This window comes from Notamacropus eugenii, chromosome 4 (genome assembly GCF_028372415.1).
Source record: "Notamacropus eugenii isolate mMacEug1 chromosome 4, mMacEug1.pri_v2, whole genome shotgun sequence".
In the NCBI taxonomy this organism is placed as follows: domain Eukaryota; kingdom Metazoa; phylum Chordata; class Mammalia; order Diprotodontia; family Macropodidae; genus Notamacropus; species Notamacropus eugenii.
In genome coordinates this window covers 67,348,041-67,420,129 of record NC_092875.1, presented here as the reverse complement: position 1 = coordinate 67,420,129, position 72,089 = coordinate 67,348,041, and the positions used below count along the sequence as shown (strand labels likewise).

At 42.0% G+C, this 72,089-nt stretch overlaps 2 protein-coding genes across 4 annotated transcripts in view; one reads left to right on the top strand and one right to left on the bottom strand.

Annotated features, from left to right (window-relative positions):
- Positions 1-5,262, bottom strand: part of LSM4 (LSM4 homolog, U6 small nuclear RNA and mRNA degradation associated) — a 12,651-nt gene extending 7,389 nt beyond the window's left edge. Inside the window, exons 1-2 of one of the 3 annotated variants that reach the window (XM_072601651.1) lie at positions 4,650-5,262; positions 2,161-2,202 (exon numbers count right to left, since the gene is read on the bottom strand). In XM_072601651.1, coding sequence (XP_072457752.1) covers positions 2,161-2,202; positions 4,650-4,652 — 45 coding nt within the window. In that variant the 5' untranslated portion in view covers positions 4,653-5,262. Of the gene's footprint in view, positions 1-2,160; positions 2,203-3,130; positions 4,505-4,649 lie in introns of those variants that run through there. The other 2 variants (XM_072601652.1, XM_072601653.1) reach the window with 2 other exon arrangements.
- A 19,156-nt stretch (positions 5,263-24,418) lies between these two features.
- PGPEP1 (pyroglutamyl-peptidase I) lies at positions 24,419-59,177 on the top strand. The gene is made up of 5 exons (XM_072601650.1): positions 24,419-24,558; positions 28,817-28,869; positions 48,953-49,069; positions 50,833-51,065; positions 52,224-59,177. Exons 1-5 carry the CDS (start codon positions 24,525-24,527, stop codon positions 52,414-52,416), a joined length of 630 nt encoding a protein of 209 aa, XP_072457751.1. The 5' UTR covers positions 24,419-24,524; the 3' UTR covers positions 52,417-59,177.
- The last annotated feature ends 12,912 nt before the right edge of the window (positions 59,178-72,089 follow it).

Below are 72,089 nucleotides of genomic sequence, written 5' to 3'. Positions count from 1 at the left end.
GGCTTTAAACCCACATAAATCATCAGCATTCCTATATATAGCCAACAAAACTCTGCAAGAAAACACAATAAAAGGCACCCCATTTAAAATAACTGTAAACAGTATAAAATACCTGGGAATACACCTGACAAAACAAATACGGAAACTATATGAACAAAATTATAAAAAAACTTCTTATACAAATAAAATTAGATTAAATAGCTGGAGGAAAATTTCTTGTTCATGGTTAGATAGGGCTAATATAATAAAAATAACAATTTTACCTAAATTAATCTGTATATTCAATGCCATCCCAACTAAACTGCCAAAAAATTATTTTAACTGAGTTAGAAAATATGGCAAAACTCGTTTGGAAGAACAAAAGGTCAAGAATATCAAATGAATGAATGAAAAAAATGCAAAGGAAGGAGGTTTAGCAGTACCAGACCTTAAACTATATTATAAGGTAGTAATTATTCAAACTATTTGGTATTGGGTAAGAAATAAAAAGGTAAATGAGTGGAACAGAACAGACATACAACTTACTGAAGCAAAGGACTGTAATAACCTCATGTATGACAAGGGTAAAGATATAAGTTTTGAGGAAAAGAAGTCATCACTTGAATTTGAAAATAATTTGAATTTGAAAAATTGCTGGGAAAGCTGGAAAGCAGTCTGGCAGAAATTGTACTTAGACCACCATCTTACACCATTTACCAAGACAAGGTCAAAAGGGATACATATTCTAGATATAGATACAGATATAGGAAATGTTACAAGAAAATCTGAAGAACATGGAACATATTACTTGTAAGACTTATGGACAGATAAACAATTTATGAATAGACAAGAGAAAGCATTGTAAGATATAAAATAGAAAATTTCAATTACATTAAATTAAAAAGGGTTTGCATAAGTAAAACAAATGTAGCCAAGATCAGAAAGAAAGCAGACAACTGGGGAAAAAAATTTTATAGACAATTTCTCAGATAAAGGTCTCCTATCTCAAATATATAAAGCTTTACCAAATCTATAGGAATACGGGTCATTACCCAATTGATAAATGGTCAAAGGATATGAACAGGTAATTTTCTTTTTTAAAAATAACTTTCAGTGACCAAATCATTTTGATTATATAGATAACTAAAGTAACTACAAAGAACCTATGAAGGAAGATGCTATCTGCAGCCAGAGAAAAAACTGATAAAAAAGAAGTATGTATAGTATGGAATTCATACATATATATATATATATATATATATGCATATCTGTGTCTAATGGTAGTGGTCTTTAGGGTGAGGGAGTAGAGGATGAACGGAGGAAAAGAAAGTTACAAGTTAACTTTATTATGTAGTTAAAAGGAAAAGCAACATACTAGATGTGCAGATCCATGTACAATCCTCTTTTTTTTCTATTTGACTTTGTTATGGAGATGTTTTATTTCTCAAGTTCGGAATAAAAGTACAAAAAATATACAAAAAAAAGAAAATGACTCAGATTTTAACAGGAGGGGATGGGACAAAGGATAACTCATCTAAGGGCACTCAATATTAATGAGGTACGGGAATGGGAATGAACAGACCTAATTCCTGGGACAGTGAAGAAAATGACCTAACTGGGTAGATGGTACAACTTGTTGTATTTGTGTATTTGACTTGATCACCAGTAAAATAAGGTCAAAAAGAGGTAGCTAAAGGGCCTCAGAAGCCAGGCAGTTTTGCCTTGAGTAGGAGAAAAGGAACCATTAAGATTTTGGGATACATGGTTGGAAGATTAATTTGACACTGGTGCACAGGACAGACTGAAAAAGTGAGACACTGTAGGCAGGAAGGCTCACTTGTATCTAGTAGAGAAGCAACTATGTCATACTGGAAAGAATAGCCCATTTATAGTCTGAGGAACTAGGTTCAAGTCCTGGCTCTGTATCTTACTCATGCAACCTGAGCCAAGTCAATTCCATAAATGTTTATTATTCTCCTACTATGTATGTGCTGAGAGAGGAGAAGGGCTAAACATCTTTAGGAGGAGAAAACATGGGTATTTTCCTGGCCAACCAAAAACTAATAATAAAAACAGAAACACTTCCCACATGCAGAGTTTAAGATCCCTCTTACTCTTCAGTTTCTCCTCCCGGTGTCTGAGATTCAAGGTTACCAAGTAGCCAGCACATTGCCTACTCACCATGGGGTGATTCTGGGCTGTCTTCAGTAAGGATAAGGGCAACTAAGAAAGCAAACAAAAGACAACTGAGAATTCCATCGGCTAAAGCATAAGCTTGTCTTTCTTCCAACAGAGATCAAGTCCCTCCCTCTCATTTTCCAATTAGGTAGTGGAGATACAAGGAGTGATTCAGGATTCAACCAATGAGATTTTACCTGGACACTAGTCTTCCCACTTTCACAATGCTACATTTGTATTTGACACAGAAGCCAATACCAATAAAGCCCCCTTATCACTGTAGTTCAGGAGGCTATGAACTTAAATGTGTTTTGTTTTGCTTTCCTTTCCTCAGACACTACAAAGCTTAAAACCTTTTTCCTCTTCTTAAAAACCCAGGGACATATGTGCAAAACAGCCAATCCCTTCATGGACTTTGCCTTCAAGGGAGTGTTACTTTTTTCTACATTCAAGATTTCATACCACTTTGCACTATGGATTTTATTTTTCACATATGCTACTGAGTAGTATAAACAGGCCTGGAATGGGAGCCATCAGTGTGGCCCTGGGCACCCAGCTTCAGTTTCTTCCTCCATAAAATTAGAAGGCTGGAGAAGATATTATCTAAGAGTCCTTTCAGTTCTGACAATCTCTGGTTCAAGGCTACCATTGGGGATGTCTGAGAAGGAAGACCATGGACTTTCTAATTTTAGTATGTTACTAGAACAAACATCTGAGGGTTTTTCTAAAGAAAAGGGAAAAAAGCTCTGAGGAACCTCCTCCAAAGGATCATAGGTGAGCGTGGGCTACTGCTCCACACGAAAATGGGCCAAAGTCTACTTCCCCAGTTGGTTTTCTGTAAGAGTACTATGATGGCCAAATGTGCATGTTTGCTGCTATGTAACTCAAGGGAGACCCAGCACAGGAAGAACAGGGAAAGAAGGGAAGATGGAACTTATAGAAGTCCAAATAGGAAGAAGTAAAGAAGCCCTACCTTTTTTTTTAATCAAAAAACTGCTGGATTATGCAAGTTCCCAAATCCTACCTTCCTCCCCCAACCCAAAGTGGAAGGAGGAAGAGACTGGGGTGGGTAAGAGAGGGAAGTTAAACTGTTGAGGAGAGATGAGAGAAAAGACAGGGAAAGAGAAGAGATAAAAGTGGTAAGAAGAAAAATGAAGTAATAGTGGGAAGACAGAGGAAAGAGACAAATTGGAGAGGAAAATAAGGGGAATAGAAAATGAAGAAAGAAATGAAGATGGAATGAAGGCAGGACAGGGAGGGAAGACGAAGGGATGAAAAAGAAAATGAAGGTATGAAAATGAGGGATAAGAGAATAGGGGAAAGAGGAGGTGTAGGACAAACAGGTGAAGAAGAGAAAGAAAGATGATAGGATCTAAAGGATATCAGAGGCAATCTAACCTAACCCATAATTTTACAGAGAAGGAAACTAGGGCTCAGGTGGCTAAGGGACTTGCCCAGGTCCTATAAGTAGTTGACGATAGGATGAGGAAAATGGGGCAGGAGAAAAAGTGAAGCAAAGTGATGCTGAGATTACGAGTAGAGGTAAGAATTAGACATGGAAGGAGAAAAGGAGAGATGAGGCTGTGAGATGAAATGGTGAAGACAAGATGAGGAAGGGAAAAGGGAGAATGAGACATCACATGAGAAGCGGGGGCTGGGGAGATGAGGATGAGTAAAATGGGGAGGTATGACAGAGGGAGAGGAAAAATAAAGGAGATGAGAAAGCCGGATAAGGGGAGGATGAAGGAGAAGAGGAGGAGCATGAAAAGAAGGATGGGTGGAGATGAAGAAGAGGAAAAAAGAGGGGGATCAGTCAGTCAAGAACCATTTACCAATGGTAAATATGTGCCAGGAACTGTACTAAGGTCTGGGGAGACAAAAAAGGCAGAAGACAGTCCATGCCCTCAAGGAGCTCACAGGGCAGTGGGGGAGATGATGAATAAACAAATACGCACATACATACAAGATAAGTAGGAAATCATTAACAGAAAGAAGGCACTAAAATGAAGATGAGTGGGGAAAGGGACTTGCGTGAAGTCAGTAGACACAGATGAAGAGGGAAGGCTTTCTAGGCATGAGGGACGTGGGAGAAAATGCTGGGACCTAAAGGATGCGGGGTCAGTGTCGCCGGAAGAAGACTACATGGCAGGGATAGGCTTTGAATGCCAGGAAAAGACTGGGACGGTGATAGAAAGTCACTGGAGTTAACTGAGCGCGGGGATGAGGAGGAGAAGGGGGGAGTGAGGAGAGAGATGAAGGAAGCATTAAGGAGGGGAATGAAAAGAAGAGCGGAAGACGGAGAGGAGAAGAGGAAGGCAGGCCAGGGAGTCTCGCCGCGCCCCGGCCCACGTGAGATCTCCACCCCCCCACCCCCTGTGCTCGGGCTCACAGAGGACCAGCCCCCTCCCTGTCCCTCCCCGTGCCAGGGCCGGGGACTGAGTCTCAGAGTGGGTCCCCGCCGCCCCGTGCCGTCTCCCTCAATCTCCCCTCACCATAGTGCCGGCCGCGCCGGGGCGGGGACAGGGCCGGGGCTGTTCCGGTCACTTCCGCCGCCGCCGCAGTAGCTCGGAAGACTCAGAATTCCCTCCAGGCCGCCCCTCACCGAACAGGGCGGGCTGACGTCTCCGCCAGCCAGTCACTACCCGATCCTTTGACAGATTGCCCAATCCCGAACGGCGGAAGGGGCGGGGAAAAGAGGCCGAGAGCTCCGACAGGTGGAGAGTGACCCCGCGCCTCGGGCGCGCAACTGCCGTAAAGCAGTAATCTGTAGGGTGCTGAAAAGACGCGGGCGCCCCGCGGAATTGTGGGTAACGGTCGTTGGCTGCGTGCGCTTCGGCTTCTCGAGAGGAAACGGGAGGCCAGGCGGGTCGGCCAGGCGGATCTGTGAGACGCCCTTAGTGTCTGAGGGCAGAGAGTGAAGAAAACAGCCCCTCCACCCGTCTTCTGAGAGGGCAGCTCGGCCTGCTCGCTGACCTCAGCACCCCCTCTTACATAAGCCTGGCGGCCAGCCGTGACCCTCCACCCTCGAGTCCCTTACCCAGTCTGGGGAATGGAATCCTTGGGCTTCCCACGCCGACGCCCAGGGTTGTAGTGAGGGAAATGTTTGGTAGAAGCCTCAGAGGCGCCATGGAAACCCTAGGCCAGGTGAGGGAGGTGTGGGCTGTGCCAAGCACGGCGGGCGACGATCCTGCTGCCAGGCCACACCTGGAGCGCTGGGTTTAGTGGGGGGTAGGGGCATGGACCTGCCGGACGGTGACGGGGAAGGCGAGAGCCCTGGAGACCCCAGGAGGAGCTGAAAGAGCTGGGGATGGTCTTAGCCCGGTGAATAGACTTGCCCTGCCCGTCCCCGTGCCACCCCGCCCTGGGGGCAAAGGGTCTGCTTGGAGCTCAGCACGAAGAGCTCCCAATAATCCGCAGCCCTTAGAGCCTGGAAGGTTAGGGAGGGAGATGCTCGGCGGGGAATATCCTGCTTCAGGTTGGCGTTGAACCCGATACAGAGATGTTGTCCCAGCATCTTTTCAGGTCCGAGACTCTAAGGTTGCTGGAGTTTAATTTGAGTGAGGCTCAAACCAGAGCATTTTGTGAAGTGCTTTGCAAACCCTAAAACACTAGTAATGGTTGGGGTTTCTTTTTGAACTGGCATCCCACCTTTTTCTGTAGAGAAGTACTGTCCTGGACTCTGGAAGTTGGAAGAGATCTTATAGATCCCTTTTCAGACGAGGAAACTGAGGTCCAGAGAGGCTAAGTGACTAATTAGGACATGGCCCCTTGTTCTAACACAAATATTTGGAAGAGGAAAAAACACTAAATTTAGAATCAGCACCTAAGGTTGGATCTCTGCTCTGCCCTCTGATAGCTGTCGGGCAAGTCAGAGTTTTTGTGTGGCTCATTTTCTTTATCTGTCAAATGAGCAAGTGTGACTAGGTAATTTTCTTTCGGATGCTCAATTCGTTGTCCAAATAACTGTAACTATATGATAAATGTAACTGTGTAACAAGTGCATGAGAAAAGTGCATAATGCTGTATGAGGAAATTAACCACCAAAGAGATTGTGGATGACTTGGAGGATGCAACATTTGGATTGAGCTTTAAAGAGGGGCTCGAATTATGAGGAGCAATGGGGAGGAGGGTATTTCAGACAGAGGGAACAGAATAACATGAGCACACAGGTGGAAAAATCCTGAGCAAATAATGTGGACTTGAGAGAGGAGTAGATCAGGAGTACTTAAGTTTGACAGAAACACAGGATACAGTTGAGCTAAGGCTAAAAAAGGCAGGGTGCCACCAAATTGTGAAGGGTCTCAAAACAGTTTAAACTTTGATTGTATTATAAACTTAAGAAAGTCCTGAGTCCACTTACAGATAGTGTTCATCAGGAAAATGTATCATTAGAACTCCCTAGTAGTCTAAGAATGACTCCTCACTTTCATGCATATAATTCACAATATTACAGAGAAAAATTATTAAAGAAAACAACACATACCCTTAAGTGAGCAACCATTAAGGTCCACTATGTATATTAAATCCCCAGAATCATTTACCCATTGAACTGCTAGTCTATAGCCTACCCCAAGTTCTGCACTCATCTGCTCTTCTGATGAGAGGAGAACTGAAGGGTGGAGCTGTATATGAATTTTCTCAGGCAGGATGGGGACAATCTCTAGTTCTATGGTCCTGCAGTGCCATCTCCCCTATACAAAATGATAAAACTGCTAATGTCCTTTCCCTTAGAATCTCCTATTGCCATCTCTAAAAGTCTTTTTTTATCCAGGTTCATCAATAACCTTAAACTGACTGAATATGTGAGTCATTCAAATAAAGGAAAGAAAGGGGAAAAGACCTTAGTATCCACTAAGTAGGATGACTTTAAAGGAATTTGACCATATGTGGAAGATTAATCTGGTATTAGGGAAAGAACAGATTGGACCAAGAGGTTTTTTTTCTTAATTTAAAAGAACAGGCAAAAGTAAAACAATATAAAACAGTAAAACAACCAAAGAAAACAAGATGTTCTAAGAGTAGATTTTAACACTGGTTTACAGAAATAGAATTTCCTAGTGACCCTGGGCTATCTCCTTTATTGTGCTTTTACCACATAGTCCCAGTGTCTCCCTTTCTTTCCCCCTCTTCTCTCAGGCTCCATTTTCTTCCTCTGTTTGTGGGACCTCAGTCTTCAGATGCTTTGATTGTCTTACTTTTTCTCTGTACTAGAATAAAGTTACTCACAAAAGATACTCTACAGTTAACTATTTCTGAAACTGCCCTACAGAGAACTTGTACACCGTTCACAAACAAGTAACATGTGCCCTCTAGCGTTCAGTTTTTTAAAAAGCTTTTGAATTTCCTTACTGGATAGTTTGACATATAATATAGGTGCAGTTTTCCTCCAAGAAGTTCAGGGAGTAGAGTAAACATAGTTCTCAGAGATTCTCCAACTTTATTTTCATCTCCTATTCTCTCAAGGGAAAACTGGTTGTCTTTTTTTCCAACGGAAAACCCATCTCCATTCTGTTCTCTTTGCCTGAAATATGTCTCCATTTCTATCTGTTGAAATCCTACATGCTTTAAAATCCAGTTCAGATGCCACCTCTACACATCTTCCATGATCCTTGCTTTTGGTTGTGCCTCCTTAGATCTGGCACTACATTTAATTTGCATCGCATGCATCTTAAGTATCATGTTATATCATGGTTATTTGCACATACGTTGGACCACACTGTGAACATTATGAGGCAGGACCATGTCTTGTTAATGGATGCTTTATGTTTGTTGAAGTAGAACCTTTTAATATGTGTGCAAAAATTCTTTCATTGTTTGGATGAAGAAAAATGGCAAATTAATTCATTGTATAAATTACTATGTGCAAGGCAAAGTAATCTATATTTAAATATGAACAAGATCCAGTCTCTGTCTTCAGGGAGTTTACAGTCTACTTGAGGAGATGTCATTTACAAGCCTAAAGACAGAACTAACACGTATAAAACAATATGCTGATTTTGTTTAAGACTCAGCTTTCAAAAACCCTTTTCTACATGAAGGTCCTTTCCAGTTCCCCACAACTGCTAGAGCACTCCTCCCCAAACTACCTTGTATAAATTTTGTGTGTGCTTTATATACATTGTCTTAACCATCCTTTCCCCAATCCTCCTCTTTAGCCTTTCTGCTACTTTGAACACTCCTCTCTTGTATATCCTCTTGTCTCTTGGCTTCCCTGACACTGCCCTCACCTGGTCCTAAGTTATCTGACTGTTCCTTTTTATTCTTTACTGGATCATCAATCACCTTTTGTCTCCTATGCATGCGTGTCCCACAAGGTTTTGTCGAGTTCCTTCTCTTCACATTCTTTATTATATATTATCTCCATTGAATTCAGTTATCTCTGTGATCCTGGATCTATATATACAACCCTAACATCTCTCCTTAACTCTGTTCCCAAATCACCAACCACCTTTTGGACGTCACTTGGGTGTTATTTTAGTATCTGAAGTCAACATATCTAAGGCAGAAGTGATTATCACCTACTATAAATTTGCCCCACCTCCAGGCTTTATAGTTTGGATCAAGAGTACCACCGTCTTTCCAGTTACTTCAATTCATAACTTCAGAGTCATTCTTGATGACTTTTTCTCACCTATCCCCCATAGCTAATCAGTTGCCAAGTTTTGTTGCTTCTATTTCCACAGCACCTCTTGCATCTATCCCTTTATCTCTACTCTTCTGGTCACCAATATAGCTTCAAAGCTCCATACTCAGTAAGAAATATGAAAATAGAGCCTGAGAGAGGAGAAGACAGACCCTCTATCCCACATTTTCTGAGGGGGCAGCTCAGCCTGCTCCCTGACCTGAACACTCCCTCTTACAGGGGCAGTTGGGAGAGGAAAAACTCCAGATCAGAAGCCTTGACCTTCCACCCTCAAGTCACTTACCTAACCTGGACCTCAGTTCCCCCTTATGTAGAATGGAATCCATAAGTGTCCCACTCTGACCCCCCCCCCAAGGTTTTAGTGAGGGAAGTGTTTGATAAAAGTCCTAGGGGCACTATAGGAATGGGATCTGTGGGTTCCAAATGAGCCCCAAACCCTAGGCTAAGTGGAGAGAGGTGTAATGTGTACCAAGCAAGTCAGGTGATGATCCTGTTGCCTTCTACCCTGGTTAGGACACATCTGGAAGATTATGTTTCTTTTGGGGGAGCCCATATTCTAGAAAAGACATGAATAAGCTGGAGGATGACCAGGATAGTGAGAGCACTGGAGATCCCAGGATGAGCTGAAAGAATTGGAGATGATTTTATCCTGGAGAAGAAAAGATTTGGCAGGGCTGAGCTGCTTTCTAGTATGTCAAGAGTTGTCATGTGCATTAGACTTGTCCTGCTCATCCCCTGGGGGCAGAACTAGAAGCAAAGGGTGGAAGTGGTAGAGGATATGATTGGGGCTCAACTTGAAGGAGTTCCCAATAATCATAGCAGTCCTTACAGTCTGGAAGTTTAGGGAGATGCATGTCACTGAAAGCCTTCATGCAAAGATGCTCAAGAGGGAATTTCCGCTTCAGGTAGGGGTTAAACCAGAGTAAGAGGTTCCCAAAGTGGGCGATACTGCCACCTGGGGGTGCTAGAATGATGGGGGCAGTGGTAGCCTTGGGTGTAATGGGGGGCATTGAATAAAAAGGGAGCAGTAGAAGCATAAGGAAAGAAAGGATAAGAAAATTTTGAAAAACCATACATATTTCATCCATTGTGTAACAGAGTTAAAGCTGTAGTGATTACATTATTTTCCAAACAAACACACAAAATGCAAATTATAACTGATTAGTGGTCAAGTCTGCCAACAGGTCTTAACAAGAAAGTGTTGGCAGGTGAGCATGTCATGCATTGTTAAGAAGTCCAGCATGCTTTGGCAGGAATATGTGCACGTAATGACTTGTATACAATAGAATACTATACAGTTACATGGCACAATATTGTGTCAACAAAATTTCAATGCAGAAAAACATAAATTTATAATAAATTATTAAATTTAAGATGCATCATTTAAAAAATTTCATATTTTTTAAATGATGCAAACTTTAATAAAACCATTAAAGGGTTAAAGAAAGTAGATTTCCAGGGAGGCACTGAGCACTTCTTTAAAAGGGGGGCAGTAGGTCAAATAAGTTTGGAAACCTCTGAACTGGATGTATGTATGTATGTATGGATGGATGGATGGATTCATTCTCTGAGCATCTTTCCAGGTCTGAGAGTGTCCAATGTTCAAATAACTATAAAATGCTATATGATAAATGGGCATAAGATTGAAGAGTAAGGCAAAGTTCTCTATGTAACACAGATGATAGGAAAAATAATGTCCAAAATAGTGGAAGATACTTTTTTATCTAGTAGCTATAGGGACTCTGTCTTTTCCTTGCAGGCATGTAAGACAATATTATTATTGGAGATGATACACTCAGAGAAATATGGTGGGAGAGGCTCCCCACTCTAGTTGAGGTCCTTTATTCCTCTTCCCAGACTACCTTCTGGGGAATCCAACTACAGGAGGGAATGGGATATGTGCCTGAGCACATTCTTTGACTTCATTGCTGAATGCCAACACAAGTACTACCAAACATCCCCTCTGATCTGTGTAGTAGAGACAGCATTTGCTCAGCCCATGGAAGGTAACTCTGACAAAGCCCTTTGTACAAAGGGCAACTGATACAAAATGAAAGCAGAAATCCCAATAAATGACATTCAAAGTAATTGATAAGAAAAAGAAGAGAAGATAATAATTTATAAAGTATTTTCCTTACCACAATCTTTTAAGAGGCAGGCATAGTATGGGTTATTAATTCTGTTTTATAGTTAAAAAAAAAACCCTAAGACGCAATGAAGTGACTCAGTCGCACAAGCTGTGAGTGGCAGCCCCAGAACTCAGATATGTTCTTTTGGTTCTTAGTCAAGCACTTTCTGCAATAAAACACCACTACTGAGCCAAGATGGCAGAGAAAGGCAGGCATTCACTTGAGCTCTCCCCCAAATGCCTTTAAATGTTTTTAAATAGTGCCTCAAAACAAATTCTAGAGTGGCAGAATCTACAAAAGGACAGGATGAAACAAATTTCCAACCCAAGACAACTTAGAAAGTCATCAGGAAAGGTCTATTCTACCAGGGTGAGAGTGGAGCATAGCCCAGTGCTGCCAGACTGGGCCCTCCCAAACCAGGAGTAGGCCTTAGGAGTGACTGAATCATTGGCAAAGTGGTGGTTTCCAGTCCTCTCAACCCATCCACAGTAAGGGGATCAGACAACTGGTCAGAAGATTACAGGGGTCCCTTTGCTCGCACCAGGGGCAGAATTCTGTTGCATTGCCTATACTTGGATCTGGGTCACAGTCCAGGGTCTCAGTCCCAGAGCGAGGAGGAGCAATAGCACACCACAGCTTGCTAGCCACAGGGGATCAGGGACCGTGGTTACAGTTCCAGGGTAGAAAAGAAGAGAGTAGTAAATACACCTCTCCTTGGGTGACACCACCTTAGAAGAACTGAAAATTTACAGATCCCCAGAATTACTTCTGAAAACAGCTACATTCTACCACTCCAGAAACAGAGTCCCACTTTAGCATAGAGATAAAAGTCAAGAAATAGGCTGGAAAATGAGCAAACAGCAGAAAAAGATCCTTAGTATAGAAAGTTACTATGGTGACAGGGAAGATCAAAACACAAATTCAGAAGACAACAAAGTCAAAACTTCTATATCCAAAGCCTCAAAGGAAAATATAAATTGGTCCCAGGCATGGAAGAGTTCAAAAAGGGATTTTAAAAATCAAGTAATAGAGGTAGAGGAATAATTGGGAAGAGAAATGAGAGGGATGAAAGAAAATCATGAAAAAGGAGTCAACAGATTGATAAAGGAGGCACAAAAAAAATTGAAGAAAACAATAGCTTAAAAAACAGAAAAAGCCAAATGATAAAAGAGGCACAAAAATCCAATGAAGAAAAGAATGCCTTGAAAAACAGAACTGGCCAAATGGAAAAAGATATACAAAAGTCACTGAAGAGAAGTACTCTTTTAGGAGTAGAACTGGCCAAATGGAAAAGTAGTTTCAAAAGCTCATTAAAGAAAATAATTCCTTGAAAATTAGAATTGGGCAAGTGGAAGTTAATGACTTTATGAAACATCAAGAAACAATAAACAAAATCAAAAGAATGAAAAAATAGAAGAAAATATGAGATATCTCGTTGGGAAAACAACAGACCCAGAAAAGAGATCCAGGAGAAATAATTTAAGAATTACTGGACTACCTGAAAATCATGATTAAAAAAAAAAGAGTCTACATATCATCTTTCAAGAAATTATCAAGAAAAAGCAGCCCTAATATTCTAGAACCATGGGGTAAAAAAGAAATTGAAAGAACCCATGATCATCTCCTGAAAGAGATTCCAAAATGAAAACTCCCAGAAATATTATAGCTAAATTCTAGAGCTTCCAGTTCAAGAAGAAAATATTGCAAACAGCCAAAAAGAAACATTTCAAATATTATGGAGCCACAGTCAGGATCACACAAGATTTAGTAGTATCTACATTAAAGGATCATAGGGCTTGAAATATAATAATCCAGAGGACAAAAGAGCTAAGATTACAACCAAGAATATCTACCCAGAAAAACTGTGTATAATACTTCAGGAGTGAAAACAGACATTCAATGAAATAGAAGACTTTCAAGCATTTCTAATAAAAAGACTAGAACTGAATAGAAAATTTGACTTTCAAATGCAAGATTCAAAATAAGCATAAAAAGATAAACAGGAAAGAGAAATCATAAAGGAATCAATAAAGTTAAACTGTTTACATTCTTACATGGAAAAATGATACTTGTAACTCCTAAAAGCTTTCTCATTATTAGTACAGTTAGAAGGAGTATATATATATATATATATATATATATATATATATATATATATATATATATATATATATATATATATATATATATATATATATATATATATATATATACAGAAAGCACAGGTGTGAGTTGAATATGAGGGAATGATATCTTAAAAAAAAAGGAAATTAAAGGATGAGAAAGAATGACCTGAGAGAAGAGGAAAGGGAGAGATAGAATGAGGTAAAATATCTGACATAAGAGACCCAAAAGAGATTTTATTTGGGGAAGACGTGAGGGGAGGCAGTGAGCATGAAGGAATTTGTGAATCTTACTATTACCAGAATTGGCTCAAAGAGGTAATAATATATACTCTCAATTGGGTGTAGAAATCTATCTTACCATACACAGAAAGTATGAGGGGGTCTTAGGAGGGAGGGCAGATTAAGGGAGGTACAAATCTGAACCAAAATCCTTTTGAGAAAGGACACATCCTTTTGGTGAAAGGACAGTGAGTACGATAAACAGGGAAATAAGGATGGAGGGAAATACATAGTTGTAATCATTACTGTGGAAAAAAAATTTACAGCAAGTTTCTCTGACAAAGACCTCATTTCTCAAATACAGAGAGAGCAAGATTCCAGATGCAGTGGATGGCCTTGGCATTTTCAATGTCTAACCAAGTTCTAAATACTCCACAAGACTTTTTTTCAGCTGCCTTCTTGGCCATTGGAACAAATTGTTCTCTCCGCCTATTCCACCAGGGAAAGGCTTCATATGCTTGGGGTAGACACCACTCAACTCACCAACAAGTTTGAGATCCCTTGTTTACCTTTTAGGAAGATTCTGGAGGTCACCTAGCAGGATAAGGTACCAGACACTGAGGTCCTTACTTGAACTAAACAACCAAGCATTCAAACTGCTTCAGAGAGCACAACTCCTATGGGCTGGCCATGTTGTTCCAATGCAAAACATAAGCTTGCCAAAAGATTATTCTGTGGAGAACTCACACATGGTAAGTGTTCACATGGTGGTAAGAAGAAGCTATACAAGAACACTCTCAAGGTTTCTCTTAAGAACTTAGGAATTGATTGTGTGACATGGGCACGAGTATACTCAGCATGGTATGCCCACATCAGAGAAGCTGCTGTACTCTATGAGCAAAGCAGAATTGAAACAGCTCAAAGGAAATGCAGGGTGCACAGATTTAGAGTATCCACCCCAAATGTTCACATGGACATGTGCCCAACCTGTGGTAGAACATTCTTAGTTAGTATTGGTCTGATCAGCCCCATTTGGACACATTGAAACTTGACTCTAGCATAATGATGTCATTTTGGTCCTCTCTGAGAATGAACCAAAGAACTTGTTCAAATTTATTGAAATAAGAGCCATTTCTCAATTGAGAAATGGTCAAAGGATATGAACAGGCAGTTTTCAGACAAAATAAAGCTATATGAAAAAATGCTCTAAACTACTACTGATTAGAGAAATGCAAATTAAAACAACTCTAAGGTACCACTTCCTACCTATCAAATTGGCTAACATGACAGAAAAGGAAAATGACAAATGTTGGAGGGAATGTGGGAAAATTAGAACACTAGTGCACTGTTGTTGAAGCTGAGTACTGATTCAAGCATTCTGGACAGCAATTTAGAACTATGCCCAAAAAAGGGCCATATAAAACCAAGTATACCCTTTGGCCAAGCAATGCCACTGCTAGGTTTGTATCCCAAAGAGATAAAAAAGTAAAAGGACCTATGTGTGCAAAAATAGTTATAATAGCTCTTTTAGTGGTGGCAAAGAATTGAAAATTGAGAGTATGTCTATCCACTGAGAAATGGCTAAGCAAGTTGTTGCGTATGGTTGTAATGGAATACTATTGTACTATAAGAAATGATGAACAGGATACTCTCAGAAAAACCTGGAAAGGTTTACATGAATGGATGCAAAGTGAAATAAGCATAACCAGGAGAACATTGTACACAGTAACGGCAATATTGTACAATGACCTACTGTAAATGACTTAGCTATTCTCAGCAGTACAAAGACCCAAGACAATTCCAAAGGATTTATGATGAGTAGTACTGACCATCTCCAGAGAAAGAACTGGTGGAGCCTGAATACAGATTGGGTATACCTTTTCTTTATTTTTCTTGGGGTCTTTTTGGGGAGTGTGTGTTTTCTTTCACAACATGATGTACATAGAAATGTTTTTTGCATGACTACACATGTATAATCTATGTAAAATTGCTAGCCTTCTCAGTGGGGGAGGGGAGGCAAGGGAGGGAGAGATTTAAAACTCAACATTTGAAAAATAAATTCCCCATGTAATTGGGGAAAAAACAAAATATTTAATTTTAAAAAGAGGCACAGAAGAAACAAAACTGCCCAGTGAAAATGAGGTAGAGGGATATGGTGTCATAGCAAGATCCCTGGATTCAGGGCCAGGAGGCCTAGGCCTGAATTCTGGCTTGGCTACTTATTATCTGCATAATTAACCTAGTCAAAAAACTTTCCCATGCCCCAGTTTTCTCATCCATAAAATGAGGAGTTTGGGCTAGATAATTTCTAAGGTTCCTTCCAGCTCTACATGCCATGAAACTATAAACTTTATTGTGATCTCCTATATCATAGGCATTTGTGGTCCAAGTAAAAATCCCATAAAGGGACTAAATAAAAAGACAACAATTTTAGAGAAAATTCCATTCCGATTTGATTCATCTGATTAGACAATTTTACTACAAATGTGGGCTGATTTTACTTTCATGTCTTGATTTTTCGGGGTGGGAATTTGTTGGAGACCTGCTTTCATTATGCAAAATTGGTGGTTTCTAAACCAGCCTTAGAGCACACATCTCTGTATCTCCCCCACTTCCTCCTAAGCAGTTGGAAATTCCACCTCAGCTAGGCCCTGTAGTACAAAATTTGAGTAGTATTCAGATGAGAACAGACTTCAGAGGAGGTGGCTTTTTAAGTATCCACCTAACTTCTCTAGGTAAAATAGACACAAGCCAAACCAATGGGTTCAGTGGAAAGGGCACCAAGATGTGAAGTTGAAAGACCTTGGTTCTAGTTCTCAGTCATGACCTTGGCCAAGTTATGTGACTTCTCCAGTCCCCATTTCTCGTCTATAAAATGAGGATAAAATCTTTGTATTTCCTACCACACAGTGTTATTGTGAGGAAAATATATGTCAACTCTTAAGTTGAATTAAGAGAATTATTATTATTACAGTTTCTGCTGTAATGATCATTTTCATGGATGAAAACACAGGTTTGTATCCACAGAAAAGGGTCATTGGCAACATCTGAAATGGAAATTGGATATGCTTCCTGGGAAGTGGATGCTGTGGCCTAATACTTCTATTTCTGTTGGTATTTAAAACAGCAGGATAGACCCTCAGTCTATTTTTATTTCTCAGAATGAGAAGCAGAGTAATTATACTGTTTCAGTTTGGAAAATATTCATATATACAGAAATTTCTCAGCCCCTCCTCTCTTTAACCAGCACACCATGGGCTGTTAGGCCTATGGGCAGGAAGACAGTTTCCAGAAGAGAACAATCTATTATTTTGGTTTATTTTGTGCTCTCACTCGCAAGGCCAAGCCCAGGCCTGCTTTCATATTTCCTAACTTATGTGCAGAGTAACAAGATAGATCAAAATAGCAACTTATCCACCAGTCAGTGTTCCTGAATTTGTACAAGCCAGACCCAGAGTACTGCTCTATCAAGTACAAGCAAATAGACTGTTCAGCAGAATAAGAATGAACTCTGTACTAGATCTTATTCAGGCTCCTCGTTATTAGTCAAGTGGGCCAATAATTAGCCAACAAATTTTAAAAACAACAAGAGTCCAACTTTGCTCAAAATGATGTGTCATCACATCAGTTCTAAGGTTGGGACCTTCCCTGGAGGAGTAACCAGGAATCTAGGTTTTCTGAATCTGTGACTCTATCCCCACCTGCTTTGGAAAGAATGCATTATAAAGAGACAAATCCTGTGTTTACTTTAGGTCCCTTCTCAGGACAAAAACAAAACCTTTAGGGACAGGACAGGCAGTTGGCCCAGAAAAGTTGGAGTTTAGGTCAAAGTCTTATCAAAGCAGTAAATCACTATAATGACATTTTTAAAACCAAGGCAGAAGAACACATAGATCCTTCCATAGGGGGCTAGAGTCTAGGCAGCAGAAGATAACAGTCTTCTTTTTTGTGGTTCACTATTCATTTATGTTTAGGTGAAGGCAGAACCTCCAGAAATGTGCAGCTGTGTACACAGAAGCAAATGTTTCTACAAGTTTTCATTAAATCTTCTTCCAAAAAAAATTATTTCAAGAAACATGATTGTACACTCAGTTCAGCCTCTGAGGCTGGAATGTAACAAGTCTGGATTCTCTGTTGCTTGTGCTAATTTGGTCTAACAATACCAAATAAACACAAGTTCTTTATCAGTCAGTGCCACACTATCCATATGTGGAACCACTGGCTACAGCAAGTGGAGAAATTTTTAATGCTGTGGATAAGTTCACTTACTTTAGCAGTGTACTTTCCAAGGACGTACATATAGATAATGAAGTTGATGCATGCATTGCCAGAGCTAGCTCAGTGTTTGAGAAGCTCCAAAGAAAAGTTTGAAAGAGAAGAGATATTAGGCTGACTACAAAACTGAAGGTCTACAGAGTCATTGCACTGACCTCATTGTTATATGTCTGAAACTTGGACAAGAGCGCCATGCCAGGAAACTGAAGTGGTTCCATTTGAATTGTCTTAGGAAGATTCTGAAGGTCACCTGGCAAGATAAACCAGACACTGAGGTCCTTTCCTGAGCTAAAATGTCAAGCATTCAACCTCTGCTGAAGAAAGTACAACTCCAATGGGCTGGCCACATTGTTCAAATGTTAAATGTACATTTGCCTAAAGGACTATTTTATGGAGAACTCACACAAGACAAGCACTCACACAGAGGTCAGATGAAGTGATACAAGGATACTCTTCTCAGGTCTCTCTGAAAAACATTGAAATTCATTGTATCACATCGGAGATACAGTCACAGGATGACCCAGCATGACATGCCTGCCTCAAGGAAAGCCCTGTATTCTATGGGCAAAGCAGAATTGCAGTTGCTCAAAAGAAATGTGAGATGCACAAGTTTAGAGACATTTCTACTCTAAATGTTGACGTGGATTATTAGTGCCTAATGTGTAGAAGAACCTTCTGAACTTGTATTGGTCTGATCAGTCACACTATACCTTACTCCAACATAATGATGTCATTTTGGTCCTGTTTGAGAATGAAGGACTACAAATAACCAGCCAATTTCAAGGAGTAAAAAAAGAGGCTGCAGGATATAATGGAAAGAGCATGGGACCAGGAATAAGGACTAGCATTTTCTTTTGACTTTTCTACATAACCAACTATATGATTTTAAAGGAATGCCTTCTTCCCCAAAGGGATTTAGTTGCCTCATCTGTAAAAAGAAGGGAGTTGGATTAAATTATTTCTGCTTTTCCATGTTCTAAGGTCATTTCCTCCACTAACATTCCATATTCTGTGATCTAAGGCTAGCTCTAATATATTTTGGTTCTAGGATTTCTTCTAGGTTTGTCAAAGTATATCAGAAATCAAAACATAGACTCATAGATTTTCATTGCAAGACTGACCTTCTTAGACCCCTACTATATCTCTTTCTAGCCTGCCCCGCCTTATAAGAAGAAGACATAGGGAGATCCCCTTCTTGGGAACTAAAGCATGGTAAAGAAAATGAATATATCTAGTGTTATCTATCTATCTATCTATCTATCTATCTATCTATCTATCTATCTATCTAATCTGTCTACATATATATATATAAAGAAAATGAATATATCTAGTATTATCTGTCTATAATATATATCTAATATATCTTTTTGTATCCCTAGAGCCTCACACAGTATGGCACGTATTAGGTGCTCAATCAGTACTTACTGCTTGTTGCTTTTTAGGCAGTTTCAGAGTTAATTTGCCTAAAGTACTGAGAAGTTAAGCCATGTACCCATAGGACAGAGGCTAGACTTAACTCTAGCTTCTCTGACTGCAGTTTAGTTGGAGGAAATACTAAGACAAAAATGAAATTCATCTCTCCCCTCAAGGAGCTTCCATTATTGGGGAGAACAAGCATTCATTAAGTGTCTACTATGTGCCAGGTGCTGCACCTTATAAGCACATTACAGAGATTGTCTCATTTGATCTTTTATTTACTGGGATGAAACATCATGTACATTGATTAGTAAACAGTAAAAAACAATTATTAAATAAAAATTATGCACAAAGTGCCAAATAAAAAACATTTGTGTGTGTGTGTGTGTGTGTGTGTGTATGTGAAATGGCAAGTTGTTCAGGCAACAAGCATTTATTAAACTCAAGGAAGGTCTATGTGACCCCGCAAATCCTTTGTCCTTTCAGAGCTATAGTTTCCTCATCTGTAAAATGGAAATGGTAGCCACTGTTGGGCTTCCCTCACAATGTTGTGACTTTTATGAGATGTCTATGAAAATTCTTTGAAAACTATAAAGATCTTTTAAGGGGTTGATGTCAAGTCTGTTGAGCTTTGTGGGTGGATGAGAGAATGTAAAACCTGGAGAATTCAGGGTGAAAAAGATGGGGAAAGGAAGAACAGGTGGAAATCTTTCACAAATATTTCTTGAATTGGTCTTTCCCTTTCATTTCCATTCCTTTCAAGTCAACTAGCATTTTTTAAGCCCTCAGCCCTTGAGTTTACATTCTAATGGGGGAAGAAAACACATAAAAGGGAGATGAAGGACAGGGAATAGGGGAAAGGTGCCTGGCAAGGGGGCATGATAGAGAAGAGTCCTATAGAGATGAATTGACTGCAGCCTGGAGAGGAATGAAGATGTAGTTTGCCCAGGTCTCATCCTTAAAATGGAGGTTTAGGGAGGAACTGGTCAATCAGAGGGAGAGGCCAAGGGAACAGAAGGGTACTTCCAATATGAGTAGTCCAGGTGTAGAGTGAGTTTCCTAGGTAAAGAGGATCCTGTAGCATCGTAGAGAGGTCCTGTGGAAATGAGGCAGCAGTGAAGCCTGACTTTTGTAGGGGAAGAAAGAGAAAATTTTCCTTCACTCTTCTCCTTGGGAAATTCAGCAGCAAAGGAGACTGACTTACTCAAGCTGGACACAGTACCAGAGGCCTCAGCTCTGCTCCGCTACTCAGGAGTGCTCTCTTTTCCTTCTGTGGCTGACTGTCTCCATTTCCCACTAGGCATGGGATTATGAGCTCCAGTTCCCCTTCCCCTTCCTCCTCTTCAATCCTGCCCTGGTGGCTCCTGGCCCTGACCTGGAAGCAGGGCCTTCTCTTGTCTGAGAAGGAAGCCTGCATTGTCATCAGAAAGTGGCCAAACCTTATTAGGTTCAGATTCTTATCACCTCTGGACTAAAAGCTGGACAAAATTGGTTAGGAGTCAATATCTGCTTGCCTCTGGTCTCTTCATAATACTGCCATTACTATCTTTATAATGGCTTCAGTGATTTTGCATTGTTATTTAGTCAATTTCAGTCTTTCCCCCCCAGCACTGGCCCTAGGTGGTGGCAGAGGCAGAGACAGCAGCAGCAGCAGTGGGCAGCAGGAAGCCACAGTGGCCGAGGAAGCAGCCTGGGTCCATTGTCCAGGCAGCTCAGCATAAAGCCTCTGGGGGAATTGAACAGCTGATCTGAACCTCAACCTTGAGCACGGCACTGGGGGGAGGAGGAGCACTAGGATTCTCCTCTTGACAAAGTAACTAGCTGGGAAAATGCCCAAGAAAGGAAAAATAAATAAGACCATAGAAGGTTACTTTCTTGGTGAACAGGTGTCTCCTTCCATCCTTTCAGATGAGGAAGAACAAGGCATACTGTCAGAGGAAGTCAAGGCTTCTGCCTCAAGTACCTCCAAAATGAATATGAAATGGGCCCAGGCCATAGAAGAGCTTGAAAAGAGAGTCAACAGCTTGCTAAAGGAGAACCAAAAAAATGCTGAGGAAAATAACACCTTTAAAAATAGGCTAACTCAACTGGGAAAAGAGGTCCAAAAAGCCAATGAGGAAAAAGAGGCTTTAAAAAGCAGAATTAGCCAAATGGAAAAGAAAATTCAAAAGCTCACTGAACAAAATAGTTCTTTAAAAGAGATGGTGGAGTTCAGGAAGCTAATGACTATAAGATAAATCAAGAATTTAGAAAACAAAACCAAAAGACTGAAAAAATAGAAGATAATGTGAAACATCTCATTGGAAAAACAACTGACCTCAAAAATAGATCCAGGAGAGACAATTTAAAAATTATGGGACTACCTGAAAGTCATGATCAAAAAAAGAGCCTAGACATTGTCTTCCATGAAATTATCAAGGAAAACTGCCCTGATATTCTAGAACCAGAGGGCAAAATAAATATTGAAAGAATCCACCAATCACCTTCTGAAAGAGACCTAAAAAGAGAAATTCCTAGGAATATTGTGGTCAAATTTCAGAGTTCCCAGGTCAAGGAGAAAATATTGCAAGCAGCTAGAAAGAAACAATTTGAGTATTGTGGAAATACAATCAGGGTAACACAGGATCTGGCAGCTTCTACATTAAGGGATCAAAGGGCTTGGAATAGGATATTCCAGAAGTCAAAGGAACTGGGATTAAAACCAAGAATCACCTACCCAGTAAAACTGAGTATAATACTTCAAGGGAATAAATGGTTATTCAATGACATAGAGGACTTTCAAGCATTCATGATGAAAAGATCAGAACTGAATAGAAAATTTGACTTTCAAACACAAGAATCAAGAGAAGCATGAAAAGGTAAACAGGAAAGAGAAATCATAAAGGACTTTCTAAAACTGAACCGTTTACATTCCTACATGGAAAGATAATATTTGTAACTCTTGAGACTTTTCTCAGTATTTGGGGAGGTGGAGGGATCATACACACACACACACACACACACACACACAGAGTACAGGCTGAGTTGAATCAAAAGAGATGATATCCATAAAAAAATTAAATTAATGGGTGAGAGAGGAAAATACTGGGAGAAGAAAGGGAGAAATGGAATGGGGCAGGCTATCACTCATAAAAGAGATAAGAAAAATCTTGTTCAATGGAGGAGAAAAGGGAGGAAGTGAGAGGGGAAAAGTGAAGCTTACTCTCCACATATGGCTTAAGGAGGGAATAACGCTCACTAAACTTGGTATGAAAATCTATCTTACACTACAGGAAAGTAGGGGAGAAGGAGACAAGTAGGGTGAGGGGGATAATAGAAGGGAGAGCAAATAGGAGAAGGGAGTAACTAGAAGTAAACACTTTTGGGAAGGGACAAGGTCAAATGAGAGAAAAGAAAAAAAGGGGGGTAGGATGGAGGGCAATATAGTTAGTCTTACACAACATGACTATTATGAGAGTCTTTTGCAAAACAACACATATATAGTCTGAATTGAATTGCTTGCCTTCTTAGTGGGGATGGGTAGGGTGGGAAGGAGGGAGAGAAATTCGAATACAAAGTATTAGAAACAAATGTTGAGAATTATTATTGCATATAACTGCGAAATAAGAAATACAGGTAATGGGGTATAGAAATTTATCTTGCCCTGGAAGAAAAGAGAAAAGATGGGGATAAGGGAAGGGTGGGGTGTGATAGAAGGGAGGGTACATTGAGGGAAGGGGGTAATCAGAATGCAAGGTATTATGGGATGGGGAGAGGGGAGAGATGGGGAGAAAAATTGGAACTCAAAATTTTGTGGAAATGAATATTGAATTCTAAAAATTAATTAATTAAAAAAATTTTCAGTCTTGTCAGACTCTTCATGACCCCTCCCCCATTTTTTTTTTTTTGTTTTCTTGGCCAAGGTACTGGAGTGGTTTACTATTTCCTTCTCCAGCTCATTAAGTGACACTTTGCCAGAGTCACACAACTAGTGTCTGAAGCTGAGTTGAAATCCACTGCCACCTAGCTGCCCTGGTTTTACATTGCCAGTTGAATAAAGTCCCAGCTGTTTAGTCTGGCATTCAAACTTTTACGCAATCTGATTCCTCTCTGCCTTTCCAGCCCTATCTCCCAATATTCCCCTTCAAAAAATCTGCTCTCTTGCCCCACAAGACTGGGACTGCCAGTCTCCAGACCTTTGTTACTGTCCTAGCTTTGACCTCTAAATGAACCTCCCTTCCTCCATCCCCCTTCAATCCTGTTGAACTGCCCAGATTAGAGACCAGCTCCCTCCCATGAGGCTTTCTGTGGTTGAAGAAAAATTATTAATATTGTGGAAGCATATTTAAAGCCTATTTAGAGTTAAACTGAAAACGTTGAGATTTTCTGAAAGGGGCAGTTAGGTAGTGCAATGGACAAAATGCAGGGCTTGGAGTCAGGAAGACTCACCTTCCTGAGTTCAAATCTGACCTGATACTAACTGTGAGTCCCTGGGCAACTCACTGACCTCTGCCTCAGTTTCCTCATCTGCAAATTGAGTTGGAGAAGGACATGGCAAACCACTCCAGTATCTCTACTAAGAAAACCCTAAATGGAGTCACGAAGAGTTGGTCCCGGCAGAACCACAGCAAACAACAGTGTTCTGTAAAGCAACCCCTTTTCCAGAATCTCACATAGCACTTTGCAGCACCTCTCTAAGGCACTGGCCGCGTTTTAGTTAACTATGAGACTGTCTATATAAGATAGTGAAAAGATCCCCTAAATTTGAGGTCAGGACTTGGATTCAAGTTCATCTTCTCTGATCCAATTCCCATCTCCGTAAAGTAAAGCGGACTGGCTGGGTAGATGATCAACAGCAGCCCCTTCAGCTCTGAATCCCATGCTTAAGGGCAGGCCGGTTTTGTTGGTCAGTGTAGTCCCCAGAACCAAGCCCAAGTCTGGCACTTAAGTAAGAGTAAGTTTGATTCATAATAAACACCTGTTGAACTGAACTGAACCCAATCGTAAGTCAAGTGCCAAGAGTCGCATGATTTGGGACTAGACTTGCCCGCAGTCGGCCTCTTATCTTCACTGTAGCTCTGTAGCTTCTGCATTCCAGAACCTCCTCCTCCTCCTCAGTGGAAGGAACCCTAGATTGCGGGGAACGTCCGTAGGTGAGAGTCTAGTAGGCTCTACTTACTACCTGTACAACCTGGGGAAGAGTTTTCCCATCTGTAAAATGTGAAATTAACCCTGGTCAGGGCGCAGCACCGAGAGGTGCCCGCACAGTCTTAAGGGGGTGAAGTGAGGATGGAGAAAGGGGGAAAGAACCCGTAGCCCCGTAAGAGAGGAGGGGGGGTGGAAGTGGGGGTGAAGCAAGTGGTGAGAACGCGCACGCCTAGTTCTCTGTCTAGGGGGCGCGCACGCCTGCGTCCGTTCCGGGTTGGGAGGGAGAGGGGGCGGGACGCAGGGGCGGGGGCAGGGGCGGGGGCAGGTCGGGTGGGTTAAGACAGGACTTCAGCTGAGCGCAGGCAGCCGCGACAGCTGCAGGGTCGTTGTCGGAGGCTGCGGCGGAGTTGGCGGCTGGAGCCAGTGTCTGCGATGGAGCAGCCGAAGAAGGCGGTTGTGGTGACGGGTAAGAAGGGTCCCTTTGGGGAAGGGGCTGTTCTGGCCTCGGGGGCGCCTTCTGACCGAAGGGGCAGCCCTGGGGACACCTGACCAGTCTCCCGACCGCTGTCCCCTGGGCTTGAAGTTGGATCTGTTCCTTCTCTGTCCTTCCCCTCCAGCCTTCACCGGCTTTGGAAAGGAGGGAGCTGTTTCTCAGCAGTTGTGGGAAAGAGGTACCGCACTCTTTCCCCTCCATCCCCATCGCCCCCTAACACTCGACTCTAGGGAAAGGGTCAGAAACAACCTCACCTCCACCCCTGGGGGGCAACCCTAGAGTGACAGAATGGAGTGGAAGGGGGGAGGGCGTGACCAGCCTTTGGAAGGAGTGACCGGCTCTTGCCCCGCTGCTGTGGACTTGTCAGAAAGTCGCCTCTCCCCACCCCCACGTCCCCCAGAGTACAAAAGGAGAGGTTGATTTGTGGGGAAGAAGGCGTCTCGTTGACAAATGAACCCTCTTGGGAATTGTTTAGTGTTCCCTTCACCGCTGCCCAAGTTGAGATTTGTGTTTGAGATATGTAGGATGGGGAGGGGGAAAGGACGTGTTGCTTTAGGTTTAAGACGGGTGACTCAGAAGAGAAAGTGGGAGGTACTGTAAACTCTTGCGCATACCTGAATTGTCGGGTACCGGGTGGCACCAGTGCCAAAGATCCTGTCTCCTCCCTGATGGGGAAGAGAGAGAGAAGCACCTGTCCGAAGGGCTGCCCACACACAACTTTTCTGTCTCTAGGTATATGGGAGGTGGGGCTGGGTAGGACAGAAGGTTTAAAAATCGTGGCTGACCTATTTGGCACTCCCCCTTATTAGTTTTGCGTCTAGTTTACTATCTCAACTAAAGTGAAATAGTGCCTTCTCAAAATATAAACAGTTTTGTTTTCTGTTAAGAAAGATGCATGAGTTTCGTTTGGGGCGGGGGGGGGGGGGTGGTGGAGGAGGGGAGTGGTTAAGGAAGAAATGGGGAGGGGGCAGTGTCTTCAAGGATTTTTGAAACTGGCAAGCTGCTAATTATTTTATGTCGCGTTCTTGTCTCCCCCATGAGATGATGCCAGGGTGCTCTCTGGGTATTCTGGGCTGTTTATCTGATGGCATTGACTAAAGACCATGTGCAGGTTCAAAGGTGAGGGTTTTCAAAAGTTCACTTATGAACTAGGATGAGGTTTTGGCCATCCTCACGCACCTACTGGTTTTCTAGCGCTGCTGAGAAGCTTGCAAATTAAAAATGGACTTTCTTCATCTGTAATGCTAATCCTTCATTTCTGCAGCAAACCACTTCCCTCACAACCACAAGATCAGGCAGGTAGTACAATTATTATTTACAAATAAATAAACATTCAGAGAGAGGAAGTCAAAAGCAGCACTGGAACCTGGATCTTCTGGCTCTTTTAAGTCCATTAATTCTTTCTCCTTGCCACTTTGCCTTCCTGTAAGGAATGTCACTCCTCCACTGATGAAAGAAATTCCAATTCAAGAGCAAGGGAATGTCTGTATGTCTCTTTTCTATAATTAAAAGTTTCTTTTCTTCTGAAATGAGTTTATTCATTGGAAGGATTTTATAGCAAACTTTTGTGGGGATGGCCCAAGACCATTTTTCTTCTTGTAACTAACTGTTAATCTTTTTCGTGTTTGTTTTCTTATAGTATTTTGTATGCCAAAGTTAAAAAATGAAGGATGAATTGGTTTACCTAAAATGAAGTGAAATTAGTGTAGAGTAGTTGCCAGTCTTAAGGGAGTGCCCAGGTAACAGATATCTACCCTTTCAGAAGGCACTTTACTAACAGAGGCAGTGGCTAGAGGACCAGCTTCTATCAGGAATAAGTCCAGAAGCCTGAGATTCAAATCTTTCCTCTGGCACTTAATAGATAGTTGATATGACAGTGGATTAGTCATTTAACCATTCTGTCCCCTAGGTAGCTCTGTTTAAAACAAAACAAAACCTAGATTACTGAAGTGTTGAGAAAGTTTACGAAGTTGTATCATCAGTTATTTCCATACTTGTAGTGCCTCCCCCCACCCAAATTGTTAAAAATCACACATCCAGACCAGATTACAAATGTTTCCCAATCTGAAAGTGATGGTCCTCTCCAGGCATATGCACATTTATCCAGCAGTAATGGCAGGGTAATGAAATGCTGGGTTCTTAATCTGGCTGTGTGTGAGCCAGGGCAAATCACAAGTTATCTACACCTCATTTTACACCTCTGTATAATTAGAGATTAGAGTGGTGAAGTGAAAAAAGGTGAAGTGAGACCTTGGGAAAGTCACTTAACCTCTTCTGCCTCAGCTTCTTCATCTGTGTGACTAAGGGATTGGACTAGATTAGCTTTAAATTTGGCTTTTTTTCTCATTCATAACTCAGTTACCCCTAATGCACTGGCTAGTCTTGACTGCAGAGGTCTGGTGAGGAGGTATGACTTTTTTGTCTCTGGAGGTGTGAGGGTAGGGTCAGGTGAATAACTACTGACTGTCACGCGTGATGCCAGGGACCATTTTACTAAAATGTTCTTCTTTGTTACAAGAGAGGGTTCTAGCTGTGGCCCTGGGCAGGTGGGACCAGGAGAATTTCAAACATCAATCAAACTTCAAAACAAAATCCTATGATCTATTAAGGCCTCTTAACTCATCACATTCTATAACTATAAGCCTTTACCTATTCCTCTGTAGATATGGTGAATACTTTCCTTGTGGCTTAGAATATTTTTGGATATCTAGATAGCTGTTTTATGCTCACAAGTCACTTCTGGATACTTTTGTCTGCCAAATTTTGAAGATGTCTAAGTAATTTAATTCACATTGACATCAACAAGAAAGATGGCTATGTTGGAAAGCTACTTCTCTTCAGTTATTCATCAAAAGGAAAGAAGATATATTGGGTTCGGGTGTTTACCAAGAGCCAGCAGCAGCATCCTGCCCGCTTTTCCTCATGCTTTCAAGTTTGTTTGTCAGGGACTCAGTTGCTGTTTTCTTGTCCCTCCTGTAAGCCTTCCACACTGCCTTTCTTGACTTCTTTGAAGCACGTTGTTGTGGAAAGAGCACCAGACTGGGGAGCCCCAGAAAGAAGCTCAGAAGTTTCACCTCTGCTGATTACTAGCCAGGTGACCTTGGGCAGGTGGCATCCCCTCTCCAGGACTCAGATTTTTCCTTTGTAAAACTGGAATGCTAACCCTTGCATTACACTCCTCAGAAGTCCGTTGTTGGGATAGAATGAAATCATTTGCGTGAACCATAAAGAGTTGTACTCATAGTTAAGTGTTGTTATTTTGTGGATTTGTTGTGCAGACAAAACCATTGAGCTGATGACTCCTAAGAACAAAAATGCTTGCTTTTATGACAGCAGCTGACTTTCTGCTACTAGTAACAGTGGAAGGTAGCTCAAATACTATTTCATGATTCTTAGGATGTGTGTGTGTGTGTATGTAAGATGTATGTATATATAATATATATGGTTCTTTTCCATTTGCTTTTGGACTTGGATAAATCTGATCATTTTTAGGGAACTGATTACAATATACTATTTCAGGATTCTTAGGATTATATATATATATACACACATATGTAACATATATATAGAAAATATAAATATGTATTTATATGTGTATGATTCTTTTCCATTTTTGACTTTTTGACTTGGATAAATCTGATCATTTTGGGGAACTGATTATAATAGAATCAAAATTAGAGTTGGAGGGGATCTTAGCAATTATCAAATGCAACCCCTTCATTTTGTAGATGTGTATCAGAAAGAAGAAAAAAGTTCATTAATTACAGAGCCAAAACTGATGGCTCACATTTCTATGTCACTCAAGGTTTACAAATCACTCTCCCTACATCAACCCTATGGGGTAAGAAGTAAAAGTGTTATCATCCCTATCTTACTGATAAGAAATCAGAGATTAAATGACTTGCCTGTTGGGTCACCCAACCATAAGTGAGGTAGGTAGGTAGGATTTGAACCCAGGTTGCTGATCTGGGTCTTCAGCTCATTCTACTGTCTCTGCCTTAATATTCTATTCTTATTACAATTCAGTTCTCCGAATCCTCTTCTAATATTATGTTATTTCATGCCACCTTTTTGAGCAGGTGCACGTTGAACCTGGTCTTGGGAAAGAATCCTTGAACTGCTAAGGTATTCCATGGGGCTCTTTAAGGCAGACAGAGGTGTAGTACACTGCGTCCTGCTGGTTGGGTGGGAATGATGGTGTTCTCATGATACCCTCCTTCTTTGCTTGCAGGATTTGGCCCATTTGGAGAACATACAGTTAATGCCAGCTGGATTGCTGTTCAGGTAATAGTATACTTTCTAATACTGTATACATATGAAAATATGCTCCCTTTAACCTGAAAAATATTATGTAGTGAGGAAAGAAGGACACCCCTGACTAAGAGTATCTGCCATAAAATAGTGAAGAATTTATTTAGAGAACTTAGAATAGGTTATATTCCTATAGATGCAGTTTGTAATTTTCCTTATTAAATCTTGACCACTATCTATGGGTCTTTGCTATAGATTTTGTCACTTGGAAATTAGCCAATGTTCTGCACGTAGGAAGTTCTGCCACCAATGGCAGGAAATGGTGGATTCTGGAGGTTCATATTCTTGACCTGCCACATTCATAGCCAGAAATGGGCATCGTTCATTCCTTGGAATGGGCTTTGTCCACAGGACAACCACAATGCATGGGTACCTCTGTGAGAGATTTTTGGTATCGTTGCTTCCCCAAGGATTGTTTCCTAAAACAGTTTTGTACTTTAACCAACTTACCTTAATAACGGGCTTAATAATAGCAAAACTCATGATAAATAATGGAAGCAGTGTGGGATAGTGGATAGGGTGCCCAGCCTCAGGGCCTAGAAAACTTGGTTCAAGTCCTACTTCTTCCACATATTGTCCCATATGTCCCTGGGAAGTTATATAATCTCTCAGTGCTGTCGCCAGAGAGTGTCAAATTGGTGCCTAAATCAAATTAAAATATAATTGGGAAATATCTAACAAATTATAAAATATACAGTAGAACTCAGATAATGCTAATATGTGGTTTTTCTGAACCAGCATTTAGGAGTTCCCTTTCTGTTTGAGTTTAACTCTACTCCTCTTGACAACTCTTTAAGACTAGACATTGCAGAGAAGATGTCGGCCTGTATTGGGAGAGGGATTTCCTCATTTGGAAGTTCCCTATTACAGTGAAAGCACAGATCTGGTCACTAAGCCGCCTAGGAATAATACCTTTGTAGAAGACTTGACTTTGAATAAAGTTCTTTCAAAGTCATTATTTCTAGAACATAGGGAACCAATTAAGAAAGTTTACCGCCCACCCTCTGTTCCTCTATTAGCCCGTGCTATCTTGGATAAATACAAAGTTCTATCTTAATCTTCACAAATAGAGTCTTAAGGAAGAACTTTCTGTTCTTCATAATGGAATTTGAGTCTGTCTCTCCTATGTCAGACCGAAGTTTTTCATGCAGATGTAGCCTAACTTTGTTCAGTTTAGGTTAAGATAAAATATGATGAAAACTAGCCAAGATGACTGACCCAGCCTTTTCACCATCATGCCCTGTCTAATCTCTGTGACACTTTGCACCTCTGATCCTGGAGCTTTGGGGGGTCTAGGCACCCTTCTAAGGTTCCAAGCTTAGCCCAACTTAGAGAGAGGAGTAATCATTGAAATGTGGAAGGGCACACCCCGGCTTAGTTGGCTCAGACCAACTGCAGACTGGCTCCTACCCAGCTGGAGTTTAGTCCAGCTGTCCTTAGCCCAAGGTCAGCCTGGGCAGCCAACTCCGATTTCAGGGTAAGAAGAGGTGTTAAGTAGGATGGCATGTAAGAAGACAATACTGAGCTTGGACGAGAGAGGAGAAAGAGAGAGAAGAGAGAGAACAAATATTTTTTCTGCTTGTTATTTAAATCATATCTATTGAGTTTGCTGCAAAAACAAAAACAAAATCATATTATTCCTGACCTCGTCAGGGATTCCCATTCTTCTACCTCCCATGTAAAGGCCTTGACTATGGAGAGATCTCAGAATTTGTAATTGATTACAAAAACCAAAGTTGCGCATCCTATTTCCAACCTAAACATTGGTTTTTGTAACCCTGTCTCAAGTGGTGGCATTTCACTTTCCTCCCAGGTTAACTGGATGCTCAGGTAAGGAGCATCTCAAACTCCGAAGTCTAAAATGTTCAAATGGTGTGGAAGAGATTTGCCTTTCCTAGCGAGGTTCCCATCCCAAGAGTCCTAGACAAAAAGTAACAGCATGTCTCTGAGCACGTGCACGCCTGGCATTGTGCGAGCCTCAGACAGGGGACTCACGGAGCTGCTTGGACACAAAGACATGTGTCTGAGTTTCTGAATCCCAGACGGTGTGATCTGCATCTTAATAGAAGAAAAATCAATTAAACAATCTTTGTAAAACCCTTGCTAGCTTTGGGGCTAAGCTAGTTCTGGTTTATTGCATCTTTTATTATCCTGCAACCAGAGGATAAAATTCTTCTCCCCACCCCCATCTCTTTAGCCCTTCCCTTTCTAAGTTTTCCTCTCAATGTTTAAATTGACAAAATACAAACTGTCTACACATTAGCCCAATGGTTTATTTTGAATCAAATACGTTCCCCCCAAAAACATTCTGTACCTGATACTTCATGTTTTCTTTCTGTTGGTGCAAAGTTACTCTGATAAGCAGCCACAGACATCTTCTACACCTGCTTTGAGGAACACAGTTCATGTTGTCAACTGCGATAGCAGTGATACCTACGTTTATGTGACAACAGCCCTTATTTACAGGGAGGTTAAATGTTTACAAAGTGCTTTCTTTATGAGAGCCCTGTGAAGCAGGGTTGTATCATCCCCATTTTACAGAAAAGGCGACTGAGGTCCACAGACCTAACGTGAAATGGCCAAGGTCACACAGCTGATAGATTTCGGCAGAGCTCAAACACAGCACCTCTAACTTCCAGTCCTCTGCTCATTCTGTACCAGTTGACACCATTTTGCCATTTGTAAGACACTCTACCATCTTTTATTTCATTTAATCGCTGCAGCTCTTATGAGATCAATGTTGTAAATCAAACCCCCATGTCGTAGATGATAAAACTCTCAGAAAATAAGTAACTTGCCCACAATAGCGTGGTTAGTTAATAACAGAGCAGGTGCTCTGATCTGATTCCAAGTTTAACCTTTAATGTTAAAATTTCTACTTGCCTGCCTCAAACTGCTCTTCTGAGGCACAGGCTGTTCTGTGGTGAAGAAATCCCTTTTTATCACAAATGTGTGTTTGTTTTTTTCTAAACACTCAACTTCTGCTCCATCTCAATGTGCGGAATGAGCTTGTGCCGTAGCACAAAAACAAACTCTTTCCCACGGGCCGCATTTGGCTGTTGGATGTTTGGGGCACTGAGGGGTGACCCTCTTGTTTTCAGGGTGACGGCCCTCTCCTTTCTATTTAGCTCCCCAAGCTGCTGCATTATTCATGCAGACGATTTCCTGTTTACACCAGGTCTGATAGCTCTTCAGTATGGTGGGTGGGTATGTATATGCTGCCTTAAGATGTATAATTCATCGTAGACTCAGGTGTGTCCTGTGGACTGTGAAGCTAATTGTATCATGTGGCCAACCTCTTGATGTGTTTCTACTTGAGCCGGATGATGAGTAGATGGGTCAGAGGGCATTTTGACATTACCAGGGACAATTGCTGTCAGGGTGTCTAGACAGACCTGATAAGGATATTAAAGGCTAACAAAGAGGCCCATTGTCAAAGGGTCAGGGAATCGGTCAAACATGTTCGTTTTTCTATATTTGTCAGGTATACAAGGCAGTAGACAATAAGTTGTCTGGGGGCCAGAGGACTCCTTTTCACTCCTGAATAGCAGTGCGTGTGCACTCTGTTTGGTAAAATGTTATTTTGATTTTGAATGAGTAAAATTGCACTTTACAGAACACACTGAGAGAATGGCGAGATTCGTTCTTAATTAGATCTCAGCAGTAGTATAAAGGCAAGAGGCATTGCTGCCTACTCAGGGGTTTTTAAAGTGGAATTTTAAAATCATAAGATGTTAGAGCTAAAAAAACAACCTTAGAATACATTAGTCCAGCTCCCTCGTTCTACAGACAGGGTAACCGTTTCGCCCAAGGTCACACAGCAGGTTGGGAGCAGACCTGAGTCTTGGGATTTAGTCAAGTTTGGTTTAACTCCAAACATAAGCTTTCTCTACTATCTGAGGAGAATGGAGAGAATTCTCCAAAGCTACCTATGGTTTTCTGGCTACATCAGCTTTTTCAACATTCAGATTCTATTTATAGTACAGTCTAAAAATGCATCAAATTTAAAATCTCCCTTTAGGGTAGAAAAACATAGAAGGGAAGTGAATCTGGACCCATACTGGGAAGATGGGTTAGATCAGCATTGAAGAGTCCGTTTCTAATAGTGAATCTTGATGTGTTACAGACACCAATCAATGGAGCAAGCCTTTACTATTAGAGGACTGAGTCCCAAAGCACCAGCTAATCATTAATCGCAGCTGTTGGTCAGTACATCTGTCCCGTATAAGATTCTCTAGTCAGTTACTAATCTTTTTGCTTTACCAAATTTTGTTTTAACAAGAAAAGATGAACATAATCATACAAATTAAAAAAAAGGATACTCCCCCAAAACAGCTTGGACAAAAGAGTGCTTTTGTTTAAAATTATGTGCCTTAACTCTAAGTAGAAAGCACCAACTTTTCCTTTTCAACAAGCATTTATTAAAGACCTGCTGTGTGCCAGGCCTTGAGGATATAAAGTCAGATTTTATTTAACCTGAGGTTTATTGTCATTTAATGTTGTCTTTATTTGCATAGTTGTACATAGTGTATATTGTTTTATATACTCACCTTGTTATCACTGTAACTATTGAGCACATGCATGGACCAAAGAAGCAGAGAATCATAGAGTTGAAAGGACCTTCAGGGTCAATTTAGTCCAGTCCTCTCCCCAATGAGTGCAGGAATTCCCTCTATAGTATCCCTAACAAGTGGTCACTCTGCTTCTGCTTGATGACCTCAGTCCACCATAAAATATATGACTGAACAGACAATTGTATTTCCTAAAACCTACAGGTTTGTCTGCACCCAATTAAAGAAAATTCAACACATGAAAGTTTCTCTGAAGTGGGATTATTCACAATTCAGAAGCGCAGAGCCTCAGGGTCAGACTGGATCTTACAGGCCTTCCAGGCTATGCTCCAAGACCTTAGGGAAGAGAGCTCTGTTTCCCAGAACCACCCAATCCTCCTCTCTACACTTCTGATAGTCAGGGAGCTTTTCCTTGCAAACCCCAAATTGACTTCTACAATTTCTACTTATTGCTCTGGGTTCTGCTCTCTACAGCAAATCAGAATGAGTCTGACTCTGACCCTTCCTTCATATCATAGTCCTGGAAATACTTGAAGTTAACTATTTTGGGATTCCTCTTCCCCCCACCCCCTGCCCCCATCTTCTCCAGACTAAACATTTCAGGTTCCTTTAACTGATACTCATATGGTATGGGGGGGTGGGGGTGGGCGCAGGGGTCTGTAGGACCCTCATTGCCATAATTTTCTTCCTGCATGGGCCTAGTTTGTGAATGTACTTTCTAAAATTCTGTGCCCAAAACTGAACACTACTCCCAATGTAGTCTGAGCTGGGTGGAGTACACCTAAGGTTCTGAGTTTTACAAAACTCTTTCTTTTCCATAGTGAGCTCTACTCCTTTCACCATCTCTCACCTCCTCCCACCCTCTTCCATGCTTAAGTGTGTCTTGTATATGTTTTCCACTAGGGAGCAAGGTAGAGAAACTTAGAATCATAGAATCTGACAGAAAATCCTCAGGAGTCGTCTAGATTAAGGGGATTTCTTCTGTGAAGTTTGGATTCAGTCAAAGGGCTACACTTGAGGATCTAGAGGGTCACATGTAGCCTCAAGGTCACAGGTTCTCCACCCCTGCTCGAGAACAACTCCTAGAGTATTAGATGAGTCTCCTCCACATGCGTCCCTTCAAGAAAGGCAATCTCAAGGCTCTAGCTGAACATGTACAGTTAGAAGGAACTCTAGTTCAGGAGGAAGTTCATTTCATTTTCAGATAACCTATAATTAGGAAGTTCTTCTATTGAACTGAAAACTGCTTTCATAAACCAAAATCCTGTAGTGATTTTTTGTAGATTACTTGTAAGTTAAAAGAAAGCAGATCTGAAATTCTAATGCAAGTCAATTGGAAAATGTGATTTAATTTACCCAGAAGTCTGCATACCCAGGAACAAATCTATTGTGTAAATCCCAGTACACCTGTGTTAACATTCCTTAACCCCTGACCTGACATCCATGGTCAGCAGTTATTGGCCCTGGGCAGTTCTTTGAAAGTCTCTAGTTTGTTGTGACTGTGTCTAATTGTACCAATGTATAAACATTCCTAGTTTCTTTCATTTAGCCATGCCTAGCTTTTCTGCAAGAAAAATGATGAAGAGAATGACTTAGTTTGGTTTTTTTTTAATAAAAACAATGTTAATTTTAGGGGAATTTCTACTATTCCTTCTGTAAAAGTTTATTAAGTTATTATTGTACACAAATGAATTTGGGTATAGTGTGTGGAAATAACAAGTAGCGCTGAGTTTTTACAGTTATCATTTATTTAATTATGGTAGTCTTTTTTTATATTTTAAGGTTTAAATCCTCTCCTTCCCTCCTTCCCCTCCCCCATACCATTAAGAAGGCAAGCAACATATCAATTATACATGTGAAATCATGCAAAACATTTCCATATTAAACATGTTAGTACAGAGTTTAAGGGAAAATAGAATGGGATGATTTTGCTCATTAATTTTTTTGGTTTAATCCAGGGGTGAGGAATCCACAGCCTCAAGGCCACATGTGGTCCTCTAGATCCTCAAGTGTGGCCCTTTGACTGAATCCAAACTTGAAGGGTAAGGAGCCTACAAGCTTTGAGGTCACATGGCCTCAAGGCCACAGGTTCCCCATCCCTGGTCTAATCCAAAAGATGGATTAGGTAAAAGAGTTAGAGAAGGAAGTAATTGTAAATATTTATCAGAAGTATTTAAAATTGTAATCAAGAAAATTAGAATCACAGAGAAACTTAGACTCTCAGAGTTGGAAGGAACATTAATGATCATTTGGTCCATCTCCTTTCCCACTGAATGAACCTTCCAGTATAATATCTTGTACAAGTGGTCACCTAATTTCTACTTGAATATCTGTAGGGTTTGGTGTCTGCCATGGTAACATATTGATTGACGGACTGATTAATAGTAATGATAAGCCTGCTCCCTAAGAGGGAAACCCATTCAATTTTTAGTGGTGCTAATTGTTCAGGAGGACTTCCTTAGTTGACCTGTACTTAGTGATCAAATGCTGTTGTGGTTACGATAAGCCAATCTTACATTTATATCATTTATTGCACATGTTTCTAGCCTTTGAGAGTCCATAGACATAGGTAAGAAGAGCTACAGGTGTTGGGTCTGGGGAACAGTAATTACATTGTTGCGTAGGAAACCAGGAAAGAGCTTTTCAATGATTGTCATTTATCTCTCTTCTGATGATTGTCATATGCAGGTCTTGGACGTTAATGGAAATTATGTTCTTTAGCTGTGAAATAAATCAAATGCTGAGATTTAGAGTGGAAGATTATTTCTGAGAAGTCTTTACCTAATTGTAGGCCAGTCCGTGACCATGCTTAACATAAATCAGATACTGATAGGCAGTCTGTGTATGTGTCCCACTGGATTGAAATTGGAAAGTCATCATCCATCTCTCTGTTTTGTTCCTGCAGCGTATGCTCTTTGGGCCAGAGGCTGAGTGAGGCAGGCCCATCACACTGGAAATTCTGGATGAACCAAGGTGTCAGTCCTGTTAAAATTCCAAAGAAGGTTTAGGCAGATGTAGCAGAGTACAGAGGAGAATAATGATTTGCTGTATTTTGGAAAAGCAAAAGAGAAAAATGCCTAATAATGTCTTACTTTACACTATTTTTTCTTTTTATCCATCAACTTGCATTTATTAAGCACCTGTTTTGTCCCAGGCACTGGACTAAGTGCTAGGGATATAAAGAAAGGCATAAAACAGTCCCTGCTCTCATGGAGCTCACAGGCTTATGGGAGACACAATAAAAACTTTGTACCAACAAGGACAAATTGGGGCAATCAAGAGAAGGAAGGCACTAGAATTAAAAAGAAATAAGGAAAGATTTCTTGCAGAAGGCAGGATTTTAGCTGAAACTTGAAGGAAGCCAGGGAAACCAGGAAGTGGAAATGAGGAGAGAGAGTATTCCAGGCATGGGGGACAGCCAGGGTAAAGCTGCAGAGTCTAAAGATGGAGATCTTTTGCTAAAAACAGCAACAAGGCCAGTGCAGTGAGAAGATCAGGAGGATAGGAAGGGTCCCAGTTATGACAGACTTTGAAAGTCAAACAGAGGATTTAACATTTGATTCTGGAAGTGATCAAGAGCTACTGAAATGTATTGAATAGAGGCAAGATATGATCAAATCTGTGTTTTAGGAAAGTCACTTTGACAGCTGAGTGGAAGATAGACTATAATAAACACTATATAATGTTAATCTGGTGTTAATATCATTATTAAGGAGAAAAGGGGACCTATGTGAGAACCATCAAGGTAGAAATAACAGGATTTGATGACTCATTGGATATGGGGGGTGAGATAGGAATTGAAGATGATAGTGAGGCTGTCCACTTGGGAGAGGCTGCCCTCCTGGGAGATACATGTGGTCTTGAGGCCGCGCAGGTTCCCCATCCCTGGCTAAGTCATGCCTGAATAGAAAATTGAGAGCAGGTTGAGGAGCAAATATCTGATGTGAAATGTATGGAGCTGGAACAGACAAGCAGAGCTAGAAATGACCTTAGAGATAATTTAGTTTAACTCGCTAAGAAATGAAGAAACTGAGACCCAGACTGGCAAAATGACTTGCCCACTTTGGTTGACTGCCAGAATTTTGAACCAGGTCCTTTGATGTCTTCTCTAATCATCTCTCTCCTTCTGACATCCAAGTTCAGAATTATGAGATATTGACAGATGACATTGACTTTGGCCTGCAAGAGCAGAACTAGGATTGATAGAAGCATTAGGAAAAACTTTCTTTCAGAGTTGTCCAATTGTATTGGAATAAGGAAAAACATGTCAAAGACAGTGTAAACTGGGATGGTTGCCTTCGGGAGGATCAGGTCAAGATCACCACTGTTGTTTGTCCTTTGCTCTTGAAGAGGACCATGGCATCAAAGATTCTAAGAATCTATAACCTAATAAAGATAACTCCACCCAAACTTGGCCAGATGATGGGCAAAAGACCACCCAGAACACAGGCAAGTGTTGTTCAATAAAATTTCTGATTTGAATTTAATGGTGGTCCCAGCTAGTTTTCTTTCTAGAATGGAAGTGGTATTGATAAGAGACAGTCTGGCATAGTACAGAGAGGGCAGGCCTCAGAATCTGGAAGGCTTGGGTTCAGGTTTGGTCTCAGACCAAAATCATATCATAGGCAAGTCACAACTTCTCCGAATTCTTGGACAATTGCTAAGGTTATAAATTACAGATTTATAATAGTAAAGGTGTTTTCCTCACTGGCAGTTCCTCCTCAATGATGAAATTACATATCTGTAACCTCCCCACTCTTGTTCACCAACCCATTCTCCCTCTCAGAAAAATGTTGGCAGAGATTTTCAGTGAGTTTTCTCACCCAATCCCTAACTGTATTCCAGCACCTTAAAAGAATAATTCGTTAGACTTAGATTTCTCAGTTCTGAAACTGTTTTTCTTGGCAACAAGACAGTAAGAAGAGATTAAGTTCTAACAACTATAAAACCTCAATTAACCAGAACTTCTAAATGATTGGGAGTTCTCTTTACTCCTTGCATTGTTTTTTCATTGGCAGACTCATTTAGTAGAAAGAATACAAGATTAGAATCCAGTCGTAAAGATCTGCCTTTGCCACTAATTTGAACTGTGATTTGAGGAATATCATTCATTAACCCTCTTTGGACCTTATTTTCCTGACCTGTAAAAGGAAAGACTTAGGCCACATGGGTTCTCAAGCCTCTTCCAGGCCTAATGCAAATGCTCGAGTCTAGACTTTGGAGTTATTGGCCCTAGGTTTGTATCCCAGATCTGACAGTAACTGTGACCATGATCAATGCATTTAAAATGAGCTTCTTTCCTCATCTGCTGAATGGGTATGGTGAATGGGTATGGTGAAAATACATGCCTCTCTCACCAGACTATTGTGACACAGGAAAGTATTTAATGCTTATCAAGCTGAATTCTCATTTAGACCTTCCATCTGTGTTCTTGAAGAACTTCACTCTTCTTGCCTTCTTTCTCAAATTCTTAAAAGATTTTCCCAGCTAGATAGCATAAATCTCTCCTAGGAGTCTCCTTCATGCTCAGGGCTCCCATGTGTTTGGTAAACCAAACACTGCCATTCTGTGTTGGGTTTTCATGTTTCCTGTAACGGATTTTTCCTACCCCTAGCAGCTGTGTCAACAGCAGCCCCAGATCCCTCTCTGCTCAGGTGGAGCTTTGTCTCCTGGCCTGATACAATCACAGGGGGCTCCTGTTTACCAGTCCTGAAGGAAGAATTCATTCTAACTGCTTCCAGACATGCTCACATGCCCTACAATCTAGCCACGCCTGACTGAGATAGCTCCCACTTCCCTCTAACACCCCAAGCTGAGCTTTTGTGCCTGGGGATCTTTCATGTCCCAGCTCTCAGGTGAGATCCCAAAGACATTGATCACCTTGGGGCACTCTTCATGTTAAAATGGTTTTTAAATGTTTTATCTTGTTCTGTAACCTTGTTGGGGTGTCTCTGCAATTCTAGAATCCTCCTTAGATTGGAAACGTTGAGCCTCCTTACAACTTTCCTGACACTTTAAGAGACTTTGAGGAATTTTCTACCCCAAGGTGACTCATTCCATCATTAGCTCTACATGTTTGGGAGTTCTTTAGTCACTAGAGATCTGCCCTGGAACAAAGCCATATCGAACTGTACAGTCTGCTCATTCTTCTGCTTGACATACCTTCCAATGTATGTAAAGGCAGTTATCCCCTCTTTCCTCTCCTCTCCCCAAACCATGTTTAAAATGTCAGTCTGTTTTACAAGGTTCCAGCTTGTCTGAAATAACAGTGAAAAAGAATGTTCCTGCCTCTGATAAAATTCTCTAAAACAAGGCTTAGATATGATATGTGTCTAGAGTCTCCTCAAAAGGTGAGTGATCCTTCTCAAAGGTATTCAATATACAGCAGGCATATTGGGTGTAAGACAATTGCTTATTCCCTCCATCCCAGAAAGTGCTTAAGGCTCAAAGACTGGGGCAGCTAAGTTGCTCAGTGGATAGAGCAGCAGCCCTGAAATTAGGAGGATCTGAGTTCAAATCCAGCCTCAGTTACTTTACTAGCTGTGCGACTGCAGTCACTTAACTCTCATTGCCTCCAAAAAAAGACTCAAAGACTAATAATAAGTACATAGGAACAAAATATAAAACATGTTAAAGATCCCATTACACTCATTATATTCTCCCATAAGGTAAAAAAGCCATTTGTGGAATGACTGGACAGAGACTTCATATTTGCCTCATACCCTCTGGTCTCAGCAACTGAATGGGAAGGACACAAGGACAGCAGCACTAAAACTTCCTTCGACAATCCTATTACCACTTGTGTGTGTATTAACTGCAAGCAGATGGTAAGGAGAGGGGGAAAAATCCTCTCTCCTCCTTGCTTGAACTTTAAGAGAGAAAAACTCTGGAAAAAAAGACCTAAAGTGAAAACCCCAAAAAGAGTAGGCAGAGCCATTTGCAGCAGGGAAGGGCCCCTGCAAGTCTGTCCTCCTTGACAGGCACGAGCTGATTGTCTTTCTCTACCCTCCAGTTGCTGCAGATCCCCCAGTTAGGAGCCAGATGCCCCCTTTCTGAGGAAACCCCATGCCCTATAATTTCATCAAGTAGACTGGGAAGATTTGGCTGACCAAGGTCAACTCCCACCCTTACTTAATCCCCCCCCCCCCCAATCTTCTGCCACAAAACTAATTGCCCACAGTTTCTGATGTTGGTGTGAATTTAGGAAAGCATAGTTCCTTGTGGTTCAGAGGTGGGGATCCTGGGGCCTCAAAGCCACTTGTAGCCCTCTAGGTCCTCAAATCCAAACTGCCCTAGGTCCACTGGAGAGCTTCTCTGAATAAGCCTTTAATGGTCTTATAAATAAAGGAATGGTTTTTAGCAAGCAAGTTTAGAATTTAGGGAAATAAGGCTTTTTTTTTCCCTTTCAGCATCTTTCAGACTTTTTAAAAAGGTAGTTGGCTTGTCAAGTCTAAAACACAAAACTTCCCCCCAGATATTTTTTAGCCAGCTGCTAGATGATTTCTCCTTATCTTGTTTTCCAAGATCCTTCCAGGCTAAGCTAAGAGCTTTCTCAACTAATACAACTAACTTCTGCATCACTTAAAGTTTTAGGATCCTTAATTTCTGAGTTTAAGGTCATTTACCTTTTGGTCTTCATTTTTACATCTGTAATATTAGAAAGCTGAATTAAATGATGTCTAAGGTTTCTTTCAGCTCTGACATTCTGTGTTCTAAGGTCCAGTTCAGCTGTGTTCTGTTAAGTCAGCATTTATTTTTAATTCCTGTAGTAGGCTGAACACTGTGCTAAAGCCTAGGGAATTTATGGGATTAAGATTAGATGTACTCCTGGCCTTTGAGAAGTTTATAATCTAGTAGGAAAATTCCAAGAACCCTCTCATCTCTAATATATAGTTGGTCTATGGTTTCTTCCATCTCTGACGTTTTGTGCAACTGAGCTTAGCCTATTTTAATTGCAGTGGGGCCATTATTTCTCATTTTGACAGGTTATCCTTGCTAAACAGTGGATTTCCTGTATTTCTTTGGAGATACTCCATTCATCCAGCATTGGGCCCTTCTGTGCTATGAAGGCAAAAGACATGTGCTCTGAAGGATCTGGTGTTCTCCTTGAGGGTATGAGACATACCCAGATAAATAAATACAAAGTACCTTCTGTGGGTCTGGGGAGAACATGCGCAGCTGGGGAGAGGTGTCAGCAGTAATAGAGACTGTAGAGCACATGGGAAGTGAGCCTCGGGAGCCTGGAAGGGAGGGAAGGATTACAAGAGCCAGAGAGAGAGAGTAGAGTACTCCATGCAAGTCTGGGCCATGGCCCAGGGCCGGGAGCTTGAGCAACCTGACTTCTACTCTATGACAACCTATTTAGAACTGAAAAGGAGCTTGGAGGCCACCTAGAACAACTCCTTCCTTTTATGGAAGGGGAAACTGAGACCAGGAGAGGTGAACACTTCCCAAAGTCATCCAAACATCTGCTTAAGTAGCAAAGTCAGACTATGAATACAGGATTTCTGATTCCAAAGTCAGCACCTTTCAATTGCTCATTGTCAAGCTCCGGCAGTATCTTTGTTATTAAATTTCACAGACTATTTGTGCCTAAACTGTGGTAGAGTGTTCTCCGACCTCATGTTGGTCTGATCAGCCACAACTGGACTCATTGAAATAACTCCAGCATAGCCAGAATGGACAGCAACAATCAACCACCATATGTTCATTTAAGTAGCAATTAGACGGTGTCAGAATCCTCTCTCTCCCTCTCTCTGTCTCTCTGTTTCCCCCTCTGTCTCTGTCTCTTCTCTCTCTCCCTCTTCCTCTCCTTCTCTCTCTCCCTCTCTCTCTCTCTCTCTCTCTCTCTCTCTCTCTCTCTCTCTCTCTCTCTCTCTCTCTCTCTCTCTCTCCCTCTCCCTCTCCCTGTCTTTCTCTCTCTGTCTGTCTCTCTCTTTCCCCCTCTCTCTGTCTCTGTCTCTTCTCTCTCTCCCTCCCTTCCTCTCTCTCTCTCTCTCTCTCTCCCTCTCCCTCTCCCTTTCCCTCTCCCTCCCCCTCTCTCTCCCTCTGTCTTTCTCTCTCTCAACTTGCCCAGCATCACACAGCTAGTTATCAAAATCAGCTTTCAAACAAGAAATACAGGTAAAGTAAGCAAACCTTGTTATGAGCTACAAGCACCTCCTGTGTCCAGAATGGATACTGACGATAAGATGACTGATGTAAACTCTCCAGGGAATTTTAATCTATAAGACCAAGTTAGATCCTTGTGCAGAGGCAGATACTTTCTTAGCACACGGAGTGGGAATGGCTGTTAGAAATCATTTATCCAACCTCCTCATTTTGCAGATGAGAAAACTTAGGCCCCAAGGGTTGAGAAGAATTAGATGAAGTCACAGAACCAGTTAGTTACAGAGCTAAGACTTTTCAAAGTGTTTCTACCAAACCAAAATGTAAAGGACATAAATTACAAGGAGTGGAAATTCAGTTTCTATTCTGTTCTCCAGAGATTAGAGTCCTAAAAAGGATACTCTTGTTGACCCCCATTATCTCATATCATCCTGTAGCCTTAGATAAAAAGGAATTACACATAACATGTGGCAACCACACATTCTGAACTTAGAACAGTATCTTTGTTACACAAACTACTTCCCTCCCTTCTGTTCCTCAACTGTGGCTACGGAGTCCTCCATATTGAAGTGAACTCCCTCAGGCAAGAATGTAGGGCAGAGGTGGAGTATTGAAAAGAATATTGAAGTTGGCATAGGAGAATGTTATATAGGCCCATATTCCAGTGATGCCACTTAACCAGCTCTGTGATCTTGGCAAGTCCCCTAACCTCTCTTGGCCTCAGTTTCCCCATGTGTAAAATGAGAGGTGAGAAGGGGGATTGGACTGTATGATCTCTGAAGTTTCTGTTGGCTCTAAAATTCTATGTTTCATTATCTCTTACTCTCGCTGATTCCATTTCCATATCTATAAGATGCCAATAATACTTGTGTCTCCTACCCTATGGAGATGGCGTGAGGATCATTGAAGGAAGGTAGCTGTGCTCAGTAAGCAGAGAGCAATATTACCAGTGCTACTATAATCCACCACGTGTCCAGACAGACTGGTTCCAGAAGCCCACTTCTAGAAACATCGATTTAATACATGTTAAAAGGAGTCCCTGGTAAAGTGACTCCTTATGATGAAATGGGGCCCAAGAAAGTTCTGGAACAGAAACTCTCCTGGATATCTCTGATATTTCTTGAGGGGTTATCTATTCCTAGCACCCAGAATAGCAAATTTTCTCTTATCAAAACTATTCTCCTGAAATTATACTCTTTTCTTCTCACTTTATTTCCCTACCACCCATCTTCTACTGTCGCCCAGCACACTTACTCAGGGGTTAAAATGTGCACAAACTATTTTACCATAGTGGGTGGGTCTGACAGGAAGCATATTAGGAGAGTTACAGGAATTGAGTTTCGCATTGTTCTGTTGAACTTGGGGCAGGTTCACACAGACAAGGCTTTTACAGTTGTTCAGAATCATTATCAAATATCAGAGTGGGCAGGATCTTAAAACAGAATCTAAGAGCTGAAAAGGACCATATAATAATAATACCTGCTATTATATACATATGTGTATGTATTTTTAAAATTTTTTATTGTATAACACTGTGTGTTTATTTTTCTCATTTGAACCACCCAATCAATAATCCTTTTAAGTGGTACTAGAGATAGTAGTGTTCCTATTTTATAGGTTACAAAATTAAGAGCTCTCTTGGATCCAGTAGCTAGTCTGGGTCAGAGGGGAGTCAAACCCAACTGCCAAGTCCAGTTGTCTGCCCATCACATTATGTAGCTTCTCAACAAAGAATATTAGAGCTAGAACAGACCTGAGAACATTGAAGGTCAGAGCTGGGAGAACATGAAATATTAAGACTGTTGGAACTCATTTTTCAGATAAGGAAACTGAGGCACTCCCCTCCCACCAAGGTCATACAGCCCATCTGCATTAGGCCTCGGACTCTTACTCTGATATTCTTTCCTCTAAACCATGTTGTCCTCTGCCCCTCACCACCACTTCCTGGTACAACTTCATGTCTACATCTGAGGTCAACCTCTCTTTCTCTCAGTTCCCTTGGTTACCCTTTCTGCTGAGTATATAGCCACATACCTTGATCTTAGAAGCTGCTCAGTCATTTTCTGGGACTCTGTCCATTCATTCATTCATTCAACAAATATTTATTGACCATCTGCCATGTGCGAGATCTGATGCTCAGCTCTGGGGAGAGACAGAAATAGCAAATATAAAAATCCCAACCCTCAAGGAGGTTTACAGTATAGTCAAGATGGACAGTGTATACACACATGATTACAATACAAGGCATGATATGATGAGGGCCCTAAGGTGGCACAAGAAATGTTACGGAAGATTCAGAAGATAGATGGGGTCTTTTGTTTTTTTCTGGCTGAGCTAAATTACAAGAAATCTCAGAAGAGCATGGAATTTAAGGTGGGTTTCTGAATTAGTAGAATATAAGGCTGGAAAATTGATTTATGACCAGATCATGGAGGACCCTAAATGCAAGACTGAGAAGCTTCGACTTCTGCTCTCAGAATTTTCCTAGAGACTCTTTCCTGGTTTCTCAGCTTCTAGTCAGATTCCTTAAGTGAGACTCTCCAGGCTTCTTCATCTGTCATGTCTCAGCATGCTTTCGATTTATCTCCTGCTTTCTGATCCCAATGTTTATCTAAACAACACTAAAGGTTATTTACAATGGTCTCACCTGCCCCTACCTCAGCCCTGCTGCATCATCCTCTTTCCTGGCTGACACAGAACTCTGTCTTACTCCCAGTTCTAACTGGCTTCTCAGACAACATTCACATATGGGAAACTGATTCCTCTTTCACACTTTGCTGATTTATTCTAATGAAAGAAATCCAGTCCACACATGATTTTCAATGAAAAGTATTTTATACTACAGGAAGGTAAATACTCTCATGGGTTTACTTTTCAACTTTGCAGAAAATAATAGCGTATTTTTTCAAAAATCAAAATACCTCACTCTGATTACTCAGAACCATAGCCTCTTGGAATTGGAAAAGATCTCAAAGTCCACACAGTCCAACCAGAAATCCCAACAAAATATCTCTGTCTAGTGATCCTAGACCTCCAGTGTGGAAGAATTCACTCATTCCATTTTCAGTTCAGTTCAAGGAATATATTAAACACCTACTATGTGCAAGTGCTTGTGCTACACCCTAAGACATGCATGGGAACCTACTGGCTCCAGACCACATGTGACCTCAAGAGTATCATGATAAGTAGAATGCAGTCCCTTCTCTCATGGACTTACTTCTTTCATGGAACCTACTATCTAATGGGGAAAGAAAAAGTGGACAAATAACTGTAACATGAGATTCTTCTAATATTTTGTTTTTCCTAATTATATAAAAACAATTTTTATATTCGTTTTTCAAATTTTGAATTCCAAATTCTCTCTCTTCTTCCCCTCTCACCTCCCTGAGACAGAAAGCAATTTGATATAGGTTATACACGTGCAGTCATACAGAACTTTTCCGTATTTGTTGTGTTGTGAAAGAAAACACAGGCAAAAATTAAAGTAAAAAATAGCATGCTTTGATCTGCATTCAGACTCCATCAGTTCTGAAGATTTCCTTTTGTATTATCATCATTTTAAAAAGAGTGTGAGATACAGGAGGGATATAGGCCAAGTGCTATGAGAAATTTGAAGGTGGGGGGAGATACTGTTTTCCCCTGAGGCATTAGAGAAGGCTTCATAAAGGAGGTGACATGTAAGGTAGGCTTGGAAGGAAGGAACTTCAGTGGAGATTTGGGCATTTGAGGACAGGGATGGAGAGCTATGTATTTCAGATATGGAGGACTGCATGTAGCATCAGTCAAAGCAAAGACAGGTGGTAGCAGGACAAGCCCAGGAGATACAGAGAAATCTATTTTGGCTGGAGCACCTAGTATTGAAGGGGAGATGAGCCTGGAGAGGTAAGTTGGAGCCTTGGGGAAGGTCTTAAGTCACTGGACAGATCTGATTCCAATGAATTTAATAAGCATTCTCTGCTCTGCATATCTTCAAGAAGTTCACTGACAATAAGAAAGGCCCTATACACACCAAGAAATGTAGATATTCTTATAGTAGCAAAGAACTGGAAACAAAGTAAATACCATCGATTGGGGAATGGCTGAGCAAATTATGGTCCATGATTCTTACCGTGCCATAAGAAGTCATGAATGTGATGAAATATGCAGAGTGAAGTGAGCAGAGGCACAAAACAGTATACACTGTGTGTAACAATGTAAATGGAAACAAGAACAACCACAAAACAATTAAAACTGTGTTGCAACATTACGAAGAGTGAGCTTGGCCCCAAAGAGAGATATGAGAAGCATCTCCTCTTGCTGATCTATAGAGATGAGGGTCCAAAAGTGGGGGAACATCACCGTGAAAGGTACATTTTTTTTTCAGTCTGCTGATTGGTTTTACTGGGGACTTTTTCCTCTTTTGAAAAAAAAATTGCTAAATAACTTTCTGATGGGAGGGAATAAAAGGATATGAAGAAAAATTTAGGCAGTATTAAAATCAATTTTTAAAACTTTTGTTTAAAATTATTTTTAAAAACTTTACTAGCAAAAGCAAAACTTTATCAGCAAGTCACAGTGGAGACTTTACCCACCCACCCCTCTGAAAAAAGAAAGAAAGGAATAGTTGCTACCTTCAAGGAGTTTATATTCCACCAGGGAACTAAGAGTATGTGCACAGATGAGTAGAGATGCTTTTTTGCAGGGGATGAGGGAAGATCTCTCTTCCCTCATAACAACCCCTGGGGAGTTCAGGAAAGTCTTCCTGAATGGCATTAAAGTAGAGGCATTAGCATCCACTTTGCTGCTGTACCTATGAACCATGGGACCTCAGCAACTGAATTGCAGCTAAAAACTCCCCAATGTGTTGTGGCTCCCATTAGAAGGGAGTTCCTTCAGAGCAGGGACTATCTGCATTTTCTATTTGTGCCCTGGCACTTCTTTAATCTCTTTTTTTTTCCAAAGGGAAGGCAGGAAGGAAGGGAGAGAAAGACAGAAACAAACCAACAAGCAAGCAAAGATTCCATGTAGGAGATGGGTCCTGAGCTGAGCCCTGAAGAAATCTAGGGATTCCAAGGGGACAGAGGTGAAAGAGAATTCTCAGCATGGGGAAAAGGCTGGGAGCTAAAAGATGGTATGGCAGCTACTGAGAACAGCAAGTTTAACCAGATTAAGTACATATGAAGCACCTACTGCGCTCCTTGTTCTGTACCAGGTATTGAGGATAAAAAGATGAAAATGAAAACAGAAGTTTGTACCCTGCTTGAGGAGAACAACATGCCCACAGACAAGTAAGGACAAATATATACAAAGTAGCTCCAGGAAGGGGAAGTAAAAGCTGGGGAGATGAGAGGCTTCATGCCAGAGATGAAGTGTGAACTGAACTTGGAAGGAAGCTAGGGTGTATTCTAGCCATGGGATACAGCCTGTGCAAAGGTGTGGAGGCTAGAGTTGGAATGTTATATATGAAGAATGGCCAGAAGTGAGGAGAATGAATTGTGGAAATAAGCTTGGGGTGGTAGACAGGAGCTCAACTGCTAAGGGCTTTAGATGTCTTTGGTTTGTATTTTGTTTTAGAGGCGATAGGAAACTGCTGGAGTTTCCTGAGGGATGTGGCACTCTCAGAGCAGAGTTTCAGGAATATCAGCTTGGAAGCTGTGGAGAAGTAAGAAATGGCTTAGGCAGGAGGTGATAAGATCCTGAAACTAGAATGGTGGCTTAGCGTGATGGGAGACAGACCTGGATGGAGATCTGTGGAAGGGAGAATGGATAGCCAGCTGATTGACTGGCAGCAGGGAGGGAGGGGCCTAGGCAGGCCAGGAAAGTTGGCTAATGGGGAATGATGATGTTCTTGACAAAAATCAGGAAGTGAGAAGGAAGAAAAGAGCTTCCTCACATGGAGCCTTGCTGTGCTTTTCACATAGTGAACCTTGTTCTACTCTTCTAGGCCAAGCAAAACAAACTTGCTCTCCTTTGTGACAACCCCACAGGTGTTCAAAGACAGTGGTTATGTCTTCCCTGAGCGTCGACTGATGCAGATCACCCTGACCTCTTACTTCTCTGCCAGGGTGTGTAGTATGACTTAGCATTACCCAAAAAAGATTGATTAGGACTGTGGCAAATCCCAGAATTCAGAGCTGGAAGGAATCTTAGTAGCAGTCTAGGCCAATCCAAGACCAGTGTTTGTTCTCCTACCCCACTCCACTCTGCAAAAAAAAGCCAACAGAAAACCACAACTGTTTGTCCAGTGTTGCCAGTGACTTTGTTTCTAAAAGCTTTGGGAATAGGAGACTATTTCTAAAGCCTCCAGAACATATCTAATACTGTCTTTTCCCTCCCAGCCCCAAATTCTTCTTTGTGGAAATGGTGAGCCTAGCTTTAATATCTCCCTTCTTTTTCAGGAGCTGGAGAAGCTGGGACTGGGAGACAGTGTGGACCTTCATGTGTATGAAATTCCTGTGGAATACCAAACAGTCCAGAGGCTCATACCTGCCCTGTGGGAAAAACACAGTCCTCAAGTGAGTGGGGAAGCTTCTCCCCTTCTCCCCCCACTTCCCCACCCCATCCTCCCCAGATACTAGACAGAGCCTTCCCCAAACTATAGTCAACTCAATATTCAATCCTATACAAATGCTAACCCCTCCCGAGGGGCCAGATTTTGCAATATCATTGAAATAGCTGGGAATTTGAAATTGATTCTACATACCATTGTTGTATGGATAGACCTGGGGCATATTCCATCTCTCAGCATCTGCACTGAAGGCACATGCCTCTTCTTGGACTCACAAACATGTGCTTTACCAGCACATTCCAATCTTAGGCTAAGGCTGGTGGAATTGTTCGTGTGGTAAAATTTAAATAGTGTGGGAAGATATCCCCAAAACATGCCTTCTCCTACCTAAGCAAGGCCTGAAGTGTCCAGATTTAGTAAGCCCTTTGCCTGGCATGGGCACCACTAATTTCTTCCCACCATTGTGGAGTTCTCCAAGGCTATACCAGGGAAGCATAAGCTTTAGCTGGAACAGCTTTGTGTATAGACCCAGTAGTGAACTGTCTGTCTGTCATCTGAGGACTAGGCTCCCTAAATTGAAGAGGGTTTATCACTAGGTAAGCAGGTGAGGAGTTTTTCAGCCACAGCCAATCCTACTATATCATCCACCATCTACTTTATCACAGAGAGGTAGCAATCTGACATTGATGAAGGGGGTTACCACATTGAGGAAGTGATGAATCTTTGAAGTATTGTTGTAAAACATGTTAAGTTAGGTTGTTACTTCCAGGAGTAACAGTAAAATACATCTGCCAGGATGACACTGGAACTATGATTGGTGTTTCCTTTCAGCGCTTGTAGTCATTATTAAGCATTCTGAATGTGAATCTGTATTGGCCCCCAACAGGTGTGGGGTCTCAGCAGGAAGTCAGACTCCTGTCATATTCTGCCTAACCCCCTTAAGCTGTATCAGAGTTCTGTATTTCTTGGGCAGACCCTTGTGTCCCCATCCTTTGTCTCTGCGAGTTCGTTCAGTCCTTGTCTGTTTCTTTGTATACAGTTGCAGCCTACCTGTCACTGTTTCTGTTTCCTTCACCTGTTATTTCCTGGCTTCTCATATTTCTTTATACTACTCATGACAGTTATGCTTCATTGTATCATGATACTCTGTTACTTTCACAGCCCCCAGGTTTGGTTTTTTTTCTAACCTCTTTCGGTTGGACTAAATTTGTTTCAGTGTTTTCTCAACCATTAATAATGTCTGTTGTTGAACAGTTGGTGCTTTTTGCTTTTGATATTTTTCTTATAGTATAGTCCCAAAAATAGGCCAAAGAGGATTAATTTTATAACTCTTGCATGCTGCCAAATTATTCTCCAGAAAGATGGTATCCATTTGTAATATGACCAAAGACTGGAATTTTAGCTAGCACTTAACAGACAATTTAGAAAGGACAGAGAGCTTAAGCTATCTCAAATTGAATCAAAGAGGCTAGCAAAGGTTGGCTTTTTGGACTAACTACTCCCTTTTCTGTGGACCTCACAACTACACCAGGCCTTGCTAGTTATTGCAATGTGAAAGACCCTGCCTGGCCTCCTAAAAAACTCCACTTCCGGCGTCTTAGCAAGGCAAGGATAGACAGCTGTGTGCTGGGTCCCATGAATATTTGACACTTGCCCTGGCCCTGCTACTGATTCAAACCCTTTCCTCAAGTTCAGACTGAAACAAAGAATGATAAATCTATCTAAATCTATCTAGTTCCCATCACTGTTAAGTGCATCATTCCTCTGCAGCTGGTTGTCCATGTAGGGGTGTCTGGCATGGCAACCACAGTTACCTTGGAAAAATGTGGCCATAACAGAGGATACAAAGGTCTGGACAACTGCCTTTTCTGTCCCGGTTCCCACTGCTGCGTAGAGAACGGGCCCGAATCCATTGACTCCATCATCGACATGGATGCTGTCTGCAAGAGAGTGACCACCCTGGGCCTGGATGTCACAGTGACAATATCCCAGGATGCTGGCAGGTAGGGCAGAGCTCCTGGGGCATGGCCTGCCCTGGCTTTCCTTTCACTTTTCACATCTGTAGAATGAAAGAGTTTGACCAGATGCCTTTATGATCATATATCATAAATCATGTGATCTTATGATTTTTATTCTGGGAAGTTTAGAGCCATCTGGTGCCCTAGGGCTGATCATCTCCTCCTGGAAGAGGCCATTCCCTTTTTCGTAGAATCACAGACTCTAGAAAGAAAGACCCAAGAACCATCTAGTCTTCCTTGCCTCTTATCCATATTCCTAATAAGCTGTCACACAGCCCTTATGTAAAGACTTCCAATCACAGGGGATTGCTATCTGTCGAAGTGGCCCATTCCACTGTGGGAAATTCCACAGTGGAGACTTCTATATAAGGAGTCAAAATTCATTATTTTTGGTTTGACCAGCTGCAATTGGTTAGAATAAGTCTTATTTCTCTCCTCCCACTGCAGCCAGTGGCATAATGGATAGAGCTCTGGCTTTTTTTTTTTCCTCTATTTTCTAGAGTCAGAAAGACCTGAGTTCAAAGCCTCAGACACTTCCTAACTTTGTGACCCTGGGCAAGCCACTTCACCTCAATTTGTCTCATCTGTAAGATGGGGATAATAACAGCACCCATTTCCTAGGATTGTTGTTAATATCAAGTGAGATAATATTTGTAAAGTGCTTAGCATAGAGCCTGGCACATAGTAGGTACTTTTACCCTCCCTTTCCCTTCCTACTGAAAAGTTCATACAATATTTGAAATAGTAATCATTTAGATGTCTTCTCTTCTTCAGAATTTTTCAAACACCAAACTAAGACTTGAGTCTAAAGGTATATAGACCAGAGTAATTAACCTCCAACTGAGGCCTGTGTGTAATGGAGCGGGGGCGGGGGGGGTGGGTCGGTCCTCAGTGTCCATACACATGTTTAAATATCTCAATGACTGTAATACACACGAGGACCACCTTGATACCATACCAGTGGGAAATTGTCTCCCTTTAGTCTGTCTAGAGCCACCCCATGAGTGGCTCATCCATCCTGAAAGGCTTCAATTTGATTTGGGTTATTATAATTCCTTATGTTCAATTTTAATTTCTAGTCACTAAACATTGTCTCATGTAGTTCTCCGTTTTTTGCCCCTTTTCCCTCTCGCCAAACCTTAGGTACCTTTGTGATTTTACTTACTACACCTCCTTGTACCAGAGCCATGGCAGATCTGCGTTTGTGCACGTCCCTCCACTAGGAAAGCCCTATAATGCAGACCAGTTGGGGCGGGCCCTGCAAGCCATCATCGAAGAAATGCTGGATGTGTTGGAGCAGTCTGAAGACCAAATCAACTACAGCCACCAACACTGAGCAGGACAGGTCTGGAGCATTGTCGTGGTCACACTTGGGAGCAGTCCCCTCCTGCTCAGGACTCTAGGTACGCCATTCAGCCCTGCTGTACAGCACAGGAACTAAAGACGCAAGCACACAAACTTGGCTTTGCTCAATTTCTCTGATGCATTCCCCTCCCCTTACTCTGTGCCAGTGAAGTTGATTCAAGGAAGGGGGCAAAGGTTGCTCTTTCTCCTTTCCTTTCATTTTCTTTTTTGAAAACCAGCTGCAACCATTTACTTTGAAGTGGCCAAACTTTCTGCAGAATCTATCCATTAGTCAAGTGATATCAACAGACTCAACTACATGCTGAGGTTCAGATGTTCAGGATTGACATCTGGAACTGGAGTGTTTGGTTCAGGGGAAACTGGATGATGACCTCCCCCTCCCTGTGGTGCCTGGTTAGTCCTTAATCTAAAAGACTGGGTAAGGATTTTGGCTAGTTCTTTGTATAAAGTAATAGAAAACAGGCAAACCTAAAGAGGCTAGGGTGGAATAGCTTTCATTTGAAGACTAGTGCTAGTTTGGGACACAGATTAATTTATAATCCTTTTTGGTTAAAAGTCAAACATGATACAGCAAAGATTTGTTTTATTTTTTTGTTTTAAGTTGGGTTTCAGTTTCTTTCCCTCAGCCCCAAGGTTCAGCCCAAAAGCATGGATCTGTGAGACTGCCCATTGTCCTGGGTATCCTAGGGAGCCTGGCTGACATCCATCTTCCTTGCTCTCTAGAGCTTGGAGGGAGGTGTCCTATTCCCAGCTGCACACCCACCCCTGCCTGGAGCAGAGGCTTTGTGTTGCTTGGGAGAAAAAGATTGTTTGATTTGTGTGTGTGAGTGGAATGTTTTGACTTGAGGGGTTTTTTTGTTTTTAAAAACACACACACACACACACACACACACACACATACACACACACACACACACACACACACATACACATACACACACACAACACAACAATTCACTGAACTGAAAAATATCTGAGCAACCCGTGTCTGCCATTTAGGATTCAGTGGCCTGCCCTCCTGGCACTAGAGATGGATGCAACTTGAGTAACCTTTAAGTAACTCATTACTTTGTATTATCTGTTCTGTACTGACCCTCTCAAGAGGAGGGCTCCCTGGTAGGGACTGTGTTTGAAGAGCTGGTGATGAGTTCATCGGATGACCATTTCCAAAGGGGATTTCCATACAGCGCTAAAAGTGTGCAGCCTCCTCCTTCTTTTTTAGGATCTAACCCAGCAATGTTGAGGCTTAGAGTGGAGTTTGGGGAAGGAGGGGCGCCATGAGACAGGGGGAAAGACCCCCCCCAACAGAACTTTGGTCTTTGGCCCTCCATTGTCAAAACATGGCGGTTGAGAGTGTTGTGTGCCCTGGTGGGGGAGGAAGGCAGGGAGGACCGGGAGGGAGCCAGGCATTGGGCCTCCTAGCCAAAGCTCAAGTAGCAGCAGGCCAAGCCCCTAGCCCACAAAAAGTAGCCAGAAACTGTGTTGTGCAATAGCGGGGCAAGGTCCCTATGAGCAAAAGTAAGACCAGGCATGTGTCCCAAAGACAGTTGAATTGCCAATGATAGCTTAAGCATCTTCTCAAACTCTGCTCAAGAATCCTGCCATTTCTTTTGTAGGCCTTTTTGTTTTTAAAATAAAAATGATTTTACTATGGAGATGTGAAAGCTGCTGAAACTGGCTGCAGTAAGAGCCATCCAATCAGCATTTCCCCAGCATCAGATTCTTTTTTTAAATGAAATTCATTTTTTTCTAATGAAGGAAAAAGGCAAGACTATTTTCAAGGCCATAAGCAGTTTCTACTCTTTTCCTTTGGAGGCAATATGGCTTAGTATATGGTGTGTTGGGTTTGCTTTCAGGTTCAAAACCTGCCTCTGACATTTGCTAGCTAGCTGACTGACCTTGGGCCACAGTCTCCTCTATCAAATGGGGATAATACCTGTAGTACCTACCTCACAGGGCTGTTTGTGAGACTCAGATGAGATCATGTATGTGAAATGTTTTGCAAAATTCAAAGTATCATCTCAATGTTTGGTTCTTACTTCCAAAGCTTCTGAACCTTTGGAGAACATGAATCTACTGGAGATGGGGATGCAGTTTGAATCCCTTTCCAAAGTCCTTGTCTTCCTTGGACCAGGGAACACCTAGGGGGATGGGGAGCTTTGTGGCCGAGTTGAGTAAGAAGTCTTGAAAAGGGTCCTTGAAGACCAGCAGCAGATGAAAGTCCCCAGGCTTGTGCTCCCAGGCATTCCCTGGCAGTTCTGCAACATTCAGCTGGCTTGTAGAACCTGTTGGGTCTGGCTTATCCACATTCCTCCAGCAGGGGGCAGACCTTTTCCCCCTATCGCCTCATCCTCCTGAAGTCATATGGCTGACAAGGGCAAGGTCTGAGTTCTCGGTCTGTTAGATTTAGTATGTTTCTGAGCAAACATTCTTCCAGCCTTAGAGTAGTGTGCATGGGTATGTGTGAGTGTGTGTGTGTGTGTGTGTGTGTGTGTGTGTGTGTGTGTGTGTGTGCGCGCGTACACATTGACAATTTCCTACTGGAAACCCTCTTATTTAAGGTTTTGGAAAACAGGATGTCTGTGGAGTTTGTGGCTAGTAAAGCTCCCAATATAGATGAGGGAGAATACTCTGGAATGTCCTCAGAGGTCATGAACTTTGAAACCAGCTAGAGAGAAGAGTGAGAGGCAGGCAGCGGAGAAAGCTTAGTGGTGGAATCTGGGGAACAGCTGCGGCCCTGAACTGTAAAGCCTTCGGTGGGGGGACTTTTCCGAAAGATATTTGTATCAGCCTCTGATCTCTTGATAGAAAGCTTCTCCTCTGGCCAAAGTTGTGCTCGTTTTGGGGGTTTGTTTTTATTTTTACTTTTTGATTTTGACTTCCAATCTGTGTTTAAAGCATTGTGTGATTTTATTTACTAGAAATATAACTTATTCTATAATCACTGATTTTGCAAATGAGTAAGTAGCTGAGTCCCATCTGTAGAGATAGGTCTCGCATCTTGTCCTTAGCAAATTTTGTATAGTGATCACAGTAATTGTGGTATCCAGCTCATTTTATTTAATCTGATTTAAATTAAACATTTCACTCATCACTGCCAACTTTTTAATTTTCTCCTTTGGTTAAATCCATTCATCCACCTCTTCATCTCTCTCTCTATTTTGGGAGCCACAGCCTTGTCTTGATTTCAGATTCACAATGCTTTGGGCTCCTTTGGACAGGGATGATCTGGGGAGTGAGGTATGGGTTAGCTGAGGTCAGTGGGAGCTGCAGAGAGCTCTAGGGGGCCACCTAGGGGACTTCCACAGAGCAGGCAAGTGTCATGACATGTAAAAGATTGAAGCAGTGTAGTGGGAGGGCTTGTCAAAGAAGGATGAGTGGGAGCATTCTCAGAAGATAATCAAAGAGTCTTTGCTTCAGTTAAGAGGTTGTCTCTCCCTGCCAGGCTGTGCCCTCCGGACAGCAGGACCTGCATGTCAGTTTTAGGTGTGTGTAAAGGAGTGAATCATGGCTAAAAGAACCATGTTTTTAAACCAATAGTTTCTAAATAACAGTAGGTCATAGAATTATGCCATTTCTGAGCTTATGGGGATCTTGCACTTCTCAGGAAGAGAGGTATTAATGACAGGCATGTGGTGTGGTAGAACAAGCCCTAGGTCATTGGAAGATCAATCCTGATCCTGCCCCAACGTATTTCGTGACCCTGGATAGGCCCCTTTACCTGCTGGAATCTCAGTGACCACGCAGTAACATGAAGGTCCTCAGGTCCCACTGAGCTCTGGCCTTCCTGTGAGTCCATGGCTTGTCCATCCGCCATGACTGACCTTCCATCCGACTGCAGGTCCTCTTCCTGTTATAATTTCTCCCTTTTGTGGAAGTTTGACACCTGCTACTTTGATTTCGTCTCAAGCCTTTCCAGAATACAATCTCTGAGCCACTCCCCCCCCCCAAAAAAGACACCATACAGCACATTTTTCAAAATAAATAAATCTAGTTTTGAAACACTAGTAGTTCTGGGAAGGTGACTGGCATCTGGCAGCTATAGCCTGGGAATCTTTGTTAAGAAGAGACTCTAAGGGTCCAGAAAAGGGTAGGATGGAGCAGTCATGTATGAGACAGTGAGAGACAGGAGGGCGAGATCTGGATGTGTTAGAAGGAGAAAGATTGCTGAAACTGGAAAGGAGCCAGGAGGATTAGAGAATCCTCAAATGGTAGATTTAGAAGGGGACCTCAGAGATTCCATAGTACAATCCTCTCGTTTTTTGACAGTTGAGGAAACAGAGGCCCAAGGAAGCAATTTCCCCAAGAGCAGACACTAGAACCCAGTTCTGGCTCCCAGCCCAGAAGGTTGATACAACCCCTAGAAGAGTCAAAATGTGAAGGTTATGCAAAAAAACAATTTCACATCCCTTAAGTCCAAGGGATAGCCTACAGAGTGTGGCTTTTCCAAACCCAGTGGAAAGGTTGCTTTTTGTTCATTTTGAGGTCTCCTGTGTAAAACTGCTGCTGCTAGTATCCCCAAAGCCTTCTCTTTTGTCCTTGCTTGCCACTCTCTTCCTCCCCACACCCTGTAATTCTCTGAAACTCATGAACTACAGTCGGTAGAGGGCAAATCTAAAACATGAGGCCTCTGGGACTCCAAGCTGGAGAGGATAAACCCTCCAGGGCTCCAGTCTCTACACCACTTGGTGACCTCATTTAAGGAGTGTCCCAGGTTCTCAATGGATGGCAAGGGATGGCTCCCTGCCACCCAGTCCAGGCCTAGCCCTGCAGATAATATACAAACTTCAGGAGTTCCTTTCAGGAGAACCCAAAGGAAACACAGTGGCTCCTGATAGTGGCCGATGATCATTCCTGAAGCATTCAAGTGCCCTCCTGAAGTCCCTGTGCCAAGTAGAGCCCTTAAAAGTTCCTTATTTTTTATAATCTGAATTGTTTTCTACTTTTGTACCATATTGTAGCTCCTGTATTATCCCTTGTTGTCAGATAGGTCAGACTGTTATATAGGAATGAAATGTATATTTTTAGTGGGGTTTTATTTAATGGATCCAATTCACCTGGGAAAGTTCAGGGGACAAAAGGGGGAAAGAAGAAATAACTATACTACTGGGACATTTGGTGCATCTGCCCTGGAGTGAGGATGAAATGACTTTACATATTGGTGTTAGTTTGTCTCTCGTTCTTAAAGAGGACCATGTCATCACGGAAATGGTGCCATGACATGTAAGTGAATTGGATTTAAGTGAGAGAGGTCTGTGCAAAGTCACCAGCCTCACTTTCTCCTCCTGAATCATCTGGGCCCAGTGACAGGATGTAGATCAGGTTGACTGGAGATGGCCCTGAATGGAATAGGAGACCTTGGCCTTTTTAAACTAATGTCTTTAACAGATCTCAGTCTGACTGAGGTAATACCCAGTGATCAATTCAGTGATTGAGACTAGGTAAGAAACGAGGCAGAGAATGGCCTTTTTACCTAGTCAAAAAAAAAAATCAATCTGAGAGGGGAAGACCCTCAGGGTTTCTGTTCAAAACAGAAACAGTTGTTTAACTTCACATATATTTTGATCCTAAAGCCTAGAGTGAGATGAGAAAGTCCCCTTTCTCCTGTTTCTGAAACAATTGTTCACAAATGGAGTTGCAGGTGTCTCTCTGGAGAGTGAAAACAATAGCTGGTCTTTTTAAGTCTGGGGCCCAGCCAGCTGGCCCTAGAGTCTACCCTTCAGGGCCCTTCTTCCTTCCTCCTCCTGAGACCCTCCTCTCTCCCTAAACACCCACCACAACTTTTCTGAAGCAACGGAAATGTCCCCTGGGGACAACTAGGAGACACTTTTCTCTGGGGAAGACTGGGGGTGGGGGAGTGCTGATATGTACTCCAAAATCCCCAGAGGGTTAGGGAGTTTGCCCTCTGGGGCTGGTTTGAGATATCAGCTTATTATCTTGGACAGCAAAAATGTTTACTTTTCTTTTCCCTACACATACACACAGTCCTAGCCCCTGTCAAACACAGAGTCTTAGCACTGGGTAAGATAGGCCATTTACACTTGGAGGGAAGGAAGAAGAAAGTGTCTTTTGTATCCAGTGCCCTTTATTGCCTGTGAATCCCATAGACTTCTGGTACTGTACTAAGCTTTTCACCAGACATTCCCCAAATGCTCCCAAGCCTGGTGATGCTTACCCTCAAATACCTTTGGCGCCAATCAAATGGTCTAATGACCTCACCTGACTGCAGGCACCCCCATGTTTTACCGTGAATCCCTGAAGGCCATGTTCTCTGTGGGAGCCAAGAGTGAGTGGAGAAGCCCTTTCTGGGACTCTCTCAGTATTCTCAGGGTTTGCTTGGCTTTCTCATGTTGATCAAGACTCTCAGGACACCTACCTACCTACACACACACACACACACACACACACACACACACACTCACTCACTCACATATACACAGACACAAACACACATACACACACATTCACTCACTCACACATACACAGACAAAAACACACACACACACACACACACACACACACACACACACACACACACAGTGATGCTGACAGGGCAGCTAGAATCGTCCCTCCTTGATGGTCGCTGCTCCTGGGTGGTTTTTCTCTGCAGTGCCTTGTCAAACCAATGTGTTACTCAGAGCAGGGAAACAGATTTTTCAGACTTTGCCTGACTAGATTCTGTAAGACCTGCGATCAACACTTGGAAATGCAAATAAAATGAGTGAACTCTTACTAATGTTTGTGTTGTTCTTGTATCCCTTCCTGGTTCCCAGTTCTACTACTGGTCTCATGCTCATCACAGCTAGGCCTGGTCGTTGGCTTTCCACTGTGGGGACTGGGGCCAGGGCTTCCTGTAAGGTTACCACAAGCATGAGAATGGAGAAGTGGTGCCCCCTAAGCAGATTTCTTTGAGAAGTCCAAAACTTCCCCAAAATGAATAAGTGCATGTGAACTGTTAAACTTGTAAGAAGTCTGTGCCAGAGAAATTAGACTTGGATCAACACCAAACACCATATTACACCATACATTCTAAATGGGTATGTTACCTTAACATGAAAAATCATACTGTAAAATTAGAAGAGGAACAGATCATATACCTTTCACAACTATGGATAGGAGATGTATTCTTAACCCAACAAGAGGCAGAGATAGAGTCAATTACAGAAGATAAAATAGATAACTTAAATTACATGAAAATTAAAAGCTTCTGCACAAACAAAATTAATGCACCTATGATAAGAATTAAAATAATCAATAGAAAAATATCTTTGTATCAAATGTCATCAACCAAAAGTGATTCCAGATTTTGGACAAACAGTTCCTGAAAAAACAGCAAGCTATTAACAACCTTATGAAAAAATGTTTCAGATCCCTAAGAATAGGAGAAATGTAAATGAAACCTTGAGGTTTCACCCTACACCTTGCAAATTGACTAAGATGGCAAGATAGAGGAATAGTCAACATTGGAGGGGTTGTGGGAAGATAAACATACAACTATGTTGATGATGGAGCTGTGAATCAATGCAGCCATTTTGGAAAGCAGTTTGGAATGATTCAAATAAAGTGACTAAAATATCCATACCCTTTGACCCAGAGATTTCACTACTAGACTTAGACCCCAAAGAGGCCATTGATAAGAAGAAAGTTCCCATATACACCAAAATATTTGTAGCAGCACTTTTTGTGATAATAAAGAATTGGAAACAAAGTAGATGTCCATGGATTGGGGAATGGCTAAACAAATTGTGGTACCTGAATTAATGGAATACTTTTGTGCTGTAAGAAATGACAAATATGATAAATATAGGGAAACATAGAAAGATATACATGAACTGATGCAGAGAGAAAATGAAGCGGAGCCAAGAAAACATAATAGACAGCAACTCCAACAATGTAAATGGAAGAAATAACCACACACAAAAAAAATCAAAAGTGAATGTTGACAAAATTACAAAGAATAAGCGTGGCCCCAAAAAAGAGATATAAGAAGACTCCCCTACTCCACCCTTATGCAAAGGTGGGGGGCCCACTAGGATGATACACTGCAAATATTTTCAGACTTTTGCAACATATTGATCAGTTTTGCATTTTTTTTGTCTTTAAAAATATTTATTAAATGGGTTGACTTTTGGAGAGGGGAAGGGGAAAGTGAGAATTTTGGTGATATAAAATAAAAAACAAGACATCAATAAAACTTTATTTTAAAAAAATGAAGTGCCAGATGTGGAAGGATTCCTAGAACAGTTCAAACTGGGAGGTGTCTTAGAATATTAGTGAAGGAAGGGGCCGCACAACATAGATCAGTCAAAAAAGCATTTAAGTGCCTAATACATTCCAGGCTCTGGAGATACAAACATAGATAATGAAACAGTCCCCTCACTTAAGGAGTTTACATTCTATCCAGGGAGTCAATATGTACACATATAAGAAAATATAGAAAAAAATACAAATACAAAATGGGCAGCTGATGAATCAGGAAAAAAAAAGGCTTTGTGTAAAAGGTGATGTTTGAGGCGAGTCTTGAGGAGAGAAATTCCATGATCCTGAGATGAGAGTGAGTCCAATGCAAAGACTCAGAGAAGGAGGTGGAGAGCCTTGTGTGAAGAACACGGAACAGACTAGTTTGGATGGACCAAACAGTGTAAGGGGGGGGAATAATGTAGGATGAGGCTGGAAAAGTAGGCTTGGGACCAGGTCTTTAAGGGTTTTATACTTGAACCTAGATTCACCAAAGTTAAATCATTTCAGTTCAGCTCTTCCATTACCCCATTTAAGGTTTTCTTAGCAGAGATACTGGCGTGTTTTGCCATTTCCTTCTCTAGCTCATTTTACAAATGAGGAAACTGAGGCAAACAGGATTAAATGGCCCATCCAGGGTCACACAGCTAGTAAGTGTCTCAGGCCACATTTGAACTCAAGTCATCCTGACTCTAGGCCCTATCCACTGTGCTACCTAGCTGCCCTAATCCCAAAGGACTCGTGATGAAAAATTTGGCCCACATCCAGATAGAGAGCTGATGGACTCAGAGTGCAGACTGATGCACAGTTGTTTTTTTTTCCCCTCTCTTTCTTTTACTTGCTTCCCCCACCCCACCCCCAACACAGCTAATGAGGAAATTTGCTTTGCATGACTTCATATTTGCAATGAATTTTTATTTCTTGCCTTTTCAGTGGGCATAGAGAGAGGTGGAAGGAGGGAGAGAATTTGGAACTAAAATGCAATGAAATAGATTTTTTTTTAAAAGAAAAAATATATTTTTTAATTTTTTAAATAATAAAAAAATAACATGCTTACCCCAAATCACCAAGTGGCCAGTGACCAGGTCCTGGTGGTCTCTTTATTCCCACCCAATCCAATATGTTCCCCATACTCTCAGGTTTTCTCTCCTTGTTATTATTGGTTCATTCTTTCCAACTCTCTTTCACAACCCAAAATGACTGAACTAGACCATTAGGTTATGATTTCCTTTTCCTTCTACGTTAAATAAAAGTGACCAGATTGCTTATATGGAGACCTTAACTGAAGGCCCACTATGTGCAGAGCACTGCCCTGGCCCAGTCTGGGGAGGCAACCCTCTTGAAAGAGGAGCCTGCCGTCCTCACCAACTGTCAACTAACGGCCACAAAGAAGGCAGGCAAGGCACTGCCCTGGGACCAGCCTGTGCCAGGCAAGTCAAACCACCCTCACCGCCTCGGCCACCATCCCCCATGAGACCCTGATGGAGCCTTGGGAAGAGCAAGGCTTCCAGCCCAGGGCCTCAGCCATCCTCCTGGAAGCAGCCCCCATGGAGATGCTGCCTGACTCTGCACACAGCTACCGAAGAGTCAGAAAAGAGAGTTCTCCTCACCAAAGTCATCAGCATTCTCAGACAGTTTAACATTAGGAACTGTTATGATTTCATCGAAGGAAATGACATTATAGAAGAGGCGTCCCCATCAGCTTTGCTGCTGTACCTTACAGGCCATGAGACTTTTCCATCTGACCTGCAGCTGAAACCTTCCCTACGTGTGGTCTCCCCTGTCAGATTATGAATTCCAGAAGCAGGCACTACCTCAAGGTTAATCTTCAGTATTTAACACAGTGTTTGCATACAGTAAGCACTTAATAAATGTTTTCTCCATGGAGTCAGTCCAATGCCCTTCTAACACAGACCTGGAGAGCCTCACAGTCTGAGCATACAAGTCACTTAGTCCAATCCCCTGCACCACAGAGCTCAAAGGAAAGGAACCAGAGAAGGCTAGATCCCTTATGGAATTGTTTCTGGAGCATCTCAGTCACATCACTAAGATGACATAGGGACAGCTGACGGAGCTGCGGACAGAGGTCAAGAGGACCTGAGTTCAAATCCAGCCTCAGATACTTGCTAGCAATGTGACCTTGGACAAGTTGCTTAACCTCAGTTTCCTCAACTGCAAAATGGGGATAATGAAAATGCCCCCCCTCCCAGGGTGGTTGTGAGGATCAAATGAGATAAGATTTATAAAGCTCTTAGCACAGTGCCTGGCACATAGTCAGTGCTATATAAATCTTTGCTATTATTATATTTTGTATACATATATCATTATATTATATATAATTACATATAACGTTATAATATATCATATATTATCATATGTAATATTGTATACACATAATACATATTATTATTAAAATCTGCCTCAGACATTTCCTAGCTATGTGACCTTGGACAAGTCACCCTCTCTTTGACTCAGTTTCCTCAAATGTAACATGGGGATAATAACAGCACCTCCCTCCCAGGGTTTTTGTAAGGATCAAATGAGATATTTGTAAAGCTCTTAGCCCAGTGCCTGGCACATGGAAGGCATAATATAAATGCTTATTCCCTCCCTCTCTCCCCTCACTCGCCCAGTAGGATCCAGAGCTTAGTCCCCTCTGCTCCCAGCAGATGAGGATTCCATCCCCTGTCATTCATTTCTTGTCTATGTAAAGTGGATGGAGACCTTGGAGCTCTCATTCGAGCCACCAGGGGGAGCAGAAAACCCAAGAAAAAGAAGGCAATCTGGTCCCAAGCTCGGTTCATTCATTAATAGTCTCAGAGCCTGGAGGGACCGGAGCTGCCAACCCCATAAAGTGTTATTGTTAGGATGAAAGAAACTGGAAAGGGAGAGACTCTCAAAGTCTCACCCCATCGGGGGCCAGGTTAAAGGTAGAACCTCCCGCTCCTGCGCTGGATAGGACTGTCTCTGGTGGGCGATTACAGCCTCTTCTCTCCTTGCCCCTGGTCCTCCCTAGCTTAGCTTGACACGTGTCCCTCCTGTCCCCTTCTGTCATCGCTAGTACCTTTCGCCCATCCTGCTCTCTTTTCACTCCTGCTCCCCTGCTCCCGTCTGCTGCAGGTCTATTGTGTGGACTGACTCTCCTTTAACCCAAACCTGTTTCCGTCCCAGAAAGGCCACTCCACCTGGACAAAGGGCACTTAAGACTAGAGTCCAAAGACCCGTGTTTGAATCCCACTTCAGACACCAGCTGGGTGACCCCTGACAAGTCACTTAACCTCTGTTTGCCTCAGTTGCCCCATCTGTAAAATGAGGAAATTAATAGCACCTACCTCCCAGGGTTTTTGTGAGCATCAAATGAGAGGATTTTTGTACAGCACTGTGCAAACCTTAAAGCATTATATGAGGTCTAGCTATTATTATTAATTATAAATTATAATATTTCTATGTTGTATTATATTATACATATTATATTTATTTTCTTTATAAGTAAATAATTTAAATACTATGTAAATAACATAATTTATGGATTATTATTACTAAATGATTATTGATTATTTAATTGATTTATACCTAGTTCTCTCTCTCTCTCTCTTGCCCCATGGAAAACTTTTCTGATCTTCCTTCCCCTGAACGTAGTCATTGCAGATTCTCAAATCCCCTCCATTCCTCAGTTTTTCCAAAGATTTGTGTTGTAAGAGATCTCGCATCCAACCTTTCCCCAAAGCGTAGATCTTCCTTCTTGTAATATGGGTCCATCAGTGCTACTTCTGCTCCTTAAATGACATTGAACAAGTAGGTCTCTTTTTTGCTCCACACAGCAGCTCTTGAACAAAGAATCTTCTGCTACCAGGTTATGAGTCTGTTCCCCAAAGGAGTCCCTCTCCAGACAAACCTCGTCTGGGTCCCTTCTGAAATATGGTCCGCAGAACTGAACACAATTGTTCAGACGTGAGAGCAGGGAGCATTACCACCCTTGCTCCAGTTACTGAGCTTCTGTAAGGTTTCCCATCAATTCAGTTCATGATGGCCTTCACTCATTTGACAGCCATATCACACTGTTGACTCCCACTCAATCTGAGGGCTATGAAGATTCCCTCTCCGCTACCATTTTTACATGAACTATCTTCTTGCCATGTCCCCTTTTTTGAGTAATAAATTGGACTAGAAATAACTATTTGTTGTATGGGATGGTTTTTTGGGAGGGGAAGTGAGATATTGGGGAGGAAATACAATGATTTAAAAAACCAAAGACACAAATAAAAACTGATTTTAAAATGCTACTACTAATATAACCATATCCCTTAGATTTCCTTTTCACTAAATTTGATTACTTCCAGCTCATAGTTCATGCTCTTTGGGTCTCAATTTCCTCATCTGCAAAATGGGGAGATGGGATGAGATCTCCAAGGTCCTTCTAGCACTAATCCTGTGATCCTGTTGTCTACAATCTTCTCAATGTCATTAATGATATTTTCCCTGGTAACTTTGAATACAAGGACTGCCTTTCTTTTTTGTCATTCTTTGTATCCCTAGCACTTAGTACAATGCCAGGGCATGTAGTAAGCACTTCATAAATGTTTGTTGACTTGACTTGTCACTTGAGAAACCACTGGATCCCTCCCCCTCCTAGTTCCTTGACTGCCATCATTCTACAGGCTTCATAATGTCTCCAGAGGTCTCCTAATGCCATGACCCAGGCAGAGCAGGAATGTGCTCAACAGCATCCCTAGCCAGGAGCTCCAGTGATGGTGAGTCCACTACCTCCTGAGTCATCCCATTCCATTTTAGAACAGCTCTACCTCCATTAGAATGCCTCCTACCTTGACTTCACTAGAGCCTTCTCTCAGCTTCATAAGTCAGTGCTCCCTCTCCCAGATCTCTAATAACTCTAACGCTTCCCATTCCCCTATACCAGGGGTGGGGAACCTGTGGCCTCAAGGCCACATGTGGTCCTCTAGGACCTCTAGAATGATTTGTTCTGTGAAGTTTGGAATCAGTCAAAGGTCCACACTTGAGGACTTAGATCACTCACATGTGAACTCAAGGCTACAGGTTCCCCCCCCCCCCCACCGCCCTAAACCAATAAACCAGTTACACTCTCTCCTTTCACCAGGGCTTCTGGTCTTTTATTGTTTGTTTGATCTGTTCTAACTTAATAGTGCAGTATTTTTTCCAATTGTATATAACGATAGCTTTCAACATGCACTTTTATAAGATTTTGAGCTCCAAATGTTTTTTCCCTACCCCCTTCCCAAGATTGCAAACAATCTCATATGGGCCATACATGTATAATCATATTAAACATATTTCCACATTAGTCATGTTGTGACAGAAGAATCAGAACAAAAAGAAAAAACCAAGAGAAAGAAAAAAAACAAAAAGTGAAAACACTGTACTTCAGTCTGCATTCAGACTCCATAGCTCTTTTCTCTGAATGTGGACAGCATTTTCTATCCTGAGTCTTTTGGAGTTGTCTTGGATCATAGTATTGCTGAGAAGAGCTAAGTCTATCATAGTTGGTCATCTCACAATGTTGTTGTTACTATATACAATGTTCTACTGGTTCTACTCGCATCACTCAGCATCAGTTCATATATGTCTTTTCAGGTTTTTCTGAAATCAACAGGACTGCATCCCCCTCAGGTTACCCAGATTGGCTTCCCTAGACAGGAAGGCAGGTGGTACAATAGATGGAGCTCTGGGCCTGGAGTCAGGAAGACCTGAGTTCAAATCCAGCCTCAGGTGTTTCCTATCTGTGTGTCCTCAAGCAAGTCACTTAACCTCAGTTTCCTCCTGTGTAAAATGGGGGTAATAACAGCACCTACCTCCCAGGGTTGTTGTGAGGAACAAATGAGATAATGTTTGTAAAGCACGGAGACTGGAACATAATAAGTGCCTAATAAGAGTACTTTTCCCCTAATATGAACACACACTCAGCCCCCTCTTCCCTTCCTCCTCAAAAGAAAGGTATTTTTTAGGCACCCATGTGACAGAGCTCACCAGATCCCTCCAGGCTGACAGTTAGTGCTTGATAGTTCCTCCCTGTGGCTTCCAGCCAAATCTTTCTGTCTCCCCACAGGAAAGAAGAGTACAGCCAGCCTAACTCTGCTGCTGACTAGCCATCTGACCTTGAACCTCAGTTTCCCCATTTGTAAAGTAAAAGATAATCATCCTTCCACTTCCTGTCTCACAGGACTGTCATGAGATCCTGCCTAGGAGAGTGCTTTTCAACTGTAAAACACATGGCAACTATTTTTAGTAAGAGTTCCCAATTCATTAACCACCTTCTGGTTAATCTGGCAGTAGCCCAGGTTGGAACCTTCCAAGATAGGTAATGTTAATCTTTATCCAGATCCAGGTATGATTAAAGTTCACCAAGCCCCCAAAGGTTCCCCTGTGTCAAGTCTCTGGGTGACTGGAGAGAAGCCAGGAGCTGTAACGGCAGATTTTTTCTGCTTCCCTCCTTCCCCTCCCCCCCTGCTCAAGACAGCATGCAATCTGATATAGGCTATACATGTATAATCCTATTAGACATATTTCCACATTAGTCATATTATGAACAAAGAATCAGAACAAAAGGAAAAAACCACAAGAAAGAAAAAACCAAAACAAAGTGAAAATAGTCTGCTGTGATCTGCATTCAGACTCCATAGTTCTTTCTCTGTTTGGATAGCATTTTCCATCATGAGTCTTGGAATTGTCTTAGAGCAGGGGTGGGGAACCTCTAGGTCCTCAAGTGCAGCCCTTTGACTGAACGCAAACTTCACAAACCCCTTGAGATTTGTTTTATGAAATTTGGATTGTCAAAAGGCCATATCCAAGGACCTAGAAGGCCACAGGTGGCCTTCAGGCCACAGGTTCCTCACCTCGGTCTTAGATCATTCCATTTCTAGGAAGAGCTAAGTCTGTAAAAGTTGATAGTTATTGGACAAGTCACCCTACTCCATGCCCCCACCACCACATGTCCTGGGCTGGAATGAGATCTTTTTGAACCTTGGTGTAAGGTTAATGTAAAGTTAATGGGGGGAGGGGGGAGAGTTAAAGATCTTCTCCACCAATTAATAGGTCTCAGACACCTTTTGTTAATGAGGTACTGGGTCACTGGGGTCATGCCCTCCAGCCCTGAAAAGAGTATATCTACTCTGAGGTGAGGTTTTGCTTTAGGGCTTATTTTTTGGAAGAAGGTTCTTGTGCCAGATGAGACTTTGGGCTCCCAGGCTTTGAAAACCAAGATGCTGGTGCTTCTCTCTCTGGTAACGATGTATATATTGTCTATGGTCAGACAGTTGGAAGCCCTGTCTGTTGGTCTTTCATTTCTGCTTGTAATTTCTGTTTATATTTTCTCTGAAGTTCAGGGTGCTGACTTTTTCCCTGAACTAAGTGAATGATATATGTGCTTGATTAAAGTGGACTGTTGACCCCTTCAAAAGTTGCTTTCCTTTTAGAAAAGCAGATCTAAGAACCTGCACAGGAGGCCCTCCTGTGTATGCTCTGGTCCTTGCTGATCTACTTGGCCTCTTTCCCTGTCAAGTGGCGGACAGCATGTGAAAGCTGCAATGAAAAAGGGGGAGGAAGAAGGAACAGGCGTGCATTAAGCACCTACTGTGTGCCAGATATTACAATAAGCACTTTACAAATATTGCCTCGGCTCATATATTTGTAAATATTTCTCATTTGAGAAAGGACTCTTATGTCCTTCACCCTGACTGGATAAAAGGAGGGGAAGAATGAGTTCCTTCCACCCATCTGTCTCCTCGCTTGATTGCTCTCTAGGCAGGTGGGGAGAGGACAAAGGGGGAAGAAGGGACCCAGCATCAATCTGGGAAGGAAGGAACATGAATTGGGCAGGTTGGGCATGTTGGGCATGTCGGGCATGTTGGGCATGTTGGCATGGCAGGTGGTATATTTTGGTGCCAAGTGGTGACTCCCAAATCCCCTCCTTCTGTGGGGTGCTCAGGTTCCACACTGGAGGAGTGGAGGGGACAAAGGGCAGGGGAGCAGGTGGCTTGATTTTTCCCCCACACCTGGAGGGAATTAAAACTGTTTCCATTTCTATCTGTTGGGTTTTATGATTCCCTACAACTTGGCTCACAATAGCCCTATGATAAATAGGTAGCACAGGTGTTATAGTGTCCTTTTCAGAGGTGAGGAAACTGAGACCCAGGGAAGAGGACAGACCAGGAGCACTATCAGAGGAAGCAGAGTGGAAAGAGCACTGACCTATATGAATGTGGGTCTTCTTGGGGGGGATGCATTGATTTTCTCATCTATAAAGTGATAGGGTTGGACCTAAGAACCGTTTTTAGATAATGGGTGCCCTTTCTTAATCCTCTGCTTTCTTGACCTCTCTGCCATATCTGACATTATTCATCCCCCCTCCACTCCTGGATACTCTCTTCTCTAGGCTTTCATGATATTACTCTCATCTGGGTCTCCTCTTACCTCTTCTCACACCCCCTAATTACAGGTCTACTTCAAGCTTCAGTCTAGGGCTCTCTTCTCTCACTACACTCTTACTTGCCATTTCCTTCTCCTCATTTTACAGATGAGGAACTGAGGTAAACAAGGTTAAGTGACTTGCCCAGGATCACACAGCTGGTAAGTGTCTGAGACTGGATTTGATTTCACGAAGATGAGTCTTCCTGATGCCAAGCTCAGTGCTCTTACCTTCCAGTCCTCTTGACTTTTGTCTTTCAACTGAACTTCAATGACTCTGGATGAAAGACTGAGACTGATGATGTTGTGCAACTCTGCCTCACTTAAATCCAAATTCACATGCAAGTTAATACCTATGGTGTCACTGATGCTCCTCAAAAACATTCTCCTACTTGATAGCCTCCTCAGCTCTCCGCTGGACCATTACAATAGTCTCCGAACTAGTATCTCTACTTCGATCCATCTTCTAAACAGCTGCCAAAGTAAGTTTCTTTAAGCTCAGATCTGACCCTCACTCTCCTACTCAATAAACTCCAATGGCTCCCTACGGCCTCCAGGATCAAATACAAATTCTATTTGGCTTATAAAGCCCTTCACCGTCGGGCTCAATCTATCCTTCCAAGCTCATTATAAATTTCATCTCTTCCTGAAGTCTTTGATGTAAATAAACTATCTTTCTTGCTACTCTTCACATATGACACTCCATCTCCCATCTCCATATCTTTGCACACACTCCCTTCTCCCCTTCACCTTGCAGGATTCCATGAGTTTCTTTTAAGGCTTAGCTCAAGCTCTGTCTTCTGCCAAAAGCTGTTTGTGCTCACCTACTGCCTGCCTTCTCTCCTTCACTAGCTTGCACTTAGCCTATACAGCTACAGATATATACGTGCTATCTTACCTGAAGGAATGTCAGTTCCTTAAAAGAAGGGATTGTTCCCTTGTTATTTTGTATTCTCAAAGCCAAGCCCAGTGCCTGGAACAGAAGAGCTCCTTAACAAATGCTTTGTGGTCTCCCATCTCTAAATCCTGGAACAAAAACCCAGCTCTGCTCACTACAAGTGCAGGGCTCTTGTTCTTGGATTTAGAGTTGCAAAGGTCACCAGGTCCAGCTCCCCCATTTTTCAGGGAAAAAAACTGAACCCCAGGGAGCAGAAGTGACTTGTTTAAGATCACAGCTACAAGGTCTCTCTCTCTCCCTCTCTCTTTTTTCTCTCTCTTTCTCTCTCTCTTTGTCCCTCTCTCTTTCTCTCTCACTCTTTCTTTCCCTCTCCCTCTCTCTCTTTTTTCTCTCTCTCTTTCTTTCTCCCTCTTTCTCTTTCTCTCTCTCTCTCTCTCTCTCTCTCTCTCTCTCTCTCTCTCTTTCTCTCTTTTTCTCTCTCTCAAACATACCATAATAGAAATGTGGATTCAATACATGTGTATTCATCTACTCCTTTCTAGTTATATGGCCTTAGGCAAGTCAGTTTCCCCATCTGTAAAATAGGAATGGTAACACTAATAATGTCTGCCCTCCCTACCACAAAGAATTGTTCCCAGAACAATGGTTGTTCCTTTTATTAAGGGGATTTGTTCTGTGAAGTTTGGATTCAGTCAAAGGGCTGCACTTGAGGATCTAAAGGACTACATGTGGCCTCCGAGGCCATGGGTTCCTCACCCCTGATCCAAGACAATCATTGCTTTGTACATTATGGTAGGAGAATAACTTGTCTCTGATCACTGTTACTACCCTGAGCATTAGGGGAGTGACAGGACACTCAGAACTCACAACACTGAGCCTGAAGGACCAGCTCTCCAGACTTAGAGGGTGGAGCTTGTCCAAAGACAAGCTTGTCCTTCACCTGTCTGCCTTTAGTCACTGAATGCAGAACTTGCCTGAAAAGATCTTAGTTTAAAAGGGCCAGGGTCTCCCATTGCATCCTGGGCTATCTCCAGTCTTCCTGATGAATATCTGACCACTGGACCCAGATGGCTCTAGAGGAGAAAGTGAGACTGGTGACTTTGCACAGCCCTCCTTCACCCAAATCAAAGTCAACTGCCAGTCATGTCATCATCTCCCTGATGTCACGATCCTCTTGGAGAACGAAGGAAAAACACTGCCTGAAAGCCTTGGATAATTTCTCCTCCAGCTCTTGGAGAGGCTTTCAAGTAGGGCACTTGAAAAGCATAAAGATCCCACAGAGGCCACAGCAGGTGGGCTAGTTTTTCCATGCTTTGCAGATATCAAAAGCTTACTGAGGGTTTACTATATAACCTGGCTGTTGATAGCAAAGTTTTCTCCCAAAAAGGAATGAATGAATGAATGGGTGAAAGAATGAATAATTTAGTAAACAAATGACTAAGTGAATGATGAATAAGTTAATAAGTGAGTGAATAGTTAATAAATGAGTAAATGGACCCATGAGAATAAATAAATGGATGGACGGAAGAGGAAATGAGCAAATAAGGCAATGAATGGGTAAGTGGTTGAATGAAAATCAGGATTTGCATACATCGTTAAAGAAGGAGACATGGAACATTTGTCTTCAGACCATGAATTTCCGTAGTATTCATTCAAGTATTTATGGTACCTACACTGGTTTCTGCTTCTGCCAGATTTTGCCACTGACTTGCTATGTGGCCATTCTTCCATCTGAGGAATTAGATTGTCCAGTTAACAGCGATTCTCTGGCCCCTACTATTTAAAGGCTAACTATGTTACATTTAACTCCTCCCCCAGAGGCCTCCAGGACTAGTCTCTGTCTCTCTAGTCTCTAGACTCAATGACTCAATTACTCCCCCCCACAATTATATTCCCCCAATTGAAGGGCAGCTAGGTGGCACAGTGAATAGAGTGCTAGTCCCAGAGTCAGGAAGACTCATCTTTCTGAATTCAAATCTTGCCTCAGACCCTTCCTAGCTATGTGACCCTGGGCAAGTCACTTAGCCCTGTTTACCTCAGTTTCCTCATCTATAAAATGAGCTAGAGAA

Excerpts from the sequence above, each read along its gene's own strand:
- PGPEP1 (XM_072601650.1), top strand. The coding sequence starts at position 24,525 with ATGGAGCAGCCGAAGAAGGCGGTTGTGGTGACGG. Across the intron at positions 24,559-28,816 it reads GAAGGCGGTTGTGGTGACGG|GATTTGGCCCATTTGGAGAA; the intron begins GTAAGAAGGGTC and ends CTTTGCTTGCAG. Across the intron at positions 51,066-52,223 it reads ATATCCCAGGATGCTGGCAG|GTACCTTTGTGATTTTACTT; the intron begins GTAGGGCAGAGC and ends GCCAAACCTTAG.